The sequence below is a fragment of the Urtica dioica genome, chromosome 10, assembly GCF_054948205.1.
Source record: "Urtica dioica subsp. dioica isolate 48M chromosome 10, U.dioica_male_clone48M_v1_H2, whole genome shotgun sequence".
NCBI lineage: Eukaryota > Viridiplantae > Streptophyta > Magnoliopsida > Rosales > Urticaceae > Urtica > Urtica dioica.
The window spans coordinates 22,668,367-22,727,858 of NC_142765.1; the positions used below are offsets into that span (position 1 = coordinate 22,668,367).

At 36.9% G+C, this 59,492-nt stretch overlaps 4 protein-coding genes across 4 annotated transcripts; 3 read left to right on the forward strand and 1 right to left on the reverse strand.

The window, feature by feature from the left end:
• The first annotated feature begins 17,052 nt into the window (after window positions 1–17,052).
• On the forward strand, window positions 17,053–23,873 carry LOC149384113 (protein CASP). Its single transcript, XM_089629073.1, has 19 exons — window positions 17,053–17,257; window positions 17,481–17,591; window positions 17,706–17,884; window positions 17,993–18,142; window positions 18,359–18,447; window positions 18,603–18,712; window positions 18,832–18,926; window positions 19,119–19,171; window positions 19,376–19,541; window positions 20,318–20,410; window positions 20,984–21,112; window positions 21,274–21,393; window positions 21,693–21,773; window positions 22,026–22,133; window positions 22,271–22,414; window positions 22,509–22,610; window positions 22,696–22,775; window positions 23,335–23,427; window positions 23,532–23,873. Exons 1-19 carry the CDS (start codon window positions 17,170–17,172, stop codon window positions 23,590–23,592), a joined length of 2,052 nt encoding a protein of 683 aa, XP_089485199.1. The 5' UTR covers window positions 17,053–17,169; the 3' UTR covers window positions 23,593–23,873.
• A 1,574-nt stretch (window positions 23,874–25,447) lies between these two features.
• LOC149384114 (Peptidyl-tRNA hydrolase family protein) lies at window positions 25,448–28,086 on the forward strand. Its single transcript, XM_089629673.1, has 8 exons — window positions 25,448–25,820; window positions 25,960–26,044; window positions 26,113–26,180; window positions 26,265–26,315; window positions 26,454–26,527; window positions 27,260–27,318; window positions 27,411–27,487; window positions 27,596–28,086. Exons 1-8 carry the CDS (start codon window positions 25,566–25,568, stop codon window positions 27,707–27,709), a joined length of 783 nt encoding a protein of 260 aa, XP_089485799.1. The 5' UTR covers window positions 25,448–25,565; the 3' UTR covers window positions 27,710–28,086.
• Window positions 28,087–35,045: 6,959 nt separating this feature from the next.
• On the reverse strand, window positions 35,046–37,178 carry ASPG1 (Eukaryotic aspartyl protease family protein). The gene is made up of 2 exons (XM_089628749.1): window positions 36,388–37,178; window positions 35,046–36,119 (listed from the first exon to the last, which is right to left on the reverse strand). The coding sequence occupies exons 1-2, from the start codon at window positions 37,093–37,095 to the stop codon at window positions 35,331–35,333; spliced, it is 1,497 nt and encodes a 498-aa protein (XP_089484875.1). The 5' UTR covers window positions 37,096–37,178; the 3' UTR covers window positions 35,046–35,330.
• Window positions 37,179–43,340: 6,162 nt separating this feature from the next.
• Window positions 43,341–59,245, forward strand: LOC149384116 (DNAse I-like superfamily protein). The gene is made up of 13 exons (XM_089629589.1): window positions 43,341–43,726; window positions 44,656–44,819; window positions 44,941–45,006; window positions 45,427–45,479; window positions 45,608–45,689; window positions 46,301–46,387; window positions 46,795–46,887; window positions 46,981–47,013; window positions 47,086–47,198; window positions 47,335–47,446; window positions 57,644–57,729; window positions 57,814–57,898; window positions 58,623–59,245. Exons 1-13 carry the CDS (start codon window positions 43,492–43,494, stop codon window positions 58,695–58,697), a joined length of 1,284 nt encoding a protein of 427 aa, XP_089485715.1. The 5' UTR covers window positions 43,341–43,491; the 3' UTR covers window positions 58,698–59,245.
• Window positions 59,246–59,492: the final 247 nt, after the last annotated feature.

Below are 59,492 nucleotides of genomic sequence, written 5' to 3' on the forward strand. Positions count from 1 at the left end.
ATATATATATATATATATATATATATATATATATATTATATATATATATATATATATATATATATATATATATATATATATATATATATATATATATATATATATATATATATATATGTGTGTGTGTATTTATGTGTGTATATATATATCAGGCTATATATTTTTATGACATAAAATTTTGATTAGCGAGAGTAAGAAATCATTTTCATGTAATATTTTAGAGCTGAGCTGCTGAGGAAATGGTCATTTGGATTAGGTTTAGGTTTACGATCGATGACAATGTGAAAGCTGAATTATCATTTTTATAGCCAGTGTTGGCGTTGCTCTATATGACTTTCATGCCACATGAGAGAGAGAGAGAGAGAGAGAGATATTTTGAACATAATGTACGTCCAAAAAGCTAATTCAATAAAATACCGGCTACCTACAGTTTTTCAAAACTGTAGACATTTATTTTCAGTGTTATTTTGTTGTTTAAACTTGTTTAGCTTTTTCTTTTTTCTCTATTGTTTGTTAACTTGTTTGTTAATTGAATAAAATACCGGCTATCGACTTCAGAACTAGTTGTAGGAGAGAGCAGAAGAAAGCAAAAGTGTGAAAAACAAAAGAGAGAGAGAAAATGGTAGTTCAAGCCAAGGAAAAGAAATGCCGTTGTCATTGCCGTTTCGAGGCTATTGATTTACGGAAAATCGTCATGCTGATGAAAAATTGAACGGAAAAAATGTGGAAAATGGCAAGTGAAATGCCGTTTTCAAATGTCGTTTTCCATGGAAAACCGACGTGGCGATAGAAAACCGAACGGAAAAAATGTGGTAAAATATATTTAAAATATATACATGTAATACATACATATATTTTTTAATTTTTAAACATATATAAAGAAAATACATTATGTATATAATCTTTTTTAATAGAAAATTGTATATATATAATCTAATATCTAATATTTCAATACGCACAACTTGTTAATTTCAATCTCACATAACGTATTTATACTCAATACACAAATTTATACACATATGTAGATATATATATATATATATATATATATGTGTGTGTGTGTGTGGATATATCTATGTATTATTTATGTATATATATAAATATTATTTCTTAAATCTAGATGAGATTTTTAAGTTTTTATGTGATATATTTTTTATAATTTAAACGTTATATAAATTTATTATTAATTTATTTATTTTTTATATTAAGTTTATGATAGTATAAATTTTTTTATTTACTTATACATAATATAACCAAGTGGATGCTTAGCATAGTGGTATATCCGGAACATACAACTCGCGCGACAGGGGTTCGAATCCTCTCAGGTCTAGATTCAATTTTTAACTTAAAAACGACATAAGCAGAAAACGACGATTTTCGACGAAAAACGATGATAAAACGAAAAACTTGTACTTCGTCGGCCGTTTATGTTCCGGAAATCGGCGAATTTCGTCGGAATTTTAATCCATGTTCAAGCACATGAGATGAGATAATGAGAGCAGAAGAATGGTTGTGACAAGAGAGGAAAGAGAATGGATTTTTGAAGTGAAAGAGAGAGAGAAGGAAGAGGAATTAATGTTTTTTTTATATGAAGAAGAGGAATGATCTAAGATCATCTTCAACCCACCCTTAATTTGGGATTGGATTTGACATTTTTGGGGTGAAATTGCTTCAACTCACCTCAAATTTAGGGTTGATAAATTATATATCATCAAATTTGGGGTGAAACTATTTGTAATTATAAATCTACCCATAAAAAAATTAATTTGTAATTTAGACCCTAATTTAAATAATTTATACAAAAAATTACATATTATCAATTAAAAAAGAGAGTAAATAATATGACATTGATAATAATACGTAATATTAATTAAGCACAATACAACCAAATAAAATACATACCAGTTATACTAATAATTATACAAATACAATCTTAAATAAAAATTAAACTTACAACGTACGCCATATAATAGAAAAAAACTACAAAAGCAAGCATAATTCAAAATAAACAGACAAATTACTTGAACAAAACTATCTTTAATAGTCTGGCATATCGGAGTTGGGTGCTCTGATGTTCCTGAAGTATTGGCTAAAATTTTTATATCCTTGTTGTTGAAATTGGTCTTGTGATTGTTGAGAAGATTCATCTCTACTTCTTAAAATATTCATTTGTCTTTCACGAAAATGCTCACGCACATTTGGATCGGTTATCCTACTTTTAGAGAATTTTATCTTCTTCCTTTGATTTTCTAATATTATCCAAAATAATATTTGTTTTTATTAGTTAATTTTATATTTTAATATTGTAATATTAACATAATATTTAATATAAATATAAATTAATTTAATATTGTTGACATAGAAAAATAAATTAATGTTTAATAATAAGATTAATATTGGCATAACATATTAATAGAGGGGTTAATATGAAATTAATATAAAGTAATATTGAAAAGTATAAAAAGAGAATATTCTTTTGTAGGTAGGATTTGGTGTTGTGAGTTTGAGTGTAAATATTGTAGCTGTACCAGATTTGGTATAAAATTATACCAAATTTAATTTTTGGGTTGGAGATGGTCGAAGAGCTTCTCCCACCACGCTCTCTTTATCTTCTCCTCAGCTATTATAGCTAGCAAATTGAGAAAATAATCACTCCAACCATATTGGCTCGCTTCTTTAACTCTTAGAATAAATAAAGAACTCTCTAAATGTAGCGAGCCATTTAGCTAAATATTTTTAATATTATTTTAATTATAGTTACTTTATCATGATTATTTTAATATTATTGTTCTCTACCTTTTTATTAAATTAAATATAAAAGTAATGAATGTTAGCGAAAGTAAAGAGTGTGGTTTGAGTGAGATGTATAAGGTAAAATATAGAGAGTTACCTTGGAGATGCTCTAACCCATAGAAAGAAGAACGATTTGAAGTGACAACGCATTAGAAGAAATAAGAGAAGAAAAAATAAAAATAAATAAGTCATACGGTATAAAGATTAGAAAGCAATTAGATGGTAATTGAAATGAGTGATACAATGATTTATTAGAGAGAACTTTTTAATGTTAGTAGGTGAATAGTGAATTGTTAGTGTATGAATAATGTTATACTTATTCTTATATATATATATATATTATTCTTATAAATATATATATATATATATATATATATATATACATATAATATGTATGTATATGGGTGGTTTCAAGTATGGACTTAGTTTAAGTAGCAATTATTTATGTTTTTGTTTGCCTTACAACTTGAGCCCGTGTTTTATATTATTTACATGGGAGTTTTATAAGTTTTTTTTTTTCTTTCCAGACCGAGATTTACACAAATAAGAAAAAATGGCCAAAAAATCTCCCGCTAAAAAGAATGTCAAAACCGAAATCAGAAAAGAGAAGGAGATGAAGTAAATGTAAATACATTATAAATACATTGAAAATGAAAGCTTATTTACAGATATGTTCTTGTGTCATGGTGAATAGACCGTTATGAAAAACAATGAGAAAAAAATTTGGACGTTCAACAATCTGGAATTATCAAACTCGTTGAAGGGAATACAATTTGAATGTAAAATTGGCAGCAAAAAAAAAGGATCAGGAAAAATACGGTCAAAATAAATATCAGATTTTCAATAAATGGAAAATATTAAAAGATTGTAATTTAATGCTATTAACCGAAAATATAAACCAAATCAACTAGAAACATGCGGCTGGAACTTTCAAAATTTGCTGAAAAATTCAAATTACATGTTTGAAAAAATAACTGCTAATTTATAAACTTGACCGAAATTATTAAGGGCAAACATGTAAAAAAAAATAGGCAATTAGTAGGTTGTCACGTATGTAAATAGGCTATATACAAAGTATTTATAAAAAATTGGCTAATTTATAATTTCTATAATTTATGTGGGTTGCGTAGCAAATTTTTTGTAAATTTTATATTGGAATCATATTTTAGTACTTAGTGCGTAGCGTTTTTTAATTTTGAGTGAAAATAGCCAAACAAAACAACAGTATATGCGTACCTTTTGAAAATAATATAAATTAACCCTCGGAGACCACTTCACTTTTTAAACCTTTATCAACGCCTATATATCATCCCAGATTATGAGCAATGTACTATGCTAATTCAATTCAAAACTTGTAAGTTAAAATTTTAGCTGAACAATTTTAAAATTAAGAAAATTGTTTAAAGCAAGATGAATTAGGTATACTATGGAACATACTCTTTGTTTCATGTTTAGATAAATATGTTATAGTTTTTATTGAGAGTAGTCATTTAACTATTCTATATTTTATAGAGATTTGTAACTAATTAGATCACTTTAAACATGTAATTTTGGGTCTAACCTATGTTTGATAATTTTTAGGGATATAGTCAAATAGCTCATGTGGTAGTAATTAAGGTCTTATTTGCCCTTATTTATTAACAAATTCGTTATTTTCTCTCTCCTATTTTTTTCAAATAATTTTTTTTCATCAAAACTTCAAAAATTCGTATCTTTCTCATACGAACTCGAAATTGAGTGATTTCAGATCCTACAAATTCATGGCGTCGAGATCTTCAAAAATAAACCCATTGTGTTTGATGAAAAATTATGTTTAATGCATCATATTTACGTTTCCATTTATTTTTTTGATAATTTTAAATTTTTTTAGCTATTTCCATATTTAAGGTAGTAACGTGATTTTTCTACATCTATGGTATTAAACATGATTTTTCGTCAAACACAATGGATCTATTTTTGAAGATCTCGGCGTCACGAATACGTAGGATTTGGAATCACTCAATTTCGAATTCATATGAGATAGATATGATTTTTTGAAGTTTTTATGTAAAAAAAAATGTAGGAAAAAAGTAGAAGAGATAAATTACGGATTTGTTAATAAATAAAGGCAAATCAGACCTTAATTATTGTCACATAAACCTGTTGGTTATTTTCCTAAAAGTTGTGAAACTTAAACTAAAAACAAATTTCATAATTTCATTTTGGCTATTTTGCTACGTCGTCCTATTTTATAACATTGCGGAATAAGATAATTAAAAAGTGATTATATTGTTTTTAGCACTGTATTTGATACGAGGGGAAAACAAATTAATTTACGAATCAATAAACAATACTTTATTTAGTTTCTTGTTGCGGGTGGTGCCCTTAATAATTTATTAGTTAAATTGTTACGCAAAGCCTGATTATTCAAATATTAAATCAATAGCACATACGTCTCCATAATATAGAATATAGTGCATGCCTTTTATTATAATTTCTGTTGTTTTGTAAATTTTTAGATAAATTTGGATAAAATTTTATGGGAAGTGGTTTAAATCAAGGAATCAAATGCCGTTTTCGTTGACGTTTCGAGACTCATGATTTACGGCAAATCGTCATGCCGATGGAAAATCGAACGGAAAAAATGTGGAAAATAGCAAGTGAAATGCCGTTTTCAAATGCCGTTTTCCATGGAAAACCGAACGGAAAAAATGTGGTAAAATATATTTAAAATATATACATGTAATACATATATATATTTTTCAATTTTTAAACATATATCAAGAAAATACATTATGTATATAATCTTTTTTAATAGAAAATTGTATATATATATATATATATAATATTTTATAAATGTGTGCTATTAATAATATTTAATATATATAATTTATAAATGTGTGATATTATCTATTATAATTGTCTCATAGTATGTGTGATATTATATATAATAGAATTGGATACTATATATAATTTTTAAATGTGTGATATTATATATTAGACTATGTGTAATATTATAATTTATAAATAGAGGTTATTATAAGCACATATATTTATAAAAATGTCCACTTAGAATACTAACACACATATAATATAAATATATGCATATATATATATATATAAATATATATATATATATATATATATATATATTTATTGAAACATTACTACTTACGCATATTCGTAAGACATCAATCATGTTATTTGACTTTAATGTTTTTTTCTTACAGAAAAGGTCTTAAGTGGACTTTTGTGTGATATTAATATTGATATGTGATATCAAGCCTGAATTCGTACCAGCATGTAGTGTGGCATTAAATGCAATGTGTCAGTTCATTTACACTTTACATACAAAAAAAAAAAAAGTAAAAAAAACTCCAAATTTTCTCTTTCTTCTTCGTACACCACGCCACAACCAGTCTACCACCATCTTCATTTCTTCTTCTTCTTCTTCAATACTCAGCCTATTTTAAAAACAAAAGTTGCCGAAATTCCTCGCCGTTTCCCGGAAATTCGCTCGGCATAAAACGATGAAACGACACCTTAGCCTATCGTCGGCCGTTGACCCACCGGAAACGAATTTCCCGGCGAAAATCCGGGAAATTCGCCGGCATTTTTTCCCTTGGTTTAAATAGGCTATATACCTAACTGGCCTTATTACATTATTTTGTATCTATTACGGTATCGTTTAGAAATTTCACTCTTCTATCTATTACAGCTTCATTTAGAAATATCACTCATATCTATAACATATTCTCTTATTGTTTTACATATGTTTAGCCAATGTCGAGATGATGTAAGAATATTTCTATATGATATTCAGTAATGGGGAAATATTCTTTTCCTTATTGTGGTCCATATATATATTAAGATTGACCAAGTAATCAATGGCCAAATTCGAGCTCAAATAAATGCCCAAAAATCAAGTAATTGTCCACAATAGTGAGATTGTGATTTTTCTCATTGATGGCAATGATGCTATAAATAAAACGTTTTAGAGTCCCTAAACTCACTCACACATTCAGAATACCAACGTCATCTATGTTGTCAATGGTGCCCACAAGAAGAGTAGTAGTGTCTATTTGTGTACATTTGATGTAATATAGTCTTACGAAGACTCTTGCTTGTAATTGCTTATTCATTAATAAAAAGTTGAAACGTTCATTCAATCTTCCTTGTCTGAAGCTTTATGATAAAACCTTAGTCTTTTAGTCCATAAACAAACTTAACAACTTACGAAGAGACAAATGTAGATTTGCATGAACAAACTCTTCGTAGTTTGCTTAAAACGATATATTCGCAATCTAAGGGTCAAAGGACTATTGACCTCAGTATGATTGTTAGAAGAATCTATGATGTCTGGTTATGAGGCATTGAGAGTTGGAGACTCTATAGTTCTTCTAGGTATCTTCCGAAGGTACTGAATTGACCAGTGCACTTCTAGAGACAATATAAGAACAAACCATTTAACCTCTTATGTCTCGAAGTCACTATGTATGAATTGCATCATGCTTACCTTAATCCTGAAATGAGACATGTCATTTCACACCTTAGTATTCTCATTTGAGAAAGTCAAAGTTCGGACTCACTATGTGATTCCGAACAAGGCCTATTGGTGAAGTACTAAGTTGTGAGTCTGTCATGAGTAACTTTGTGAAGTTCTCATAGATATGGAATTCATGTACAAGATTGCTGAAATGCAATGTATGTCACCTCATGCTTTGTTCCTTGGAGTGTGAATAAATGAACTGGCCAGTGTCCAAATTGAGTCCTGACTCTTTTGGATGAAACAATGTGACTTGTTAGCTCCTCGTCAATACATTGTTTCTAACTTATTCACAAGCGACAAATGAGTTGAGGACATAACATCTAGAAGGGTAAAATGGTAATTTAGTAAATCCCGACTAGCTGATGACATTCATGAAGGGTAAACATAGATAATATTCACTGGATCCGCTCATCATAATTAGGTCGAATTCTTGAGTAGAAAATAAATTCATTTGAACCGAGAGATTTTCAGTGTCAGCTCTTTAGTGGAGTCAGTTGACATTAAGCTAAACTTGGAAAAGGTTTGTGAACTTTTGAGTCCAAGTGTTTAGCTCAATCTTTGTTCATTTGGGTCCATGAGGTCACTGTCACGAATCACATCGATAGGAATAGTTAAACTGGAAGCTAAGTCAAAACAAGAACGAAAATTGTCGAAATGGTATTTTTGTCTTTTGAGACATAAGGATGAAATGGATGTCAATAAATTTTGACAAGTTCATTTGATGACTTAATGTCACTCGGCCATAATATGATTAACTGGGCCTTGTGAATTAATTTCATTTCATGAGAATTTTATTGAAAATTCTTAATGGGCCTTTCTCATGTTGTCATGAACAAATGAAGAAGCTTCTAGAAGCTCCTTCTAGAGAGACTTGGGCGCCTACCCTAATAGAAAAATAGGAGAGTTTATTTTGTGCATAAATGTATTTAGATACTTGCCAAAAGAAAAAGAGGAAACAAATTTCCTCCAAGAGGAAAGTGGGAATCGGCCAAGTGAGAGACAAGGCAAGGCCTTGAACAAAATTGGAAACAAATCAAGGCTTCTAGAAGCCTTGAGTTGGCCGAGTGTCTCAAAGGGAAAAAAGAGGAAATTGCTCATGAATATGTGATATTCTATAGAAGAGGAAACTACCTTATTGAAGGTGAGACCTCTCCTATAAATAGGAGCCTCATTTCCTCACATTTCATTCATCCAAGTTTAAGAGATTTGAGAGACTCTCTCTCTAGAACTTGGCCGAAAATCCTCTCTCTCTCTAGTTTATTTTCGATTATTTCTTGTCTTGGCACCTAGGTCCTCACTCGACCTAGTGTTTAGCTCTGCGACTTCGAGACTCGTTCTTAAGTCGTAGTGTTTAAAAGTGCCCACTCACTGATTCCTTCTTTTCGAGTGATTTAGTGATAGAAACTTTCGTGGTTGCTCGAGGTGCCGAGGAAAGAAAGAGAGACGTGCTGCGAGGGGAGACGAGCGTTGCAACTTTCCAAAAGCTTCTACAAGGTTCAAGCTTCAAGAAAGGTTAGTGAACTTCATAACTCATATTGGTTTTTAATTACATGTACTTGCACTTGTCTAGGTTAGTAAAAACTGTTTTACTTGTAAAAGAAAATTTTTAAAATTCCGCCGCTTAACGAAGCGTTAATTATTTTCTCAAACCCTAGATCGATTCCAACAATCTAAGGGTAAGAGCGAGAGTTTAGAAGATCCTCAAAACAACTCGCCGGAATCGGAGTCCCGAGCTCGCTGGAAAAACACAACAATGGCTGGAGGTAAACCGATCCTTTTCGCTTCCGCTTTAACGTGTTCATGTTGCTAGAACACATCTAGTACGTGTAATAAGTTCTTACATTTGGTATCAGAGCCTCCATAACCTTTGTCTTGTTGTTAATGGTGGTGTTGTTTTTTCCATTCTTGGGGTTTTTATGTTACACGTTGTTTTGAAAAACTAATACGTCCAATCCTTTTAAAATTGTTTTTCTAACAATTATGGGCTTTAAAATCTTGAAAACCATGGAGAAATGATGGAGAAACCGTCGGGTTTTTTAAACGGGTTCGCGGGTCAAAATATGGTTTGATGGGTGAAGAAGACGACAATAAACGACATGTCGTTTTTTGTTTTAATTAAAGAAATGTCGTTTTGCTTAAGCTATGTCGTTTCTTCATATAAATTGTAACCATACTTTCGTCCCCGTAAAGATCAATGAGCTTTATATTTTATACCCACTATTTTGGGCCTTTGTTTCTTTAACCCATATTTACGTAAACAATTCATTTGAACTAGGAGTTGTTTAGGGAGAGCATGTTCATTATGTTCATTATATATTTTATAACAATGTTTTACGCTTACATGCATTCAGTGAATCATTTCTTTTTATTTGCACTATTAAGTATTATTATGCAAATATTCAGTTTTAATAATATTGTGTTAATATGTCATTTATTAAGAAGTTATATGACTGTTTATTATTATTATTTTGTAATATGCATATAACATTTAGCAATTTGATGACTAGCACAATATTATTTATTTTACTAAAATTATTTTGTGATTAATGTGATCTTTATTAATTAGAGAATAGCCACAGCATCTTTAATTAATTTAGATTGTATATTTAGAATTAATATCACATAAAAACAATAATTGTGGTTAATCATATGCTATATTATGAAATCTACCCACATGAATTTTGTAATATTTGTATGATTAATTATGATAAAATATCAAATTATATTTCCTAATTAACCCACAAGTATTAGGAAAATGAACATAGTTTGATAGTTTTATCACAATTGTGTGAATCTAACTGAATTATAACTTTAGCCCACATGCAAGTTTTATGTCTCTAGATTCATTAAAACATGTTTTGCATTGGTAAATCATGATATAGTTATTTTCTTCAAAACATATTTTAATAAGCATGTTTAATTTCTGTAAATTGCAGCTAGTCAAACTGTAGGTTACTCTGATGTTAAATGTGATGTTTCTGAACTCAAAGGGGGCAATTTTAAGGTCTGGAAAGAAAGGGTTCTCCTTCAACAAGGATATATGGATATTGACTATGCCATAAGGAAGCCTGAACCTCCCTCAATTACTGAGGAGAGTACCCCAGATCAGGTTGATCTTTATGAAAAGTGGGAGCGATCTAATTGCCTCTGCGTTATGTTCATAAAGACCAAAGTATCTGCTGGGATTAGGGGTTCAATTGAGCAATATGACAACGTTCGTCTCTTAATGAAAAGCAATAGACGATCAATTTGTCACTTCAGATAAGGCTTTGACAAGTACTCTTATCATGCAGTTCCCATCCATGAAGCTCACTGGAGTAGGAGGTATGCGTGATTATATCATGCGCATGAGGGATATTGTGGTCCAATTAAAGACGTTGGAAGTTGAAATGTCTGAAACCTTTCTGGTTCACTTCATTCTGTGCACTCTGTCGCAACAATATGGCCCATTTAAGATTTCTTATAACACACATAAAGATAAATGGTTAATTAATGAACTTATGACCATGTGTGTTCAAGAAGAACATAGGCTGGCTATGGAAAAGGGTGAGAAAGTGAATCTGACTTTCTCTGAAAGGAAGAAGAAAGATCATGCCAAAGTCAAAGGCAAGATCCCTGTCAAACCGGACATAAAGAAAAGAGTCAAAGTGTTTCTTTTGCAAGAAGAAATGACACATGAAGAAAGAATGCTCTAAGTTCAAAAAATGGCTTGACAAGAAAGGTATTCAACTTTCGTTTGTATGTTATGAATCAAATCTAACTGACATTGGTCATAATACTTGGTGGATTGACTCTGGTTCTTCAATCCATGTTTCAAATACCTTGCAGGGTATGCAAAACCTACGGAAGCCAGTGAGAAGTGAGCAATATATTCTTTCAGGAGGCAGGATGAGCTCGCATGTGGAGGCTGTCGGTTCTTTCGATTTGGTGTTAAGTAGTGGCTTTATTTTGCGTTTAGAAAAGACCGTTTATGTTCCTAGTTTTTCAAGGAATTTAATTTCAGTTTCAAGACTTGTGCCTCTTGGTTTTGACTTTAACTTTTCGGATAATGGTTTTACATTATTAAATAAATCCGAAATTGTTGGTTATGGTACACTGTCTGGTGGTCTTTATTCAATTACACTGTAAAATGATGTTGCTAATAGCTCTTTGAACGTTACTGTTGGGTTGAAGCGTTGTATTATGAATGCAAATTCTTCTCTATTGTGGCACCGGAGATTGGGATATATCTCCATTTTGAGAATTAAAAGGTTAGTGAGGGAGTACTTAATGCTCTTGATTTTACTGACTTTGAGACATGTGTGGATTGCATAAAGGGAAAGCAAACCAACAAGTCTAAAAAAGGTGCAAAGAGAAGTACTGAATTGTTAGAAATCATACATACAGACATTTGTTGTCATGACATGGATGCAAGTAGTCCAAAATACTTTATCACTTTCATAGATGATTTCTCACGATATATGTATCTCTATTTACTTCGTTCTAAGGATGAAGCTTTAGACGCCTTTAAAGTTTTCAAGGCTGAAGTAGAGAAACAATGTGGTAAACAAATTAAGATTGTGAGATCAGATAGAGGTGGTGAGTATTATGATAGATACACTAAGAATGGACAAGCACCTAGGCCATTTGCGAAGTTTCTTCAAGAACATGGGATTGTTGCCCAATACACTATGCCTGGTACTCCGGACCAGAATGGTGTTTCAGAAAGAAGAAACCGAACTTTAATGGACATGGTAAGAAGTATGAGGAGTAAAACTAAACTTCATCAATTCTTGTGGACTGAAGCACTAAAGACGGCTGTGTATATATTAAACCGAGTTCCAACCATGGCTGTTTTAAAAACGCCATTTGAGTTATTCAAAGGTTGGAAACCCAGTTTGCGACATATACGCGTTTGGGGATGCCCGTATGAAGTGAGAATTTATAATCCACAAGAAAAGAAACTAGACCCTAGGACTATAAGTGGGTATTTCATTGGATATGCCGAAAGGTCCAAAGGTTATAGGTTCTATTGTCCGTCTCACAATACTAGGATTGTGGAATCAAGAAACGAATTTTTTTTAGAATGACTTGATTAATGGGAGTGACCAATTGCATGACTCAGTGTCTGCATTAGATCACAATGAAGCTGAACCTTCTAGTTCAAGTGATAGACTGATTATCCTACACACTCCTCAAGCTCAATCGTGTGTACGACAATCAACTATTGAAGTTCCACAAGCTAATAATGTTGATCCTTTAGATCAAGTTGCTGATCAAGATCATGTTGAACAACCAATCGAACAACAAGATCCTCAAGAGAATAATGAAGCAACATTAAGAAGATCTACTAGAGTTAGAAGATCAGCAATTCCTAGTGATTATGAAGTGTATCTGCAAGAAATGTACTGCAACATTGGAGCCGAGAATGATCCTGAAACGTTTTCACAAGATGTAAGTTCTAAAGAATCTAACTTATGGCAAAAAGCTATGATTGATGAGATGAACTCTATGGCAATTAATCAAGTCTGGGATCTCGTCGAGTTGCCTAATGGTGTAAAAGCCATTGGATGCAAATGGGTCTTTAAAACAAAGAAAGACTCACAAGGCAACATCGAGAGACATAAGGCAAGACTTGTAGCCAAAGGGTTTACTCAAAGAGAAGGAATTGATTACACATAAACTTTTTCTCCTGTACCAAAGAAAGATTCTCTTCGCACGATTATGACATTAGTAGCTCACTTTGATTTTGAGTTACATCAAATGAATGTGAAAACAGCCTTCCTTAACGGAGATCTAGAGGAAGAGGTTTACATGAAACAACCTGAAGGATTATCTTCTAGTGATGGTGAGCATTTAGTCTGCAAGCTTAATAAATCCATTTACGGTTTGAAACAAGCCTCCTGTCAATGGTATTTAAAGTTTCATGATGTCATCACTTCATTTGGTTTTGAAGAGAATGTCATTGATCAATGTATATACCAAAAAGTTAGTGGGAGCAAGATATGTTTCCTAGTTTTATATGTATATTTTGCTTGCAACTAATGATAATGGAATGCTATATGAGGTGAAACAGTTTCTTTCAAAGAACTTTGATATGAAATATATGGGTGAGACATCTTATGTTATTGGCATTAAGATCCATAGAGAAAGATCACGAGGCATTTTGGGTTTGTCTCAAGAGACATATATCAACAAAGTTCTTGAGAGATTTCGGATGAAAGATTGTTCACCAAGTGTAGCACCTATTGTGAAGGGTGATAAATTCAGTTTGGACCAATGTCCGAAAAATGACATTCCGTACGCTTCCGCTGTAGGAAGCCTTATGTATGCTCATATTTGTACCAGACCTGACATTGCATATGTTGTTGGAGTATTGGGTAGATATCAGAGTAACCCAGGTCTTGACCATTGGAAATCTGCAAAGAAGGTTATGAGATACCTTCAAGGAACAAAGGATTACATGCTTATGTTCAGACGGACCGATGAATTGGAAGTGGTTGGCTACTCTGACGCTGACTACGCTGGCTGCATTGATTCAAGAAAATCCACTTTGGGATATGTTTTTATGCTAGTCGCTAGAGCCGTGTCATGGAGAAGCACTAAGCAGACATTGACTGCTACATCCACGATGGAAGCTGAGTTCGTATCTTGTTTTGAAGCTACATCGCATGGTGTTTGGTTGAAGAGTTTCATATCTGGGCTTAGAGTTGTAGACTCTATTTCTAGGCCACTAAAGTTGTATTGTGACAATTCCGCTGCTGTCTTCATGGCTAAGAATAACAAAAGTGGAAGTCGAAGCAAGTATATCGACATCAAATATCTAGCCATAAGAGAACGTGTTAAAGATGATAAAGTGATCATCCAACACATTAGCACCGAGTTGATGATTGCCGATCCTTTGACTAAAGGCATGCCACCAAAGAAATTTAAGGATCATGAGGAAAACATGGGACTCGGTTCCATGATGTAATTTTTCATTGTACGCTACATTTCTTCTTAAGAAACTCATATTAAGTTTGATTTTTCTCATATAGTTGTGCACATTCATTATATTTATTGAGAAATATCGTTTAAGTGGACCTGGAATAAACATATGGTTTATTCACTAAAGAATAAGAGGGATATTAAGTTGAGAGGCTGAATATATAGTAATACATGGAAGATAATACTCGCTCATAGAGAACCTATCGCCATGATTCATATATTTTGTTCTTTGTAAATTTTGAGATATATGGACCAAGTGGGAGAATGTAAGAATATTTCTATATGATATTCAGTAATGAGGAAATATTCTTTTCCTTATCTTTTCCTTATTGTGGTCCATATATATTAAGATTGACCAAGTAATCAATGGCCGAATTCGAGCTCAAATAAATGTCCAAGAATCAAGTAATTGCCCATAATAGTGGGATTGTGATTTTTCTCATTGATGGCAATGAGGCTATATATAAAACGTTTTGGGGTCCCTAAACTCACTCACATATTCAGAATATCAACGCCATCTAAGGGTAAGAGCGAGAGTTTAGAAGATCCTCAAAACAACTCGCCGGAATCGAAGTCCCGAGCTCGCCGGAAAAACACAACAATGGCCGGAGGTAAACCGATCTTTTTCGCTTCCGCTTTAATGTGTTCATGTTGCTAGAACACATCTAGTACGTGTAATAAGTTCTTACAGATGAAAAATATAATCACCCGTATCTATAACGTTCTATGATTGCTTCATTTAGGTAATTGGAAAGATATAACTACCTAGGTCAGATAAAACTTTGAGATTATTATTCGGCCAATATTTTACATATATTTTACTAAGAACATGAGATTTCCAATACAAATGATATGAATCGTACGAAATGGTAAATTTTTTTTTTTCTTTTGAGTAGGCTATCAGAGTTCTCTTCCACTACTTGTGAAGCTCTTCCCTTCCTCTTCTTTGATTGATGGTGTTATCGGTCAATTACAGGGGTTCTCTATCTCCGGTGAGGTCGAGAATCTCGGTGTAAATGAGGCTCTGGTTATTGATGGTATTGAGAATGGTCGGCTGACCTAGTTGGAAAAATCCTCTTTATCAAACCAGTCCAACTCGGTTTTCTCAAAGATCTATTTTGCAAAGTTTTGGTCTCACTAGGACTCATACGACTTTCTGGTGCGGATAGCTATCGGATGCGACTAGTCGCATCCAAATAACTTTCGGATGCGACTCTCACCAAAAGGCCAAAATATCTCAATGATTTAAGTGGAATTTTGAGAATCAGATACGACTTTGTCGCAACCGATAGTTGTGACGCAGTCGCATCCAAATAACTTTCGGATGCGACTGTCACAAAAATGCCAAAATATCTCAGTGATTTAAGTGGAATTTTGAGAATCAGATGCGACATTGTCGCAACCGATAGTTGTGACGCACTTTCAGATGCGATAAAGTCGCATCCAAAAGTCGAAATTAAAAGCGGGCTAGATTTTTCCTATCTTTTTGTTCATTTGATGATGTGGCATTTGTTTTGAATATTTTTTTTATACTTTCGGATGCGACTTGCCGCTTTCATTTTGTTTTTGGAAACGACTTATCGCATCCGATTTCTATGATTTTTTTTTTTTTTTTATTTTTTTTTATAAAATCTCAGCTCTCTTCTTCGTCTTCCTAATCTCACAAAATCCACTCCGCCACTTTGTCTCTCTTAACCTCTTCTCTGAAAACCTTTGCCTCTCTCTCTATTACACGACCTCCACCACGTCCACACGGCCTCCACCACCACCAGCCTCCACCTCTCTCTCTTTCTCTTCTCTGAAAACCACCACCACCACCCGTCCACTTCGTCCAGCCTTGCAACCACCATCTCCAACACCAACACCACCGCATTCTCTCTTCTCCTATTGAAACCACCACCACCAAATCTATTTTCTCCTGCCACCCAAATTCACGCACCACCACCACCAAATTCGCCATCGCTCTTCTCAATCGAGCCAGACCTCTGACCGCTGCTCTTATCATCACCGCTGCTCTCCGTGCTCCGAGCTCCGCCTCACCAGGTGCTTTCTCTTGATATCTCTCTGTCTTTGTCTCTCATTCTCTCTCTCACATTGTCTCTCTTTCTGCCTCTGCCTCTCTCCTCCGTGCTCAACCATTCTCCTCCACCGTGAAGCGACCGTGCTCACTCAATCTCTACCTTACCAACCACCAAAGTAAGACGAACACCACCGCTCTCAGACCACCACTGCTCTCCCAGGTAACTCTCTCTCTCACTAACTCTCTCTCTCTCTCTCTCTCTCTCTCTCCTTCAAAGAGAGTTTATTCCTTCCCTGTGATTCAAGTACAATCATGAGACTCTTGATTATTCGTGTTTTCACCCATAATCTTTCTCGAGCCCCTCGAAGTCCGCGAAAGCAACTCAAGGCATTCAAAACGGAACACGTGTCAAGGCCCACTCTCACCACATGTACCGCAATTGTTATCCGAGAAATCGCACTGACACTGCTATATTTGTAGAAGTTTTTAGAAACGGGCACGAGCATAAAATGGATAGATATTTGCGAACATACCCGAAAAAATTCAATATCGGGCAGGTTTTAGTCCAGATGGGAAATCACCAGATCAATCTAATCTTATACCAGTCCAGCCAATATTTAAATATCACCGCCTAGTCGACGTTTCATTTTCAGCGGCGCGTGACCACGATTTTACCGTGTTAATAAACTTCCGAGCCGAAAGCGAACTATTGATTACTCATCATAAAAAATAAAAATAAAAATAAAAATAAAAATAAAAAATAGAAAATAGAAATCAGTTTGTTTCCCCAGATCCAATAAGCTTCCGTGTTTCTTAGTACGAACCGAGAGACAAAGAGGAGAGTGGGTTGATCAGAACTCTGATGGAGATTCCTCAATCAGGATCCGAGCGAGACGGCAAGTACAGCGCCTCCGCGTCTGCGGTCTCGGCCGTCTCTAACTTCTGGAAAGGTATTCCTGTTTCATCCTCTGATTATATTCCATAATTTTTTATAATTCTTATTTTCTTTGATTTTAGAATTTTCTCAAATGCAATCTTCCGGTGAAAAATCTGAGAATGTTGACGAATTCGTTTATGTATAAGCTTCTGTGAAGTTGCGTTGAGACTGTTACCTGTTTGTCTGTCGCTATTACGAAATGAGTGTCTGTAACGTTGTGTCGATTCTTCAATCAGAGTTCAATTTGGAGAGGGAACGAAATGTGTTGGACGAGCAAGGCGTCAAGATCGCGGACAATCAGGAGAATAGTCTGAAAAACCGGCGGAAGCTCGCCGAGAGCGCTAAAGGTAATTTCTTTCGATCGGAATAACCCGAGAAAGTAGTGAATTCCAAGTCTTTGTGCTTTGACTGAGTGAATAGGTAGTGGAACGAAATGAGTACGGTACGTGATTTGTGTGCAGAGTTTAAGAAAGCTACGACAGAGGAAAAACCGAATTTGTTCAATTCCTTGTTAAAGGGTTTCCAAGAGGAAGTAGACAATATCACAAAGAGGGCCAAGTTTGCAGAGAATGCTTTTCTTAACATCTATCAAAAGATCTACGAGGCTCCGGATCCATATCCGGCCCTGGCTTCGATTACGGTAATTTCGTGATACTCAATATCTATACCCATTCATCACAGGTTTCGCAAAATTGTTATAGCTTGATCTCATAAATATTGAGATGCGATTCCCGACTTTATTGTGTAGGATCAAGATATTAAGTTGACTGAACTAGAATTGGAGAACAGGAAAATGAAAGTTGAGCTCGAGGAATACAGGACCGAAGCTACTTATTTAAAGAATCAGCAGGCGACTATTAGAAGACTCGAGGAACGAAACCGCCAGTTAGAGCTACAGGTAAGAAATTCGTGGTCTCACTGAGATAGTACTGCATGTATTACTCTAGGCTATCTATTTTTAATAGCTCTACTCATATATGATCTCGTAGACTCGTGTGTTACGAAATTCCGAGGAAAAAAAATGAGCAATGCCGTCGCAATTTGACATAATTTGAATTGGAGTGGACTTTTGATTTCTTTCGTTGAACCAAGATATTTTATATTTTTTATACAGATGGAAGAGAAAGTGAAAGAAATAGTGGAGATTAAGCAACGCAGCTTGGCTGAGGAAAACCAAAAAACGGTTGAGGTTTTAAAAGACAGGTATTTTTTTTCTTCTTTCTATTCTGGTGCTCTTTTTGCTCATGTAAATGAGTTATTCGTCTCATTCTCTAATGATCCGTATTTATTTACGAGGTTTTCTCAGTATGTTTCTTATCTAGCATGTTTTGATGATTTTTTATTTTTATATTTATTAGAGAGCAGTTGTTGCAAGATCAGCTTCGACAAGCCAAAGATAGTGTTTCCAATATGCAAAAATTATACGAACTTGCTCAAAGCCAGATGTTCGAGCTTCGTGCTCAATCAGGTAATATGCTGATTACTTCTAATATGTAGTTCTTGATACGCATAATAATTTCGTTTCAAAGTTTATCCATCGTGTATTGGAGTTGCATGAATTTTTTTTCTTTCTTTTCGTAAATCTAGATGAAGATACAGCGGCCAAACAATCTGAGTTTGCTCTTCTGATGGATGAAGTTGAACGAGCTCAGTCACGGCTTCTCAGCCTTGAGAGAGAGAAGGTGAACTGAATACTGTTAACCCTAAACCTTCCTATATTTCGGACATGGAGTTCTGTCCTACTAGTATTCAGTGATATTTTGTTGAGAATAGAGAACATAGAACAGAAAAAGAAAAAAAAATATATCAGATAAAACTGCGCCTTTTATTCTTTATTATTCGTAATTTTCATATTCTATACCTTTTTTTTGCAGGGACTTTTGCGGACCCAGTTACAGTCAGCAAATGAAGAGACAGATAAGAAAAGGTACAGTACAGTAACGACTTTTTACTTTTTTGTCCTTGTTTCTCAGCCTTCATTGCTAGGTCCATGGTTTTTTTGAACTTAAATTTTCATTGAGTTTAACCCAGAAGAAAATGTGTTGCTCTTGCTTGATTACTGGGCTTTATGAAATATTTGTTGTTGTCCGTGTGTTGTTATGCTTCTTAGAGTTGAGTTTTGTGCTTACAGTGACAATATGGATTCGAATACCGTCCTGGAGAATTCATTGATAGCAAAAGAGAAGATCATTTCTGAACTCAACATGGAGCTTCACAACATTGAAACAACCTTATCAAATGAGCGAGAAGAACACATTGGTGAGATCAAGAAGTTGAACGCCCTTCTCCATGAAAAGGTAGTAGAGTGTTATTGCAGTAATCTTGATATGGTTCTGTTATCGATATAAAAAATGAAATTGCCAATCATCAATCCCTACCCAAAAAGCTTGATTTATAGAATTTACTCAAAATTCAGAAGGGAAAATATATATTTATAGGGAAAAGACTATATTTTTATTTTTTATTTTGATGAAGAGAATTCCCCCGAAGACAACAAAGCACATATAAACAAGGACCGAAGACAACAAAGCACATATAAACAAGGACTAAGAAATCAAAGTCGTAAATCTTAATACATTCCTATGGTATCCTTCAAACCAACGAGAACTTGCTGAAGGGCAACAATTTGATTTGCATAGCAATGGCCTTTAATTTGTAGTGTCTTCATAAAGGCCTTCTTATCACTGATTCTCATAATGCTTAATCTGTTGATTGGGACTTGTTTATATATACAGTCTGATTCTTTTTTTTAATAGTCTGTAAGCTATAGCGCCATGTGAAAAAATAGCCATAGTTTGATAAATCCTAGGAAACTAACCAAACAACATTAAAGTCTCTAAAGTACCCTCAAATTAACTACTCAAAAACGGTTTCAAAACCCTGCCTGCCCATAATGAGATGGGTTCGAGTCAATGCGAAATAAAAAATGATAAAAAAAAGTATAGGAGCATCTTCTGGGTGTTTTCTATTTCTGCATTGAGCTTAATCAATTCCTACTGATTGGAGAATTTTCCTACACTAATTTATTTATATGCAATATACCATTTGTTCATCTATTTTTGCATCTTCACAGGAATTAGCCTTGGAGGAGATGAAGAAAGCGATTCAGGCTAGGCCAACAGAAAAAATAGTTGATGATCTACGGAAAAAAGTGAAGATTTTGCAGGTAAGTACTAAGTATCACTTCGACCTATTAATCTACTACCACATGGAGAACTCTTAAAGTTAATGTATTAGCTTAATAATGTAATTAATTCATCACTCTCTAAACTTGATAACTTTAGAGGCCAGTCCTTTACAATCATCTTCGGTCAAGGTCATAAGTTAATTACATTTGTCCCAAAATCCTGTTGAATTGAGATATTTTGCTCTGTTCTAGATTGTTTCAACTAACTGAAATCTAATTTTCTTAACAGTTTATTGTATGTGGATTTGAAAATCTCATTATCAATAAGTTGTAGAGAAATACTATTTTATTGCTCGGTTGAGTAGGGTTTTTTGTTTTTTGTTTTTTTTTTTTTTTTCCGGTTTCATCCGTTTATATTCTGAACGGGACGTACCCAACTGATAAGATTTCACCTAGTTCTTGTCAACTGTGAACGTTTTTTCCTTTTCTTGTTTTGGCTAGAGATTGGGCTAGTTTGTTCTTGGCTTGAGGATTTCGTCGTGAATTCTCTTTCTTATTTTAAAGAGAAACAAAAATCAATGTCTGTTTTATGGTCCGGAATTGTTTATCCAGGCAGTGGGTTATAATTCAATTGAGGCTGAAGATTGGGAAGAAGCTACCAGCGGGGAAGAGATGAGCAAAATGGAGTCTCTTCTACTCGATAAGAACAGGAAAATGGAACATGAGCTTACACAAATGAAGGTATTTGGGTCTTGAATTTCCGATCACAGTATATTTGCGCGTTCTCTTCAATTGCTTGCTCGCACATAAACATTTTCTAACTATGGACTGAAGATATTTCTGGAACAGTATTTATTTTATGTCTCGATTGAGTTTCTCAACACCATTTCTTTTGATTCCAGGTCAAACTTTCTGAGAAAGTGACATTGGCGGAAACAGCTGAAGCTAAGATAGCAGAACTGACAGCAAAGGTTAATGAACAACAAAGATTAATACAAAAGTTGGAAGATGACATATTAAAGGTGTGTTACAATGTATTGTGTTTAGGGTTAATTCGGTTTTTTACTTGGCTTGTTACACTTTATTTACAATATCCACGATTTTTCGCAGCTTAGCTCAAATTATTCTTACAAGTTGAATGTAGAGCCACTATGTTCAAAATTTTGCTTCATTTTTTTTCCTTGTTTTTTCGTTGTCAGATACAGATTATTCTCTTTATAAAAAAATAAAATAGATTTTCCTCCTTGTGGTTTTTCCCCTTATTAGATGATTTGGGCTACTAGCAGGTTTCTAAAATTCTGTATTCTTATTTCTGATGTAGGGATATACTTCTAAAGAACAGAAGAACACTTTATTTGAAGAATGGGATCTTTCAGAGCCAAGGGGTACAGAACTACCAGAGGTATGATTTTAATTGCCTTGTGGTATTTTATTCCCTTCCTTTTTCTAAAATTTTGTTTTAATAGTAAATTTTACTGAATTTAATAGTTGCTCATTTCAATTTTGATTGGGAAAACATTTGTTTGGTGCTTGTACACATGAACATTTTGTTTCAGGCTATTGATAACCAAGTCTCGTGTTTCAAAAAATGTATATGCCTATTTTGTTTTTTTGTCTTTTATTGTTTTTTGGTTAATGGATTTTTATGTGCCAGAGCATGGACCAAAAACATGTTTCCTCGGATCAAGATCAGAGCTCGATGCTAAAAGTGATATGCAATCAACGAGATCGATTTAGGGCACGTTTGAGAGAGACAGAGGAGGTACGTGTTTGGTCATGCACAAGGACTTTGTAATTACTTAGACTGATCTTGAGTGTGTAAATTGAATTTAAATAAGTAAAGTATTGGATACATAAATAAAATCACTGGGGTGTCTTTTCTTAATTATATGGGAATAGGAAACGAGACGATTGAAGGAGAAGATTGGGGAGCTAACAGCGGAACTGGAAAAGTCAAAAGCCGATAATGTAAAACTTTATGGAAAGATTCGCTACGTTCAGGACTACAATCTCGAGAAAGTAGTTTCCAGAGGATCAAAGAAGGTATTCCTTACAAAACTTCGAGCTACAAATCTGATCAGCGTTAAAAAGAAAAGTTCGAGTCTTTTTTTAATTTTATGTGATTATTGATATTCAGCACGTGGAGGATCTCGAGGGTGGTTTCAGCTCAGACGTTGAATCGAAGTATAAAAAGATATACGAGGATGACATAAATCCCTTTGCAGCTTTCTCCAAAAAGGTAAAGATTATTTTACACAGGTGAAACACGCCCTAAATGTGTCCATATTTTGACTTGGAATTTTTTGTTTTGTTTGTGTGTACAGGAAAGAGACCAAAGGTACAAGGAGCTGGGTTTCAGGGATAGAATCACACTAAGCAGTGGAAGATTTCTTCTCGGAAACAAGTAAGACCTGAAACTTTTCCCATATTGAGGTGGATGGTGTTTCAAAAATCGAATAACTCTCATTACTTGCCCTAAATTATTTTTACCACATTAAAAGTTGATGCTTTTACAGTGTTTGATAGTGGAAAAGAGGGAGGAAGGGAATAATTGAGTGGATTTCAGGATAAATAAAATGAAAAACACTTGCTTGGTAGACGGGGAAAATAGGATGGAAAAAAAATTTGGAAGAATAATTAAATGATTTATTTATTCATTTATTTATTTTGCACATGTACTACTAATCAGATATGTTATTATCAATGTCTTAAAAATAAAAATTATTAAAATAATTGGGTAAAATAGTAATTATGCAGACTACACGTCTTCTTTCCTTCCCTCATACCAAAAATCTGAAAGAAATTATATTTTCTTTGTATGCTACCAAACATAGTGTCACTATAATCATCAGATTCATAGTTCCTCCAAACAAAACTTTTTCCCGTAAGCTATACCGTTTTCAAATTAAATTACGCCCAAAAAATGTGTCTTATATACTGACACTTTGCAATCATAATCATAGGTATGCTCGGACATTTGCGTTCTTCTACACCATTGGTTTGCACGTTCTAGTTTTCACTTGCCTCTACAGAATGTCGGCTCTGAGCTATCTCGGGTATTAATCGGCGGTCATTAAAAGAATTCGCAACATACAGTTATTGCATGTCAATTTTTTTTCTCTCATATCTGTTTCTTTTTTTTTTTTCGTTCTTTCTGCAGAAATGGTGCCGAGGACGTCGTGGAAAAACACTTGAACCTCCCTCATGCGCGGCTAGACTAAGAAATAATGCAAGTTATATAAAATGTCTTACACACAAATATACAACGTATATATAAAAATAAATAAAAAAAATTACGTTTTTAAAGGACTCTTTGAGAATTTTTATGCATATGGTGATCATGAATTTTGAATCTTGTGAAGCTATAGAGCAAGCTATAGGGCATAATTGTAATTCGTTTCTTAACCAGAGTTTCTTCAATATGTGAATTTTACTTTGATTTTTTAAACTAGTGCTTATTATATCCATATTTTTCTGAATAAATAACTTTTTTTTTGGCCAATGACTTTTAGCAATTTTCTCCCGAAACATAATTGATTCACGAGCTTTATAAGGGTTACAATCAATATATGCCCCGTGCGTTGGTGCAGAATAATTATTATATTTTAGTCTGAAATAATAAATATATAGAGATGTTCAGAAATATTTAGGTAAAAAAATGTATTTAAAGTTTTTAGAAAATATTTTTATCTTTCTGATAAAAAAAATTCGGTACGAATGAACACTACTTGTGTTTTTGGAGTCCAATCTCTATTATTTTATTAAAAAAAAATTCTAAAAAAAATCACGAAACACTTGCTTATGAACAATATTTTTCGTGAGAGAGAGGCCCTCCTCTCCTTTATATATATATAATGTGCAAGTGTTTTGGAATTTTTTACCGAAATACTTGCATAAAAAAAGAGAGAAGGAAATACCGAAGCGCTTATAGCAAAGTCTTTTACGTCATGATTTACTGTGCGATAAAGAGATGAAAATGACAAAAACACTTGTTTTATTAGAAGTTAAAATTTCAAATATATAGGGATATTGACACCAATATTATCATTTGTGAGTAGCTTACCAAAAAACTAAAATTGACAGATCTATTACTAAATAAAAGGACAATTTCTCCGGTGGCCGGAGGAGGACAGACCGCGGAGTTCTGAGGTTCTTCGAAGACACTGCCGAAGAATCCGATAGTGACAGATCCGATAGTTTGTTATGTAACGTTTGTATAATTGTTGTGTGTATTAAGAGAAACTGGTTGTATTTACAGCCCGTTCTCTTCTCCACATTGGCTTTTGCTTACATATTCTATTTTCAGGTTGAAATTGGAAACCCCAATGTTGTGTGGAGTGCAAGTGAAGATAGGACTCTGCGGCAACATGATTTTCGAGTCGGTACCTCATGTCGTTCAGGATCTTCACACCAAGAATGTCGCAATGTTAACACTTTTTTTTTTGTTTTTGTTTTTATCAAAACAAAAAAAAAAATTAATCAAATATCATTGAATTTATTTGTCAAAGTATTTTTAAACATAAAAACATAAATTTTTTAAAAAATATATTTATTGATTTAAAAAGGGTTGGTCTCGAGCCGAGTCTGGGTTGGACTTTTTTTAAGGCTCGGGCCAGGCCTGACTTAATGCTCTATACCTTAGGCCCAACTCAGACCCTTCAACAAATCCAAACTTTTTAGACCTGACTTAATGCTCTATACCTTGAACCTAACTCACCCTTTTAACAAGCTCCTTTTGACTTGACATTTTCCCTAAAAAAGTTGGATCGGCCTAAAACCTCAAGAATAAAGGGTCGGACCGGTCAGCTCACGAGCGACCTGGCCCGATTGACAAGACTACCATAAACCGACCACTAAAAAAAAATTCTACAAATTCTTATTTTGTATCTGAAGAATTATTAAAGAAAATTATAAACATTAAAAGATTAAAATAGTCTACAATTAAAAAAGGGATAATTATAAACATTAAAATTAAAATGTAAACAAGGAAAAAATTGTAAAACATAATATTTTAGAAGTAAAAGTTTACAAAATTACATATGTCGGGTAATGTACAAAAAAAAAAATGAAAAAAAAAAAAAAATGAAGTCTCCAATAGCCTCTTGCGCAAGGCTTTCACAACAGCGAATCCAAATTCTCTCACTCGACTTCAAAGCCAAACACAAAAACTTGTGTCGCTGAGCTGAACATAATCATGAGAGTTCTTCACGGCCGTCTTTTCTCATTCTCACCGGTCTCCGCCGTTCGTTTCCCCGCACTCCGGCGCCGCTTTCTTCTTCCTCCTTCCCAAACCCTAACTCCGTCTCTCACCACACGCTCACCGTTCTCGAGCTCGCTTCCCATGGAATCCGCTGACGTGGAGTCACCGGAGTCCAAGAAGCCAACCAAGCCCTGGCTCGTCGTCGGCCTCGGAAACCCCGGCAAGTTGTACGAAGGCACTCGCCACAATGTTCGTACGGACGGTCCTCTCTTTCTCACCCATTCCTTTTTTTTTTTTTTTTTTTCATTCTTAATCTTCTGAATTCTGGTTGAATTGAAATTGAACCTCACCTAATCAAATTAAATTTCCGTTTTCTTCGTCTTTGAAGGTTGGTTTTGAGTTGGTTGACGCTATCGCTGAAGCTGAAGGGATTTCCATCAACACTGTTTCTCACAAAGCTCTGCTTGGAAAAGGTTCTCTCTCTCTCTCTCTCTCGTACGGATATGATTTTTCATAGGCTAATATTATTTCCGTGATTTAGGTATTATCGGAGACGTTCCAATTATACTTGCCAAGCCACAAACTTTCATGAACTTAAGTGGGAACTCTGTAAGTAAGCTTTATATCCAATCGATTGATCTTTCTTTACTTTCTTGATTTGATGATAATTTTATCCTTTTTCCTTTCTTCAAGGTTGGATCCATAGTATCATACTACAAGATTCCACATAAGCAAGTGCTCGTGGTATATCTCCATGTTTAACAAAATATTATTAGTACTAGTTTTTACTCTTGTGGCCAAAGAGCATTTGTGTTTTTGTTTGTTTGAAGAACTTGGAATCTGAAGAAGATGTCAAATTTTTTTGTTATTCTCTTACCACAGGTCTATGATGATTTGGATACGCCATTTGGAAAACTGAAAATGTCGCCCAAGGGTGGTCACGGAGGGCACAATGGGTATTTTTTTTCTCCTTTTTCATCATTCAGACCAAAGTTCCCATGCCAAAATGTCGAAAGGTTGAAAATTAAAATTAAAATGAATACTATCAAAGCTTAACAATTCAAATAATTTATCAGTAAAACTGCCATGGCAAATCATTTCCCTCAATTTTATAGATATCAATTCAAATATTTTATTCATTGGCTTCCTATTCAAGAGAGGCATCAAGTAAAACTAAAATATTATCATCTGTGAGGACATATACGAAAGAGATATTATTATACTCTAAATAACAGGAGAATTATGTACAAAAACTACAATCTTAAGATGTTGAGGTGGAGATAGTTCATCTGGGTATGAGCTATTTGTGTCCCTGATTACGCGAAATTTTCAAGTATTTAAGTAAAAGACCATCTTTTTTAGTTAGTAATAATTAAATCTTCTTTAACAAAAAAAAAAAAAAAAAAAAAAGAAGAAGATGAAAGAAACAAAATTAAGGGTAAAAGACCATAGTTTAAAAACTAAAAATTGTGAATATCGTAGTAATTATGCCTAAGACTAGTGTGAAAATTTATTTCTGAAAAAATTATCACTACGTAAAAAACAGTCCATTCTGATTTGGTGGCAGGAAAACAAAATTATAAAAATGGAAGCTCAGAAGCGGTTAATTACTTCTGTGGCTCTTTCACTTTGGCAAAAATCTAAAAGACATGTATTATTATAATAAATTTCTCCGTTTGTGTTTTTAGGATGAGGAGTATCATCGATCATTTTAAAGGGAGCCGTGATATCATGCGTTTGAAAGTCGGTACGTTCCATAATTTAACCGAAATTGTATAGTATTACTACATTGTCCATGTTCTCATTTACATGCTTATTATTACGATCAATCTTGTCTAGGGATCGGACGGCCTCCCGGGAAGACAGATGCCGTGAAATTTGTACTTAAAAAGTTCAATAAAGAGGAACGCGAAGAGGTTTGTGAAAGAGCATGACAAGTGTTTTGATCTAGATTTCGCATGTGAAGGGCTTTTGTTTCCCTTTAATGCACATATATAATTATGTTTGAGCAATGTATTTTGCAGTTGAATTTTAAATTCCAGGAAGGAGTAGAAGCGGTGAGAATTCTTTTGCTCGAAGGCTTCAATAAAAGTGCAACATTTGTGAACACTGCCAAACCCTTGAAACAACTTGGCTAGCTTTCAACGATGATGGGCTGTTTCCTCGGGATGTCATGGTGGTGGCGTTCAGTTAGCTTGAGAGGAATTGAGGGAATCAACAGATTCTTCTTCGGCGGAATCCATAATGGAACACGAAATTCCGTGTTCCATGCCTGGGTTGATGGACTTGTAGAATCCGTTTCCGAGAATTTTGTTTGCCTAGGTTTAGTTACCATGAGGTATTAAAAAAAAAAAAAAATCATTTTACAACGAATTAGTTTTATATTTTCAACCGTGGTTTTTGTTCAAATGTAGAATTTCTACTTTCATTAATAAGTTTATGTATTTGTTTGAAAGGGTAATTTAATTCTCGACATTTTGTTTGCAAATTCGTTTAATAAAACTTCTTTAATGTTGAACAAGCTTTTGTGTGGTGGAGATATAACACTCCGTTTACACCGGTTGACTTCTACAGTGTTTTTTTTTTGTATCCAGTAGGAAAATAGCTAATTTAAACGTTTGACATTGCTAAATAATCAACGTTTAGTAAATCTTAATTAAATAATCGCTTTCAGACGTAAATCTTAGATAAATAACCACTTTCATATACCTAAAATTTACGTCTGAAAGTGGTTATTTACTTAAAATTTAACTCAAACGTTTAAATTGATTATTTTCCTAATTTTCCGTTTTTTTTTCTTGTAAAGGATTCACAATTTCTAGTATTTAGACTTATCCCAATTTCTTCATTGCAACGCTTTCTCTATGGTGAATTGATTTGGGATCTCGATAGCTTTGGTTTTCGTCTGAAATACAGGATTATGTCTAAGGCCTTATATTATGCTTCAGTTGTTGGGTGGACAACGCATGGAATGTTCTTCAATTAATTACATCGCACTAGCTAATCAACCCTTAGTAGCCTGCAAATTGCTTACTCGGAATACAATCTACGTTTAATGATAGTTTTCCTTGTAACATTGCACAAATAAACAGGAATTCGAATGTGTCACCAACTAGTAACTACTTTCAGCCGAGCATTAAAATATTGATACACAACACTGATGTCGGAGTTCTGATTTTATCGATATATCGGTTACCAACTGATGTATATATTAGTATGTTATAAAAATATAAATACGGACATCGATTATACTTCTAATAATACCTACTGATATCCTATGAATATTTAAATAAACCCACAACATATATATATATATATATATATATATATATATATATATATATATATATATTATATCCAGGTCTAAATATTATTTTTGTATTACATAGATATAATCAATTTATGATATAATTTATTTTTAATAAAAACTTGAATATTTTATAATTTGTTTTAAAAGATATTACAAATTTATTATGATAAGTTATATATATATATATATAAAGGGACGGAGCTAGACTCTAAACTTAGGGGCCACTAAATTTTTTTTTCCGATTGGGAGGGGACTAATTTGTAAATTTTCAAAGTAAAAGTAAGCAAAATTTTATTTTGGTAAATAATGTAAAAAAATATTTTTCGAGGGGGGAGGGGAGGAGAGGGCTTAGACTACTGCCGGACCTTAACTAGCTCCGTCCCTACGTATATATGGAAATATATACAACCTCTTTAAAAGTCCAATTAAACATATGTAGTTTTAGGAATGTACCATTTAGTATTACGGGGGCTACTACCCAACTTGAACTTTGAAAAATCAAATTTCTTACCTTAAATTTATAAAATTATCATTTTTACTCTAATTTTATATAAAAATTTTCATATTTGTCCCCCTAATTTTGTTTCTTACACACCCCTTACGAAATTTAAATACTTTTTTAATGTTTAAGTTTTTTAATGTTTTAATTTGTTTTAATGGGTTTTTGTAAAGGAAAAATGGTATGAACTAGCCAATCTCAAACTATTGCTTTTGCAAAATAGCCATAGTTTCATTTGTTTGGTAAAATAGCCATCTCTCAAATAGCCATCTTTCTGGACCACGCTGCGTTGCTCGCCAGAGTCCCCACGCCACCACTCTCATCGGAAAGCGGACTCTCGCCGAGTTCCAGTCTCACCAGGCCTACGGCGGAGGACTCGGAATCCCTAACCAGGCGAACTACCTCCGCTCCGTGAAGCCCAGGCTGTACCAGCACTCCTCTCCGCGATCTCGCCGCCCTCGCCGTCTCCGTCATCGCCGCCTCCGGTGACGCCGTCTCCGTCGAGTCTTCTCCCGCAGCGATCCGGTTTCGCCGCCGCCGTCGGAGCGATCGGGAACATCGCGAGCGTCGAGGACGCAAGAATCGCGTCGCCGAAGAAGGAGATGTTTCGGTTCTGCTTCAGATCCGTTGGATTTCCAGATTGTCATTAAATTTAATCCTGCCTCGATTAATTTTAATCCAGCCATCATAAACCTTACATTCTGTCTTTATAGTTCGTTGGGATTAAATTTAATCCAACCTAGATTAAGTTGGCTAGTTTGCTTATAGTTGACAAACTATGGCTATTTTGCAAAAGCTTAAGTTCTATTTGGTTATATAGCCGCTTCACCCTTTTGTAAATAAAGTTTTGGTGTTTTATGAAAATATGTTGCCGATACAATTAATAAAACAAATTTTTTTTTTTAAGAAGAAAAAACCGTGTGACAGTATTGCGATAAATATAGTGCTGTATCACATATTAAATTTGCCTTAGGCAGTGTAGTTGGAGAAGAATCAGCCCCAAATATAGTGTTATACTGTGTCATTGGAGATGTCCTGAGTCAATGATATAAATAACCTACCCGTGTGGGTGTGGCATTCAAGCTCAATTTTATGGCTTAAAGAAAGTCTTTTGTTCTTTCTATATATCCTCTCTCTCTCTTTTTTCAGGGAATATATCATCTCTATTATTGAAATTATACTAAAATATTATCTATTTGCTGGGATAATATTGCTGAGGTAATAACTATTTATTGCAATTTCCGCTGAAATTATCTGCCCCGATGTAGGTCTACTATGGTTTTAAAGGCGCACCTACCAACATGATGTATCTTAACTATGCCATTATTATGATTTCGAGATGTTAGCAATGGCCAAGCATATTGAAGAAAATTTAATAAATTAATCTATATATGTACTATAAATTAATATAGATATAAGTAAACCACACAAAAAATACACTATTCACTAGCAATACAAAATTAATCCGATTAGTTGATCATGTGACAAATATCAGATTTTTTTTTTTTGAGGAACGAAAATATTTATATTAAATAATATTTTAAGATAATCGTTAACTGTGCGAGGTCATGAAAATCATGTGCACATATATAACAGATGCGTGCTATCCAGGTAAGGATATTTTTAATTCAGCCAGATTATGGGAAGGGATTTAACTTGTTAAAGTAAGGTGACATTTTTGGGATTGGTTACTATTTGTGAAGTCTCTATTTCCATTTATTGTATTTTGAGAGGTTTGTTGAACCGATTTATCGTTCCAATAATCTATCAAATGTTTTTGAAAGTTGAGGATTCGTATGTTTACTTTAAGAGAGAAGGGTCTCAGAATCCGATTATGAAGAATGGACCGAAATTCGAAGACGTCAAGATATAAATATATAGATATTAAATACGAGCGAAAGAAATATTTCTTTATTGGATTATAAGAATGAACAAAACAAATAAATACGAAAGGAGCATGAGACAAATGAACTGAAGGCAAAAGGTAAAATATGAAATTGTATAAGCTTCTTCAATAATGAGAAAAACCGTGCCATTAAAATTGAAAGTGATTGGCTTTTATAGCTAGCTCGCTGGTCATCTCCTTCTCTCAGCTTGCTCCACGTGTACGGCCGGGAATGGTCTTTATCTCGCCGATCTCGGGACTCATCCTCTTCTTTAGGCGTCTTGACCGATTCCTCGAAGAAGTGGCTGGTATACGTTATTTTGGCGGGTTTATCTTTCAGAGACGCAGGGCTTATGGGCCTCCGACTCCGAACTGGGCCTTACTGCTCCCTTTCTGAGGAGAGACCTTATCACTGCACTGGGCCGAACTCGCGATGATCTTGAGCTCTTTGGGCCGAACTGGCTTTGGGCCTAACTGGTCCAGCTCGGGGGGGGGGGGGGGGGGGGAGGGGGCGATATCTACTCCCACAAGGTTGTTTCATCGCACAACATGGCATTAAAATTAAGGTCTACGCAGTTACGACTAGTGAATATGGTTATGGGATTGCTCTCAATGTGTAAAGGGGCCGGGTTGGATCGTCTCGGCCCTTTTTTTCAAGACCAAAAAAGGTCAAGACCCGGATCTGACGCAAACTCTGTTATTAGAAAGCTAGACCGGTCCAGCCCTAAAGAATAGGACCTTAGGCTCAATTCAAGACCAAACCCTCGACCCCTCAGAACTCAAGGCTGATCTTGGGCCTGGGCTTGAAAATGGTCTATATTGGACCTCAAAAAGCTCAAAATATAATTATAAATAATAAATTAATGTTTTTAAAAGTAAAAAAAATACACTTTTAATTTAAACAACAAAAAAATTAGTAAAAAACATTTATATCATTAATAATAAAACTTAATTTATGGGTCAAAAGTATATTTTATATATAAAAACATAAAATTTAAACAAAAATAAAATATTTATTTTATTTCAAAATGGTTGGGCATGAATCTGGGCATAAACAAAATATAATTATATAAAATATTTATTTGTATAACCTTGGTTCAAATTTAGCGGATGGGTGAGCATGGCGAGAGGCGCACCAATTATATCTCACAAGCTATTAGCGGATGATAGGTATATGTATTGCAAGGCAAATAAGGGAAAAACTGAGAATGTGTCCAGGATGTTGAGATTAATTTCTGAAGCTTCCGGCCAACAAGTAAATTTTGAAAAATCATCAGTTTTCTTTAGCTCAAATACGGACGATAGTGAAAAGCAGCAAGTATCCAAAGGGGGTCAGAACAGTATGTATTTGGGGCCCCCAAATACGATGGGGAAGAATAAAAATGCGATCATGGGTTCATAAAGGATAGACCGCAAAAGAGAATCAACGGGTGGGATAATAAGTTGCTTTTGCGCGTGGGAGAAGTTCTCCTGAAAATGGTGACGCAAGGTATGCCGATTTATGCTATGAGCGTTTTTATGCTAACTGATGAGCTCCGCAATGAGAAAGAAAAAAAAAGATGAACAAGTTCCGGTGGACCTCGAACTCAAGGGGAGGGAAACAAATTGGTGGATGAGGTGGGAGAGGTTAAGCGTTCATAAGAGAATGGGAGGGTTGAGATTCCTTAATATTAAAGACTTTAACATCTCTCTCTTGGGAAAGCATGGCTGGAGATTCCCTGCAAATGAAAACTCGCTGGCTATTCGAGTTATTAAAGCTCGCTATTTTCCGAGGTGTACGTTTTTAGAATTTGAACTTAGTCACAACACCAGGTATATTTGGTGGAGTATTCTAGAAGCCCAAAATCTAGTTCGACGAAGGATCAGGAAGAGTATCGCACGTGAGATGGAGACTAACATCGTGGGTGACGTACGCTTGGATACCGGATGACGACAATCTGTGCGTGTAAACACAGAGCCTGGCTACGGTGGAAGCGAAGGTTCATAGCCTCTAGCGAACTGTGAGGGAATAGGACAGTGTTATCATCTCAGGTATGTTCTCGCCGAAAGACAGAGACTTGATCCTTTCTATCCCGCTTGGCGATCGTAGTGGCCTGAATGGATGGTATTGGAGCCCGAAGATTAGTGGGGTTACTCTGTTAAGAATGCATATAAACTACTTTGGGTGATTAAAGGCATGTGGAATGGGGGTGGGTTGTCACAGTTTTGGAAGGGTATCTAGAGGCTTAAAGTCCCGCCAAAGGCCAAGAACCTGATATGGAGAGCGGGGTCAGGTTTCCTTCTAACGCGAGTAAATCTCAAAATCAAACATGTTGACGTGTATGAGGTGTGTCTGACTTGCAAGGCTGAGAGGGAAACAATCTCACACACCTTCATCAAATGTGCCTTTGTGCGAGAAGTCTAACGGGGCAGTGGACGAGCTGAAGGAAATCAGATCGGGGACTTCAGGGAATGTACGGAGAAGCTGTTCGATGTTGATGAAGAAGACAAACGGCGTACTGTCATGACCTGTTGGGCAATTTGGCGAGTGAGAAATGACAAACTTTGAAATTTCAAGAAATGGTCCAATGAGGATGTATTGAGATTTGCCTAAGAGAGATATCGTGATTGGGTTTTAGCTCAAGATGACAGTGGGAGAGATGAGGCTATCAAGCCCAACGACAGAAGCATATTAATTAGATGGAGCTGCCCGGAAGGGAACACGATGAAGGTCAACGTGTGGATGCAGCGATCTTTGACGATGAGAGGCAGCGTGCAGCGGGAATGGTGGTGTGAAACTTGGCGGGATTATTGTTGGGTATTCGATCTATTTCGAGCAAGGGGCGTGAAAGAAGCGCTTATCTTGAAAAAAAAGGCAATGAGCGGATTCGGTGGTGGAGACGAATTGTATCACGGGCGTTAATACTATACGAGATGAAGATCAAATGCTAGTCCCATTTGTCTTTTTTATTACTGAGTGTAGAGAACTTTTATCGAATTTAAATTTTATTAACGTTTATTTTGTTAAACGATATGCGAATCGGGTAACGCATTATATCGCACGTAATCGTGTCAATTCAGACTTTATAGAGGGAGGGTATGTCGCAGTCAACCCTTTTAGGCTATTATCAGCCAATTTGGAGTAATAAAAGTTATGGTCTTTTACTATAAAAAATAAAAATAAAAAAGTTTTCATGAGCATCATATATTGGAAGAAATGAGCTAAAGCTTGGTGTAGCTAGCCGACAATCACGGCAGCCAATAAGGAAAGAGTAAATGTTAAAGTCAAGAGAAGAGACTACATTCACATATATTCCATGTTCACAATCACACCACTATTACTATTCGTTAGTATTTCATATCCACATCCAAAACCTCACTCTCAACTCTCAATTCAATTGTTGTCGTTTTCCCGATTTCGAAACCCCACTCTGCTCCTATCCCACGTGATCTCTTCTCTACCATCAGATATTTCAATAATTTATTAATCCCAACAATTTTAAACCGCAATTTAAATAAAATTACATGCAAACAAACAAACCTTACCCTTGAAGGAATATTTTGCATGTTAATAACAACAATAGAAATGCATATATCATACAAGATTCTCACCCGGCATCTCTCCATATTTCCGTCACATAACTCCATATTTACCGTCCCTCACAATGCCACGTGGCAAACATGCATATCGTCACTACGTGCATCAAATTCAGAAATAATAAACCGTCAGTGCTAGTTATAACCAGAACCCTACGTTTGGTCTAAATTACCATCATACCACTGAGCTTTTCACGACAGAAGTGAAAAAAGAAGACTAGATAGAGAGCCAAAGACAACAACACTTTTCACACACATTTATGACTATTAATTACGTGACATGACACGTCATCAACCGTACCACCACCACCAAAAGAGCTTTATAATTCATAGCTGGCAAGTGGGCCTACCTTTTTATCTTCTGACCTCCCTAGAAAACCTGTCCTATTAATTCCTCTTAAACTTATCAAGGACAAAATAGGCATAAATATATATAAATTAAAACCATTATAACAATTATTAATTTCTTTTTTATTTTTAAACTCAACATTAACATTTATTCGGTGAGAATCCGACACGGTTGGAGGCCAAGTCGTAGCTGACACGTGTCCCCTGCTGCTGGACGTTTCCGATGATGGAGAGCGAGGACTTCGTCGGCGCAAAAGCCAAGCAGAAAGTTCCGGCGTTGTCCACCGGAATGAGAAAATTCTTGGCGGGAAGCTGCCAGACTTTACCACCGCTGAGCCGAAACGACACCGTCGGGACTCGGACGCTGGTCCTCGACGACAAGTCGTAGCACGTGTCGAAGAGCGCGACGGCGCCATTGAGAGGGAGGTCGCGCGTGAGGGCACGGAACGAGTCTCGGAGCGACTCGTAGACCGGGGCGCGTAGGCGCGTGATGGCAGTGCCGGAGTCGACGATGATCCCGCCGTTGCCGGAGTCGTCGATGGCGAAGACGGAGGCGTCGGCGGCGGCGGGGATGAGCCTCCCGCCGACGGAGATCCCCTCGATCTGGACGTAGTAGAACGTGTCGACTTTGCGGTTGCGGAGGATCGGAGCGAGGACGGAGTCGGAGGGAGCGGCGGAGTTGAAGTCCAGAGTCGACGACGCCGACGAGTCTCGGTTGACGAGGCAGTACGAGAACGACGTCGCTTTCATCTGGTTCGTCAGCGAGAGCACTCCGCCGCCGAGCCCCACCAGCCCCGCCGCGCCGACGAACAGTCCCTCGTTGTCGTGCCCGCAACCTAACGCCACGCCTTTCGCCGCGCCGGAGCTTCCGAACGAGATCGTCTCCGTCACGAAATCGCCCACCGTGTACGACCCGTCCCCGTACGCCACCTGAAAATAAAATTAGCAGACATTTCAAAATCGAAAATAAAATTGAGAAAAAAATAATAATAATAATTAAAATTTAAGAAATCTAGAATTAAATCTCTTGACTAATATTAGTTCTATCTAAGTGTAAATGCGACAAGTAAAACCTAGGTATGAATCTACCTAAATTTAATAAAAGCGAAAAAAGAAAATCTACTTGTTGACCAAAAGAATTGAAAAAAACCAAATATTAATGAATTTATCTAAAAATGTGATAAAGAAGAAATGTGACCTGGTAGAGGCAGGAATTTGCGCGGCAGCCTGAGGTGTCGAGGGCGGAGCACTGAGGAGACGAGCAAGAGAGCCGAGAGAAAGACGATGACGTGGCCGGGTCGAAAACCGGGTCGGACTGTCGGTAACAGTCCGTACAGGGGCTGCACTGAAGCCAATTCACGTCGCTCCCCGTGTCGATCACCATCGAGAATTGCCTCGCCGGACTCCCAACCCCCACGCGTGTAAAGTACTCGCCGCTGCCCTCGCTCGTCCCCGACACCACCGGCGTCGACACCGCCGCCTCCGGGAGGATCGACTCCTCCGCCTCCGCCGACGGCCTCAGCTCCGACCTCTTCACGCCCTCCACCGCCAGACCCAGCCTCGCGTTGACCGAGTCAACGCGCGCGGAGTCGCGGACGAGCCGGCCGAGGAGGAGCGAGCGGTACGTCTCGTGGCCGGAGCTCCGGCGAGCGTGGAGCGGGAGAGAGAAGAAACTCGCGGATTGATTGGATTGGGTTTGGGTTTGGGTTTGGGATTGAGAGAGTGCTGAGTCGAGGAACGATTCGCGTTTCAAGGAGAGGACTGAGTGGGCGAGTTCGAGAGAGGCTTTGACGTCGAGGACTGTTTGGGTCCCGGGAATATTCTCACGGGATAGAATGGAAGTGAAGAAGAGTGTGAGCGAAAGGAAGAGGAATGTGAAGTGGTTTGGGTTTTGCTTTACCGCCATTTTCGATGCAGAGAGAGAGAAAAAGATGGAAATGGGAAAGTTGGAGTGAGTGAGTGAGAGGGGTTTTTGGCTTTATTTAGAAAGAAGAAGAACAAGAGATTAGAGAGCGGTTTTGTGATGTGGTGGAGGGGTGTTTTCGTAAATGTACATAGAAGGATGGTGAATTTTGCTGATTCTGTTAATCGGGGTTGGAGTCGGACCGTGGTTTGAAACAAAGAATGGCCCACTTCAACAATGATCTGACATTTTTTTTTTTTTTTTTTTAATTGCTTTAGATATGTGTTTAAAAGTATTCGGAGAAATAGCATATTAGCATATCTCAAATTAGCATATTAGCAAAAAATATATTTAAAATTATTTATTATTTCTAGCTCAGTTTGATTTTATTTACTGTTCTAGTTTTGTTTATAAGAAAAATAATTATTTACTGTTTGAAAATTTATTTTTTGAAAATATTTAAAATATTCACCATTAAAAAGATGCTGCAATTTAAAAAATATTATTATATGACATTTCATATTTTAAGAAATTATATGTTATATTTAAAGTGTTATAATTCATTAAAACGGTCTATCTCTCCTATAGTATTATGTTATACGTGTCTTGTTTTTCATTTGAGCTATTTTATAATTTGCTAATATTTCAACTCTTTCTATTTAGTTATTAATATTTAAATGACTAGATTTGTAAACGTTATTGTGGATAATTCACGGTAGGCATCTTAATAATCGAAGGTGGCCAATGAAGTATAAATCTGTAAGTTCACTGCAAACTCAATATGCTGTGAACAAATAACAATTTTAAATTTTCATGCTAAAAAAAAATAATAATAATTCACAGCATTTACTAGCACAGGAACATATATGAGTTGTGATCATTATTGGAGGAGTTAATACGGGGGACAAACACAATGCATGTGTATAGTTAAAAGTAACTTAAAACTTAAAAGTAAAATCTTGAGCTACAAGGAATTCATATTATTATGATGGGTTTCGTCTAGATTGGTCTCTCTTCTCTTCGTAGTACTTTGTCTTTTTCTAGATTGACTGATTAGACGATTGTTTCAACGAATTATTCTGTTTATAAGACATAACTACTTTTCCTTCCAAGTATGGATGAACATAATTGTACATCAATGGATAAAAAGGATACGTAATTTGCATACTTTTGGCTGACTTAATTCCACTTAAACTAAGGACGTACTTTCATGGCAAAATATGTCAAATCACTTTTGTCTTACGGATGATGATTTTGTAAAACACATACAAAACTTCGGTTAAAAATAAAAATTAAAAATTAAAAAAACACATACAAAACTCGGTACTTTTTCAAAATAATATTTTTACTATCAATGTTGCACAAAAAAATCATCTGAAAAGGAATGACGAAATCCAAGATATTCGAGTGTATCATCTTATAACGCTTCACAACATTTGATTTGTTAATGATCAAGGTCCTAAATGATGGACTAATAACTCGATAGTTGGTGTTACAACTCAGTTACATTGGAATTGTGAGAACTTGCAAATACGAAGTTAATGAGCACGAATCCAATGTATGTCACCTCAAATAACTAATAAATTGGACATGGTATTTGATGTCTGCATTCATAGTCTTAAAAGCCTCATCATGATGAAGACATCTCACTTTGTAAGCTTTTCTTATTCACAAACCACAATGAAGTTTAAGGTAATAACAGCTATACGGGTTAAGTTCGGCCAGATAGTAAGTGAAACAATTGCTTGAGGCCTCACTCTTAAAAAAAAAAAAAGTTTTTTTTTAAAAGACCTTTTTTTTTTTTTTTTTTTGGCATTAAAAAGGCCCAATATAATAAGTGTGACTTAGCTTCCTTAATGGTCTTACTCTTAGGGGTTTTTTAATTATATATTTCTCTGCCTTATTTAAAAAAAAAAGGCCTGATAATTATTTTTTTAATTTTGTAACTAACTAGGCTACCTTAAACTCGAGGTTTAGGATTCAGCCCACGTTTGGAGAGTTTTAGAAAAAGAACCAATTATATTAGGTGACACTAGAAGTAATGGGTTAAAATTCCATATTTGTCCTTAAATAAATACAACGTTTTTTTTTCTTTTAAATTCATCACTTTTTTTTTTTTTAATTCATCACTTTTTCTCTCCTATTTTTTTTCAAACATTTTTTTTTTTTGCATCAAAACTTCAAAAATCCATATCTATCTCATACGAACTCGAAATTGAATGATTTCAAATCCTACAAATTCGTGGCGCCGAGATCTTCAAAAATAGATCCATTGTGTTTGATAAAAAAAATCATGTTTAATGCATCATTTTTACGTTTCCGTTTATTTCCAGATGATTTCCGAAAATTTTCAGTTATTTCCATGTCTAAGGTAGTAACGTGATTTTTCTACATCTATGACATTAAACATGATTTTTCATCAAACACAATAGATCTACTTTTGAAGATCTCGGCGCCACGAATCCCTAGGATTATAGATATGGTTTTTTGAAGTTTTTATGGAAAAAAAGTGTATGAAAAAAAATAAGAGAGAGAAAGTGACAAATTTGTTAATATATAAAGGTAAATCAGACATTTTTTTTTCTTATCAGTTTGTTTGGCTATATTCCTAAAGTTTGACAAACATGGGCTAAAACCAAAAAATGAGGTTTGTTTTTTTGCCATATTTCTAGAACGCCCATTATTTTTTACCTTTGCCCCCGTGAGTATTGGGCCGGCCCTGATACGAGTACACGGTGATTTGTACATTTTCATATGATATTCAAATGTTAAATATTGTAAACTACGATGTTGACCAAGATAATGAGTTAGAATATTACATCAAACATAAAATTATATGCACGTGAATCTATAAATTTTATGTATTAACCCCATATAGTAGAATCGATTGATATAAAAAAAAATAGAAGCTCGTAATAGGTTTGTCAAATTTTTAGTCCGAAGCATTATTATCAATATTATTTTATATGGGTCCACGAGGTCTCAAACCTTGACCGAAGAATTGGTTTTGACGAACTAACACAATTTGGAATTAAGTTCAAAATAAATTTTGCACATTCTTTAGTCCCTTCGAGATCTGAAAGTTAATTTTGGACCAAACTTTCTTCCATGGTCCGAAGGTCTAGAACTCTTGAAGAATAAAATTATTTATCAATGCTTAAATAACGTATTACGACCGTGTATATATATATATAATCTCTCTCTCTCTCTCTCTCTCTCTCTCTCTCTCTCTATCTCTAAAGGAAAAAGGTCTTAAAAGCCTAAAAAATTAATTTATAGTTTCCTAAATTAATTAGAACCAACACTCAAAATCCACCCATATATATTTTGACTCGTGATGCCCTGGTGATCAAGAATTGTTCGAGGGTTACAAAGAGAACCGGTTCAAATAACTTGCATATATATGGTTTTCATAAACTATTTTTATTAAAACCCAAAAAAAAATTAAATTTTGTTGTAAATGTCACATTCTTAAAGTTTTATCTAAACTCATATGTATAGTTTGAGGTTGGCGTGCGGACGCTCTTCACGTGATCCGTGTGGGGTTGACATGGGAGATTGAAGTGGCTCATTCGTGGGGCTGCTCGAACTTTATATCGGAGCAACAAGAATGTGATCAGAGGTGCAACCTCCATGTTCAGGCTTATTCTAGGTTGACCCATACCTTTTGTTTGGACCCTTATTTAAGGATGAGGCCCAAATTTTGTGTCCTAGTATGTTCGGAGTCAGGGTCAGATCTCCAATATGGCCGTTTTGTTGAGGTCGAGGCCCAGATTTCGTGTCCAAGCCTATTCAGGGTTCGGGACGAACCTCCAATACAGACCATTTTTTCTTCAGTGGAAAATGACTTCATAATCAGGGCGGACCCGGGTTACTCATGGGGTGGCCTGGGCCACCCCCCAACATGGAATTATTTTTTATAAATAACTTATACGAATACGAAAATTTCCTTAGTGCCTCGAATTTTAAAATAATCCACAATTACCACATTTGTTTTTATTTTCAAATAATTTTACCAATATTTTTAACGAAACTGTAAAATACTAATAAAATTTAAATGAAACAATAAAAAATTTAAAAATAAGTCTAATCAAATATAACATATTGTGCTATTTACAAAAAATAATGAGTTATTTTGATAATGCTTAATTAATCAACAAGATGCGGATTTTTTTTTTCTTTTTGCTTGAAAATTTTCTTTAAGCCAACAGTTTTTAGTGACATGCCTAATTTTTCCCTTAAATTTTTTGTAACTTTTGTTACTTCTTTTATCTCCATACATCTTTTGTAATATTTCAACCAGCTCTTAATCTTTTGGAATGTTTTGTTTGTGGTATGCTTATTACATGGTTTACCCTCGTGTCTTCAGTCTTTCAAAATTTTTTCTTAAATTAAATGGCATTTTGGCCGATTATATATCATATATGGATCTACATGGATATATTGCATTACATATAAGGATAAATTTATAATATAATTTAATTAGAGTAAGATTTTTATTCATTTTAATTAATTTGACTTGTGTGGCAAATTTTCTTACAAATTAATTTAATATCTATGGCTGGTTTAGATATTTATTTAGGTATCTGCTTAGTATTTTCTTTATATGGAATCAAGTTATTTTATATTTTGATTTTAATGAATGATACATTTTCAGATATTTTAATTTTTCTTGACGAATCTAATTTAAATATTTTTATAAAATATTTATATTTCGGCTATCTTCGACTTCAATTTTTTATTATGCCCACTATTATTATTTCGTTACTAACTGTTAATGCATGAAAATGGATCAACACGAAAACCGGTCCGCGGTTCGGTCTAGGGCCGGACCCTATGACCGCGCGGTGGTCGAACGGGGAAGTTGTCTCGGCACTCGTCGCCTTCGCCGTGTCGGAAAGGGGTTTCCGACGTCTCTTCACCTGAGAAAGAGAGAAACGTGAGCTAAAGAACCCCGGAGGGGTTTCCTCCGGCGGACACTCCGACGCTCAACATTAGTCCAAGTGTCTTGGTTCAAGGTTCTAGAGAGAGAAAGTCTCAGATGAGAGAGAGGCAGAGGTTTTGTAAGTCGTGAGAGAACCTACCTCCAAATGAGGAATCTGAAGGTATTTATAGAAGTGTGATGAGTCGGGGTAGGATGGTCTTTTCATTTTTCCCTTGATTTTTGTAGGGGCTGACCATGCACAATGCTTGAACCTTCCTTGCCCTCGGCGGGGCTGTGATTTTTCCTTCCTTGCCCATGGCAGGGCAGGGATTTTCCTGGGCCTTGGCAGGGCTTAGATTTTTCCTTCCTTGCCCATGGCAGGGCAGGGATTTTCCTGGCCCTTGGCAGGGCTGAGACTTTTCTTTCCCGGTCCTTGGCAGGGCTGGGATTGCCTTCACAATTTTTGGGTTGGACTTCCTCCTGGAGGTCGAGCCTGCCTGGAGGTCGAGCTCGCCTGGAGGTCGAGCCTGGCCTGGAGGTCGACCCTGGCTGGAGGTCGACCCTGCCTGAAGGTCGAGCTCGCCTGGGGGGTCGAGCTCGGGTCGAGCCTGGCCTGGAAGTCGAGCCTGGCTGGAGGTCGAGCCTGGCCTGGAGGGCGAGTCTGGCTGGAGGTCGAGCCTGGCTTGGAGATCGAGCCTGCCTGGAGGTCGAGCTCGCCTGGAGGTCGAGCCTGCCTGGAGGTCGAGCCTGGCTGGAGGTCGAGCCGGGCCTGGGAGATCGAGCCTGCCTGGAGGTCGAGCCTGGCCTGGAGGTCGAGCCTGCCTGGAGGTCGAGCTCGCCTGGGGGTCGAGCTCGCCTGGAGGTCGAGCCTGCCTGGAGGTCGAGCCTGGCCTGGATGTCGAGCCCGCCTGGAGGTCGAGCTCGCCTGGAGGTCGAGCATGACCTGGAGGTCGAGCCTGGACGCCAAGATGAGAGGTCCCCTCAGGGGTGAGCTCGACTTGTCTTAATCCCGAGCTCTACTCTTTGGGCCGGGATTGCCATGCATCATCGCTTGAGTTGGGCCTTGACGTTTTTTAATATGGGAAAAATCTCACATAACACTAACTCAATTTAATAGATTATAATTCTTTGCTCTAGATTAAATATAATTTTATGATTTCTTAAATCTCTAAATATGTATATGTATCGCATTTTTATTAATTTTACTAAATACTATATTTGTTATTACTTATAGCAAGCAAGAGTTATTTAAAAAAAATATTTACCAAACTAGCACGATGAAAAGAATCACGAGCATCCCCTTAAAAAAAATTCACGAGCATCATTTGGCAATTTGCTTTTCAATTTGTAATACGGACAAAAACCCAAACGGATAATAATATTTTAATCTGAAAAAACTGCATGGCTAAGATTAACAGGAAACCAGTGGCTTAAGAAAACACAACTCACAAATCCCTATACTTCTCTCTCCATCGATGCGCTGCGACGCATCATACCTATGCGCGCGCCACGCGCCGGCGACGACAGAGCAGTGTCGCAGGCGCGGCGCGTATAGGTGCTCCCTCGGTGCCGATGACGGCGCGTCGTCGCTGTCCACTCGATCGTACGGACGGCCGTTGTTTAATCCCGTGAGGCTCGCCCCACTGGACGTCCCTGGTCCCGAGATCACCCGCCGCTGGATCCAAACCCATCAGCCCCTCGCTTCTACAGGTAATACATACATGTGTGTGTATAGTGTATTCCATCATCAATTTGGTTTCACTTTCAATAGCCGAGAGGCTCTTTTTATTTTTATTTTTTATTTTTTTATGAGTGGTGTTTGCAATGAGGACTTATTTATTTATTTTTTTTTTATCTAATTGACTATTAAATGTATAAATGTTCATAAAAAAAATGAAAATTCAGATGATTGAGGATCCGAATTTTCATATGTGCGTCTTTTTTATTTGATGAATTATGTAATATATTAAGTTTTGTTATGAGTATTGTTAAGTTATAAATGCTTGATATGACTATATTAGACTACGTTTTTATAAGATATTATTACACCTACTAAAACGGTTCTAAACGACATGAACACTTAAACATGGAAGCAAAAAAATTCGAGTTACCTCCCACCAGCAACGAAGCCGGGAATCTAGATTAAGAGGGCTAATTTACAATAAAAAATTCAGGGGGGCTGATTTGTAATTTTTGAGGGTAGAAAAATGTAAAAATAAAATAAAAAATGGGCAAAAAGTGCAAATTTTTTTTTTGAGGGGCTATAACCCCCTCTCACTCCCATGTGGCTTCGTGCCTGCCTCCCACCATTGTTGCATTTTACCGATGAGCTTCGGGTTCTGGCAAATTAATATTGTGGACCATCAATGGGCAGTATTACGATCCCACGATCGTAGGAAACTTTCATTTTTCGGCCATTAACTTTCGCGCGATTTTGTCCTCGAATTAGTGGGTCAACTTTGATCTATATGGACCATCATAATGGAGAGAATATTTCTTATTGACATCGCGTTCTAAAGAATCTATCCTTACATTTGGTGCCCTGGAAAGTGTTAAACTTTTTATTTTCTAATGGTGTTATTCGAAATGAGATGTGATTGTTGGTTTGGTTGACTGACTCTATGGTTGTGCACAAGCAGAGAGATTTACGATTGCGTCGTATAATATTTTGGGGGACAGAAACGCGCTCACGCACAGAGATCTTTACGCGGACGTGCCTTATTTTTACTTGAAATGGGGTCGAAGGAAAAGGGTCATCTGTGAAGAGCTCGTTGGTTGGAGCCCCGATATCATGTGCCTTCAAGTAAGGCATTTTCATCGAGTTTTTTAATCTTTCGTTTCTTTATACGTAATGAAGTTTCAGAGTCGAGTATAGGTGAATTTGGAACTCTCTGTATCTATTTTTGATGATTTATTTTCTTCAGGAAGTGGACAAGTTCTTTGACATCAAGAATGTCTTGGCCAAGGCCGGTTATGATGGTCTATACAAGGTCAGATCTTTTTGCTTGAGCAATCGGGTATATCTATCGTATGTGCTGCTGAAGAGTATTAGTGCCTTTTTATTTTTATTTTTTTTAACATTGATATTAAGATGATATTCATGCGATGGTTATATTAAAGGGTTTTCTAGATATATGGCAATATGAAAACTCAAATTTTTGCTGTATACTTTTGATAAATTTTAAGTAAATAGCTACGAGACTTTGTTAACAAATCCAAAAAGACATTAATAACGGTAAATAAACCATTAGACTCCAAGGGCATAAATGGAATGTTAAAAACGTCCAAACAATGTCACATCATCATAATGGTTATTTATTTAAAATTTAAAAAAATTGACTATTTAGCAAATTTCTAAATTTTAGTGGTTTAGTTACTTAATATTTTGTATATGGTATATTAAATGACAGAGACGCACTGGGGACACCGTTGATGGCTGTGCTACGTTTTGGAAAGCAGACAAGTATGAAACTTAAAATTTGTCGCATTTTTTCATGCTAAAAAATTACAGTGATGTTTTATTCGAAATGGTGTTAAATATTTTTCACCTTTATTTGTTTGCTTCAATATTTTTATTTTTATTTTTTTCAGATTCCAATTGTTAGACGTAGAAAACATTGAGTTCAAGGGCCTTGGACTTCGTGACAATGTTGCACAACTATCTGTTTTTAAGGTAAAGCTCTTAAAACATTTTTTTAGCGGTTGGGTTTTTTTTTTTGGCCCTGAAGAGATTTATCCATCAATGATTTCCTCTATGGTGAGTTGACTAGTGTTGTAGAGAACAAACTCCACGGATTGTATATCATTAGAGCAAAGAGCAAAAATATAGAAATGATCATGCTGTATTTGCTTATGTGCGATTTCATTGCTGCCTTGTTTTCACACAAACACTGGAAATGGAAAATCTGCTTGATCTTCTAGTATTCATTAGATACAGTAAATTTCACATACTTTGATTGGTGGTATTGCTCTGCATCTTATTAGTCTAGTCTAGACATCCATATTTTCCAAGTGATAGTAGGAGCTCTGTAACAAGGATTGTAATTCCGGTTATTTTACGAAAATGCCAAAAAAATTAAGAGAAATTTAATTTTCCGATTCGAAACTTTGGTTAGAATTTCCTAAATATCTCCGGTTTCGTCAACGAAAATTCGCATTTTGGCATAAAATGCAATAAACAATTTTTCCAGAATTTTGGATTATTTGCATTTTGGTAAACTTTGCAAACATTAATTATAAACTGTGACATTTTTTTTTGCAACTAATTTCGGTGCACGCAGGCAGATGTGCAAAGATGCGTCGAGAAGAGTCGTGATCGGTAACATTCACGTTCTTTATAATCCAAATCGTGGAGAGGTTAAATTGGGTCAGGTTAGTCTTTATTTTGTGTCTCTTTCCAAACCTCTCTCCCATTATATTCATTTTTCATTTTAAAAAACCAACCGGGTTCGGTTCTTTCTATTTTGCGCGCGCGCGTGCACATACATACATATATATATACATATATATATATATATATATATATATATATATATATATATATATTCTCTAGTGATAATTCAAGAGAGAGTGAGTTGGCAAACCATAGTTATGTATCTGATATTGGTTTTTTTTTTTATTCCTAGACTAAGTAACTTGATGTTTAATGAATAAAGCTCGTGTTAAACAACGATACAGTCTTGTTTTAGTCATACATTTTATGATTTTTTTTTTCTTATAATGTCCAGGGGTTTCCTATATTGGTTACATAGTGATTTATTCATTTTTTTTTTTTTAAGATTCGTCATCTGATGTCAAAGGCACATGCCCTTTCAGAGAAATGGGGTAACACACCTGTTCTTCTTGCTGGTGATTTCAATTTCACTCCTCAGGTCTGATATTCTTATACATAGTTAGTTAATCACACACACTCTTTTTTATTTATTTATTTATTTATTAATCTATTCTTTCTTGCTGATACACAGAGTGCAATATACAAGTTCATGAGATCATCTGAGGTGAGCTACACTGTACTGCAATTTTTTTTTTTAATATAATTAAAGACACAAAGAAATGGTTTATAATTGTAGCTGAATATCACGCCATACGACAGAAGAGAGCTATCCGGACAACGGAAGTGTCACCCTTCACAAGTTCTCGGCTTCAATAAAGAAATTAGCAATCCGATCAGTTTGATAGAGGGGTATATCTTTTTTAAATTAATTAACAAATAAGAGATCTTACTAGTTAATTTTCACTACTTATTATAATCAGAAGTCTTAAAAACAGAATACCTCAGTCTAATGACGTGTTGTGTTTTGAACGGGATGTTATCACAGCCTTATGAAAAACGGTTGGACAGAAGAGGAGATTATGGTTGCAACGGGTAATTCGGAGCGCTCTGTCGTTGTTAATCCTTTAAACCTTAACAGTTCTTACGCGGCCGTGAAGGTATTTAACTTAAAATATGTTATAAGTAACTATTTCTAATTCAAAATATGAAATATCATGATTCATAACTTAAGTACCTGATTTTAACATATCGATTGTTTGTAAAATTTTACCTTTTTTTCTTTCAAAAAATTAGGTAATTAGTCAACTAAAACTTTTGAGATTGCTATATAGCCAACGTTTCGTAAATATTAGGTAAATAGCCACAAACATGACGTGGCATGCCCTTTCATTGAAATAAAATAGTGGGGTATTTATGTCAATTTACGTGTGATTTACATTGACATGGCTATTAACCTAAGATTTACGAAACGCTTGTTATATAGCAATGTGAAAATGTAAATATGATTATATACCTAATGGACCCCTTTTTTTTTTCCTTCTCGTTTCTTATTCTTTAGATTCATATTTAGTTTTTAAAACTGAAATTCTGATTAGTTGCAATGGCAAGATGTCGCACACAATGTGTTGACAATGTGTCCGACAACTTGCTTGAACACAGATATGGATAAACAACAAAAAGTGCAGTAAACAAAGTACACAGGATATGGTTACCCAGTTCGGTGAAACACACCTACATCTGGGGGCACGCTGCCAGTGGAAAGGATTTTCACTATCTTATAGTCAATAGCACACACAAGGTTATATCTGATTACAATCAACAAATCAATAAAACCTAGAGACTATTACTACCAGTGATCACCTAGACAGGGACTCCCCCTGAATTTGAGCTACGTCTCAATTCTACCCTTCGAGCAACCTCCTGGCTCGGATGACCTTCAGTCTTCAGTAGTACGTGAACCTTCAATCACGAAAAGCACAAGAACTCAAATCTCACATACACTCAATCTGTAGAATAGTGTTTGAGAGAATACACCACTTAAAACCAAAACACACAGCCTCCCAGTCCGCCGGTCTTGCACGTCTAAGAGCTCTGAGTGTTTGATCAAAAGTGTCCAGGCTGCTAAGGGAGAGCATACGGCTTTTATAGCAGCAGGACAATCCTGGAAGATATCTCGGGTTTCCTTACCCGGCCTCATGCGAATATCACAAAGTAAAGACTCCATCAAAGTGAATATTCGTGCAATGAAGATAACAACGGAGGATATCTTGTAATGAAGGCTCCAGCGAGACAGATATCTTGTAATGAAGACAACAGCGAGGCAATAACACAGCAATAAGTCGCCAGCGAAGCAAACAGACGAAACTGGAAACTTGCCTGAAATACTGTCTGCACACATGAGGAAAGATGTCAATCCAGAAGATGAAACATAACACCCGACATCTTTCCATACCACTTGCACTAAAAAATAAAGCCAACAAAACAACGTAACAACAATCTCCCCCTTTGGCTATTTTTTAGGCAAGCATTTCCAGGACCAGTTCTCATACAAGCGTCAAAACCAGAAAGAGAGTCAAAATAAATGACCGACCTCATGACGCCTCTCCCCCTGATTGCCTCAAAAAGATACCAAAAGCAAGGATCGACCAACACAGAGGGAGGAACAAAAGCCTGAAAAGGGAATGAGAACTAGGAAAACAACATATCATTCAGCAGAAAAAGTACGATAGAGCTGTCTTACAAACCATCCAAAAACAAACCAAATCAGTCTGAAGCACAGAAGCATGCCAAGAAACCAACATAAAGGTGTCTAAAAAGAGGTTAGATGTTACAGACCAAAAAAAACATTAACCAGAGGGATTAGAGACATCGTTGGCAAGAGAACTTTGAGAGTCGCTGCTGACAGCATCTTCTGAGTCTTGTTCATCAGGACACGTAGAGGGACTTGGTTGAGAAGTGGAAGCACCATCCATGGCAGAAGGAAGAGTCATGACAGAGATAAGACGCTCACACGCAGTCTTTCTACGAGAAGAGATTGCAATGACTTCCTTAAGAGCAGCAACTTCTTCCAACAAACCCTTGATGATATCGCTCTTGGCATTTTCTGACAGGGGAGCCACTTTGATGGTACCACCAGCCGGGACAGATGTTGCGACAGAAGGCATGACAAGGTCCCTGACATGTTTCCCTTCAAACAACTTAGGACTGAAAGAGAGTTCACTGGGAGGTTTACCTGCAACATCGTCAGCCCTGAGCAGATCCTTCTTCTGAGCAACCAGCAAGCCAGACAAGAGCGAAGGGAAGCCAATAGGAAGCTTTCCTGCATAGGACTTAGCATGCTTCGCCAGGTGACTGAAAACAAACTCCCCAAAGTCGAAGGACGCCCGAGTACCAATCTGGAAAATGAGGCATGCCAGGTCGGAGTTGATACTGGAGCCGTGAGAGGAAGGGGCCCAATTTGCAATCCCAATTCTGTACAGAACAGAATACTTCGCCGAGAGATCTGAGGAAGGCAGGGAACCCTTGGTGGGCCAAGTCTTCTTATCATCGTTAGTGAGTTTTTTGGCAACCTCATCCAAGGAAGGAAGTCGATCAGCAGTGACAATTTTTCCTCTACCCAGAAACTCGTTGATGGCAGTGGATGATATATCAAAGCAATGGCCACGAACATAGACTTTCCCAAACTCAGGGTGATGGGGCTGATCAATCTCAGAGGACAGATTCACAACGCACTCTTTCACCAGTCTGGGATAATAAGGACCGATCCCAGTGACAATTTTCCCAATTTGAGCGTCGGACAAGAGTTCCATGATCACATCAATTTTCAGGGCCTCTTTAGACAATTCTTTTTCCGGAAAAATGGATCTGTGATAGACATACCTCCATTTTCTGACATGATCTTCCTCATGGAAGGAGACATTGTCTAGAGGAGCGGCGGGGACATCCTTGGGAAGCTTTTGGCCTCCGACAGTTTTCCTGGAGATGAGAGATACCCCTTCAGGACGGGCAACATCTTCTTCCTCTTCAAAGTCTTTCAGGACATCTGGAATTGTCTCTTCAACAGACTTTCCCTTCAGCCTTTTCTTGTTCAAACCCATCTTTACCGGTTTCTTCATCTTCTTTTTAGCCGGGATGGTAGTGGGAGCAGCTTCTTCCACCAGCTTTCTTTTCTTCTTTTTCTTCTCTGAGAGAAGAGTGCCTAGACACACATCATCATCTTTCTGAATTTTCTTTTTCAGAGAAGCAAGGATATCTTCTCCAACATCCTAGATAGGGTTGGACGTTCTTTCTTGCCTCTGAGAAGATGTAGGCACATTTTGCGAAACATCTTTACTTAAGCCTAACATGCCCCCAATGGCATCTTCAGGAGTAGGCTCTTGAGGCAGCGAAACCCTATCAATAGAAGAGGCAGAGACAATTGGATTACCTATCACAACCTTGTGAGGGCTTTCGACGGGGGAAACACCGGATGGGGTTTCTTCTTCAGGATCATCAACACTTCTTCTTTCTTCCTCAGACGAGCTGCTGGAACTAGCTTCTCCTGTGATGTCTGTGATGGAGAGAGCAGCTTTCTTCAGAATTGTGCGTCTGGCGGCAGATAGAGATGGATTCTCAGGTGGGACTGATGACCCAGCGATCGCACCTCCGGTCTGACCATCGGCGCGTATGCTGGGTTTCAGACCACGAACCCTAACTCTATGCATGTTGCTCTCAGCACTGGGCTTTCTTGTCCCGACATTTTTCTTCCTCATTGTGGCTTTGACTTTTCCAGAGGGAGTAGAGGTACTGATCCCGCTTCTTGTACCCACCATTTTGGAAAAATAAATAAGAAAACTGCCACAAGAAAAATGGGTAAGAAAGTAGATTTGGGAAACAAATCTTAAGAGCGAAGAAGTATAAGAAATTTCGAAATTCAAACAGGAAATAACTTCCCCTTCTTTTTCGGAAAAGTAACCGTCTGCATGAGCGAGAGCATGGCAAGAAAAACGACGTCGCAACTTCAAGTGAGCCTTGAACGTTCCTAGGCCCTGAGAGACAACACTTGGCAATATAGCCCGGCAAATCAGTCGAATGAGCCAACCAGAAACATGGGCCCATGAGAGAAATAACACACCAGTAACACGAACAAGAGTCAGCGAAGGATTAGCGCAAAAGTTAAGACCAAACAATCCTTCGATAAACAATAATTGCTATTGATCAATAACACATAACCCAAGAGAAGATCTGAGATTTTCAAACCGGTTAGCATCCAAAGCCTTGGTGAAAATGTCTGCAAGCTATTTCTCGGTGTGAATGTATTCGAGTTTGATCTTCTTTTCTTCCACAAGATCTCGAATAAAATGATGTCTGATCTCAATATGCTTGGTCTTACTGTGTTGAACAGGATTCTTTGAGATGTTGATGGCGCTAATGTTGTCGCAGAATAATGTCATGACATCTTGTCCAACATCATACTCAGCGAGCATCTGTTTCATCCAGAGAAGCTGAGTGCAACTACTCCCAGCAGCGATGTATTCAGCCTCAGCTGTGGACAAGGAAACACAGTTTTGCTTCTTGCTGAACCAAGAGATGAGATTGTTTCCAAGGTAGAAACATCCACCAGAAGTACTCTTTCTATCAACCGTGCTACCTGCCCAGTCAGCATCACAGTATCCCACAAGCGTAGAAGAAGTATCATAGGTATATAGTAAACCGAAATCAGCAGTACCTGAGATGTACCTTATGATTCGCTTGGCTTGAGCCAGATGACTAGCTTTGGGATTGGCTTGATAGCGCGCACAAACACCTACTGAGTAGGCTATGTCTGGTCGGCTGGCAGTGAGATAAAGAAGACTGCCAATGATGCTCCTGTAGAGACTTTGATCAACAGATTCTCCATGCTCATCCTTAGTGAGTTTGATGTGAGTAGCGGCCGGGGTCCGCTTGTGAGAGGATTTCTCCAGGCCAAACTTTTTCACCAAGTTTTTGGCATACTTACTTTGGGAAAGGAAGATACCATCATTCATTTGTTTGATCTGAAAGCCCAGAAAGTAGTTTAATTCGCCGACCATACTCATCTCAAATTCTGACTGCATTTGTCGAACAAAAAGATCCACCATCTTGCTTGACATTCCTCCAAAGACGATGTCGTCAACATAAATCTGAGTTATCATGAGATTGCCATTCTCTTTTTTCACGAACAACGTCTTGTCAACGCCACCTCGAGTATACCCATTCTGCACAAGAAATTGGGTCAGTCTTTCATACCATGCACGAGGGGCCTGCTTAAAGCCGTAGATAGCTTTTCTGAGTTTGTAGACATGTTGTGGAGAGCTGGGATCTGTAAACCCTTTTGGTTGAGCTACATAAACTTCCTCATTCAGGTACCCATTGAGGAAAGCACTCTTAACATCCATCTGATAGAGCTTGAATTGCAGGTGACACGAGATTCCAAGCAAGAGTCTGATAGCTTCTAGTCTCGCAACAGGGGCAAAGGTTTCATCAAAATCAACGCCTTCCACCTGTGAATAGCCCTGCGCCACAAGTCTAGCTTTGTTCCGCGTTATATTACCATGTTCATCAGATTTATTCTTAAAAATCCATTTAGTCCCAATGACATTTACATTGTCAGGCTTGGGGACCAGTTCCCAGACTTGGTTTCTTTGAAACTGAACCAGTTCTTCTTGCATAGCATTAACCCAGTATTCATCATCAATAGCCTCGTTAACATTTTTTGGTTCAATCTTAGAGACGAAGCAGATATTACCAATCATTTCCCGGTAGTTAACAGGAGGTTTTGGACGAGTCTTTATTCCTTCATTGATTTCGCCAATCACCTCATGAGCAGGATGATTTTTCTGAATTCTTCGAGAGGGGACTCTCTGTTCAGTCTCAGGAGGGGAGCCTTCATCTGAAACAATGTCGCTAACTTTGTCATCAGCATCAGTCCTGACATTTGGATTTCCAGTGGAGATGTCGTCCAAGGGGTTATCAGCATCTGTCCTGACATCTGGGTTACTGGGAAAAACTTCATCCTCATCATTAGGACTGTTAGTAGCATCATGATCATCATCATTTATCACCACATTTATTGATTCCATTATAGTCTTAGTGCGTTTGTTAAAAACACGGTATGCACGACTATTTCTAGAGTATCCAAAGAATATACCTTCATCACTTTTCGGGTCAAATTTACGCCGTGGATCCCTGTCAGCAAGAATATAACACACCGAACCAAAGACATGGAAGTATTTCACATTTGGCTTTCTCCCCCTCCATATTTCATAATGAGTGCTGGAAGTACCTGGACGAATAGTAACTCTATTGTGAATATGGCAGGCAGTATTGAGAGCTTCAGCCCAGAAATGTGGTGGAATATTCTTGGCCAACATCATTACTCTAGCCATCTCCTGAAGGGTTCGATTTTTCCTTTCAACAATTCCATTTTGTTGAGGTGTGATAGGAGCTGAGAACTCATGTGCTATCCCTTCTTCAGTACAAAACTTAGCAAAGCTCATGTTCTCAAATTCCCTCCCATGATCACTCCGAATTCTGATCACTTTGCCTATACTCTCTCCTTTTTCTCTCTGAACCTTCTTACAAAGAGCTTCAAAAACAGCAAAAGTGTCAGATTTTTCACGAATAAAATCAACCCAAGTGTACCTGGAGTAGTCATCCACACAGACGAACACATATCTCTTCCCTCCAAGGCTCTCGACCTGCATCGGTCCCATCAGGTCCATGTGGAGAAGTTCCAGAACCCGAGATGTGGTAAGATGTTGCACCATCTTGTGGGACTTCTTGACCTGTTTCCCAATCTGGCACTTACCACAAATTTTACCTTCGACAGTCTTCAGGTTTGGGACACCGATGATATCATTCTCAGAGACAATTTTCTGCATACTTCTGAGATTTAGATGACCAAGCTTTTGATGCCACAGCTTGGTTTCATCAGCTTTGGTCAAGAGACACTTGCTGGTTGGTGCGGGGTTCCACATATAGCAGTTGTCACGAGATCTGTTTCCTCGCATAAGTTCATCCTGATCTTCATTAATCACCACACACTTATCACGAGTAAAGTTGACATGCAAATTCAGATCACAAAGTTGACTAATACTAATGAGATTAGCAGTGAGTCATTCTACCAACAAAGCCTCAGTCAAACAGGACATACCAGGATAGTTTAACTGACCTTTACCCACAATTTTGGCTTTGACTCCATCTCCAAAGGTAACATGGCAGTTGGAGTAAGGTTTTACGTTGGTCAGAAAGGTGTGATCCCCAGTCATGTGACGAGAACAGCCACTGTCGAAGTACCAGTCATTCCCGGTGGAAGCACTCAGAGAGGTGTAGGCAATATTGGCACGATAAGAGGTATTCTTCACTCTCCATTCCAGCCGAGTAGCAGGTTGTTGATGAGAAGAGACATTTCTGTGGATGGACCTGTGTTGACGGACATTTCTCCCATACAAACGATAGCAGAAAGGACGGATATGTCCATTTCTTCCACAATAATGGCATACCCAGCGAGGTCTGTTGACAGGAGACCTGTTTGGTCCAGATTGATGATATCGAGAAATGTCATGAAATTTGTTGTTACCAGATGGTTGAGGCAAGTTTCGTGACATCTGGCTAGTCTGCTTTTGAGGAACGAACGTAGTCTGGGATGATGAAGCTCCATGGGTATATCCAAGTCCCTTCATGTTCTTCGCGGGTTTGCCGATGGTGAGGATTTTGTCAAGACTGTTAGTCCCAGAATTCAGCATTCTAACAGTTTTAGTCATGTGCTCGAGTTCGCCATTCAGACGACTGACTTCCTTCTTTTATCCACAATAGTCTCCAGAAGTCTTGCTTTATCTTCAGTCAGGGTAAAGATGAGAGCACCCTGTTTGTCTAGAATCTGAGATTCCTCAACCCATTTGGTATGAAGGGTATTGTAGGCTTCATTCATAGCATCGTCAGATAGTTCATCATCAAGAACATATTTCTGAGAGCATTCACCAAATTCATTAGTAGACTCATGAGTATGAACAGAAGCAGTAAAGGCTACAAAATTACTTATCTGATCTGAGTCGCTCTCTTCATCTTCTTCATCCGAAAGAGTAGCGTTGTATCCCTTTTTTTGTTTCTTGAGGAAGTTGGGACACTCCTTCTGAATATGTCCAAATCCTTCACACTCGTGGCACTGAATGCCTTTGCCTTTCCCAGATCGTTCACCACTTTTACTATTCCTGTGAGGATAAGTATTTTTCTGGAAACGTTGTTGGAAGTTGTCATTGACATCTTGTGAGACATTTTTCTCATTCATCTGATTGAGTCTTTTCATGACCCTGCCATAGTTTTTTGCAAGCATAGCAATAGTATCATCAATATCATTGTCAGAGTCTGAATATACCTGATCCCTTGGTTCATGAACAGAACTTTTGAGGGCCATCCCTCTTTGTTTCTTTTCCACCTTAGGAAGAGAGAGTTCAAATGTCATGAGAGATCCCATTAGTTCGTCGAATTTCAACGTTTTTAGGTCATGAACTTCCTCAATGGCCGTGATTTTCATCTTGAATCTGGAGCTCAAAGCTCTCAGGGTTTTTCGAACAAGATCTTCATCTGTCATGGGTTTTCCGAGAGAATATGATTCATTGGCGAGATCACGAATGCGAACGTTGAACTCAGCGACAGTTTCGTCCTCGAGCATCGTGAGAGCTTCAAAATTGGTTGTGAGGTACTGAAGTTTTTGTTCCCGGACCTTTGTAGTTCCCTCATAGGCAACAGCGAGAATTTCCCAGGCCTCTTTGGCAGTAGTGCAAGTATTTATCAACCTGAAAACATCTTTATCAACACCATTAAATATAGCATTGAGAGCACGGGAGTTACCAAGGGCCGCCTCATCTTCAGTGGGGGTCCAGTCTTTTTCCAGCTTGGTTCCAGTACGGGCTCCTTTGTCATCAGTAGTCACAGGAGCTTCCCACCCATGTATCACAGCTTTCCATGTTCGACTATCCAGGGACCTCAAGAAGGCGGTCATGCGTGCCTTCCAATATCCATAGTTGGTTCCGTCGAGTACTGGAGGGCGATTGACAGAACCTCCTTCTCGGGAACTATCCATAATAGGCAATCAGAAAGAAAATACAGGAAACCACCTAAGAGATCAAGGTGCCCGCTCTGATACCAATTGAAATTCTGATTAGTTGCAATGGCAAGATGTCGCACACAATGTGTTGACAATGTGTCCGACAACTTGCTTGAACACAGATATGGATAAACAACAAAAAAGTGCAGTAAACAAAGTACACAGGATATGGTTACCCAGTTCGGTGAAACACACCTACATCTGGGGGCACGCTGCCAGTGGAAAGGATTTTCACTATCTTATAGTCAATAGCACACACAAGGTTATATCTGATTACAATCAACAAATCAATAAAACCTAGAGACTATTACTACCAGTGATCACCTAGACAGGGACTCCCCCTGAATTTGAGCTCCGTCTCAATTCCACCCTTCGAGCAACCTCCTGGCTCGGATGACCTTCAGTCTTCAGTAGTACGTGAACCTTCAATCACGAAAAGCACAAGAACCCAAATCTCACATACACTCAATCTGTAGAATAGTGTTTGAGAGAATACACCACTTAAAACCAAAACACACAGCCTCCCAGTCCGCCGGTCTTGCACGTCTAAGAGCTCTGAGTGTTTGATCAAAAGTGTCCAGGCTGCTAAGGGAGAGCATACGGCTTTTATAGCAGCAAGACAATCCTGGAAGATATCTCGGGTTTCCTTACCCGGCCTCATGCGAATATCACAAAGTAAAGACTCCATCAAAGTGAATATTCGTGCAATGAAGATAGCAGCGGAGGATATCTTGTAATGAAGGCTCCAGCGAGGCAGATATCTTGTAATGAAGACAGCAGCGAGGCAATAACACAGCAATAAGTCGCCAGCGAAGCAAACAGACGAAACTGGAAACTTGCCTGAAATACTGTCTGCACACATGAGGAAAGATGTCAATCTAGAAGATGAAACATAACACCCGACATCTTTCCATACCACTTGCACTAAAAAATAAAGCCAACAAAACAACGTAACAACAAAAACGTATAATGTTCGTTCATTTTTTTTAAAGGAATAAAATGCAATGAAATTAGTTGTTTGATAGCTATTTTTCTTAGAAAATTAGTTTATGGACCAAAATGCCAATCGTGTAATAATTCAGCGCACTCAGAAAAAAAAAAAATCAAAGCGCAATATTTTTTGAACTGGCCGGTGCGAGTGGGCTCTGAGCCAGCCTCGATGGTCCGGTTACTATTGACACCTCGATGGAATGAGTGGCATCGAATAAAATTGTGTATGACTCAATTTTTTTTTTTTTTACACATTCAGGGTTGTAGAGAAACGCGGGACTCAATTGGTGAGCCCTTGGCCACTTCATATCATTCGAAATTTCTCGGCACTGTTGACTACATTTGGTGAGTATATATGACTCCGGTTCGGAGAATGATGAAATCATATGAGCTACTTTATTTATTCATTTATAAATTTTTGTTTTGCAGGTACACAAATGGTGTTTTGCCGACGAGAGTTTTAGACACTGTTTCCATGGACATGCTCAGGCAGACCGGCGGTCTTCCATGCACGGTTAGGCCAAAAATCATAAATAATTTGTTTATATCAAACAGCTTCCCAAAACAGTCAAGGAAAGATTCCTTGGATTGCAAGCTAACTCGAACACCAAAATCAAATACACAACACGCAAGATTTTATCCTGCCGACTATCAATGAAGAAGATTACAAGATAATCTCACACCCTAAACCCCGGAAAATCACAACCCGATTTCCTTTTACAAAAAACACTCTCAGTGTTTCCCTCTCTCTCTCTAAGATGTTCTCTCTCTCTCTCTTGTTGTTTCTGACTAACTAACCACTAACCCTCATCAAGTTCCACTTATATATCCATAGAACTTGATTTCCACAGTTGCTTAAGACCCAAGTAATAACCACCTAAGGCAATGTAACTGAAAACTGTTCCTGGACACTGCCTAAGACTAAGTACACTTATTACAACAAAGTCTAGATTACAACAGTTACAGGGTAAAGAATTTAGATCAATTACAACAATAATAAATAGGGAAAATAAGGACTCGCAATGAAATAATAAATGTTGAACCTAGTTTGTGTTTAATACTAATAAAAAGGTTCTCTTAAATTGCGATTTGTGTTTAAGAAGAGAAATCATGGTTCCAAATCAGAGTTGATTAATTTGTTTGATTGAATAACTTGAGTCAAATGTATATGTCCTTTGAACATTTGCGTGTTAATGTGACTCATTTTCTGGTGTTTTATTTTTATTTTTTTGATGTAGAAAGTAGGCAGTGACCATTTGGCGTTAGTGTCGGAGTTTGGCTTCGGTGTATGCACAAATGAAGGCGACAATTAAAATCACATATTCAGAAGCGCAGATAAATATTCAACAAGACTGGATTTGATAGTATAGAAAACAATATATATTTTTTTTTTGGAATAAACGTGGACGGCACCACGAAGAAGAAAACAATAATATTTTCGGAGGGCCTTTGTTTTACTTTGTCACACCCAGTGGCGGATCCAGAACTTGGAAGTAGGGGGGCCAAAATTCAATTTAGGCTGAAGAAAAAAAAAAAAAATTTAAGCCCGAAATTTTTTGCTTTGGGTGGGAGACAGGCTTCTTGAGGCTTGCACCTGGGTCCGCCCATGGTCACACCTTACATATATTACCGTGTCCTGTTTTCTTGTTTTTTCACTTCTAAAGCTATATTTGCCTTCTTGTCTGTAGAATTTGTTATTTATATATTTTTTTTAAAAGTTTATTAACTTGCATTACATGCTTAAGGTATGGCAAGATTTTGCCTATCATCAAGTACTTGGTGAACCATGTATAGATATTTTTTTTTAGCAAAATTGTTATCGAGAATCACCTCAAACAGTGGCGAACTTTGAGAATTGGAACGCTGATTCCAATTTGTGAGCTTGGCTTCAAATTGTCGTTGTGAGTCCGATTTCTTCAAAAAAGCCCACCTTGACTAGTTGTGGCTTCGTCCTTGTCTGCCTAGGTGGCCCAGTTAAGCTAGCCACCGCCAAGGTGGTCCTGACCAAGCCATGCCACCTCGCCTAGCTGGGCATGCCATCTCACCCAAATCGACATGACAACTCGTCTTGATGGGCATGCCACCTTGCCTAGGTGGCCCAAGCGACC

Excerpts from the sequence above, each read along its gene's own strand:
- LOC149384113 (XM_089629073.1), top strand. The coding sequence starts at position 17,170 with ATGGAGATTCCTCAATCAGGATCCGAGCGAGACGGCAAGTACAGCGCC. Across the intron at positions 17,258-17,480 it reads CGTCTCTAACTTCTGGAAAG|AGTTCAATTTGGAGAGGGAA; the intron begins GTATTCCTGTTT and ends TTCTTCAATCAG. Across the intron at positions 18,713-18,831 it reads CGAGCTTCGTGCTCAATCAG|ATGAAGATACAGCGGCCAAA; the intron begins GTAATATGCTGA and ends TCGTAAATCTAG.
- LOC149384114 (XM_089629673.1), top strand. The coding sequence starts at position 25,566 with ATGAGAGTTCTTCACGGCCGTCTTTTCTCATTCTCACCGGTCTCCGCC. Across the intron at positions 26,045-26,112 it reads CAAAGCTCTGCTTGGAAAAG|GTATTATCGGAGACGTTCCA; the intron begins GTTCTCTCTCTC and ends TCCGTGATTTAG. Across the intron at positions 27,319-27,410 it reads TATCATGCGTTTGAAAGTCG|GGATCGGACGGCCTCCCGGG; the intron begins GTACGTTCCATA and ends AATCTTGTCTAG.
- ASPG1 (XM_089628749.1), bottom strand. The coding sequence starts at position 37,095 with ATGGCGGTAAAGCAAAACCCAAACCACTTCACATTCCTCTTCCTTTCG. Across the intron at positions 36,120-36,387 it reads CAAATTCCTGCCTCTACCAG|GTGGCGTACGGGGACGGGTC; the intron begins GTCACATTTCTT and ends TTTTATTTTCAG.
- LOC149384116 (XM_089629589.1), top strand. The coding sequence starts at position 43,492 with ATGCGCTGCGACGCATCATACCTATGCGCGCGCCACGCGCCGGCGACG. Across the intron at positions 47,199-47,334 it reads CCGATCAGTTTGATAGAGGG|CCTTATGAAAAACGGTTGGA; the intron begins GTATATCTTTTT and ends ATGTTATCACAG. Across the intron at positions 57,899-58,622 it reads CCGGCGGTCTTCCATGCACG|AAAGTAGGCAGTGACCATTT; the intron begins GTTAGGCCAAAA and ends TTTTTGATGTAG.